Genomic DNA, 72,089 nt, shown 5'->3' with positions numbered 1-72,089 from the left:
AATGCCTTACAAAGAGATGAGAAAGGAAACGCCTGCGTATATAAGAAGCCGTAAGAGCCGCAATTATTTCAAACAGAGCCTGTTACTCTTCTGGGCACCATCCTCATTACCGACATTGTATATACAGCGCTCTGTGTGCAACACGTTTGGCAATGTTACGAGCTGTGTCCAATGTGCGTCAGCGACATTGGTCAGTGGAAACGTTCACTGAAAGTGGATAAGCTTGCTGAAGCTATTGTTAGCTCTGCATGACTGCTTCTGGGGCCTTGGTTCTTTTCCCAGGAAATCCTCCTTTCTGTGTGGCTAGGATATAATTCTTGCATACTTCCAGCTGGCCTCGACTTGCTGATCCAAACATCACGAGCTCACACCCGGCCGGGTGACAGTGGCAACTTGGTGGAATGGAAAAAGTTGCTCAGTCCTAGGCGAGGGATGTTAAATGTGGTGTGTCATGTGTGGAGATTCCGGTGCACGCTAAAGAACCCTCAGGTGTACGAAATTGGCCACTGTGGCGTCACTTATGACAGTTGTTTTGCGACGTAAAGCCACAACACCCCCACTCCAGCTCAGAAACGAAACGCGTGCACTTTGTTAAATGGCAGGTGTATGACCTTCTTATGTTAAATCAGATACATGTACACGTCATGTGACAATAACCTACCCCTTTCCCCAACAAAATCCGACAAAGACACACGGCAGCAGAGGTCACCCCTTTTAACTTTTCCACCGAACAATGTGGCTGGCACACATCGTACACGCCTCACACTGCTCAACGCATCATATACCAGACCCTCCAAATACAACGCCGATGATGTGGCTTTGCCCAGGAGAACAGTCGCTATTGGAAATATTGACGGCTCAGGTGTTTCCTTTTCTTCGCTTTACCGGGGTGTAGGAATTTATTTACCATTCGACAATTAGAAAAGTTTGAATTAAGCAGATTGTCGAGGCTAGGAGGCAAAGAGCAGACAAGAGCTCGGGTTCGTGCCAGAAGCTCGACTGTTTATTCTGCAGCGGCGCGCTATGCTCGAGATGAACGTGATGGTCGATGATGATGACGGTGCTGCTACAAGTTCTTTAATACATTGGAACATCACTTAACAGCAAATTTGAGTTATCAGGGTTTGGATTAACGAGGGTCTACTGTAGTTGCTTGGTATGGATCCCTAACGATAAAAGCCTGAGCTTGGGCACAACACTCAACATTCAAGACTCTGTCTCGCATGTGTTACATCTTGGTTGTTGAGTGTTGTGCTCTATCTCAGGCTTTCATGGTCATGGATATAGTCCACGAACTTTCCTGCTTACGTGCTATTTTATCTGTCAGTAGGTATAGTTCTGCAATGCCATCCAAGCTGAGAGCAGTGTGGATGCAGAGTCTTGCGATGCCGTCAGATTCTCTCTTTCTTGTCTTGTAATTTTTTTGCGCGGTGTATTTGTTTGCAGGTAGAAGAACTGTGTCACATTGGAGGGAATCACCCAGGTCAGGCGACACCCAACATGCTGAGCTACCTGATCATTGACTCCTTGGCAGAAGAGTACAGTTGGCTCGGCCAAAAAGGGAAAGAGAAAGTTTGTTGAACTGAAGCTTCCAGGGATCATTTTTAGTATGTATCCCACAGCTTTCAAGTTTCTAATTCTTGTGAGTCTGGATCAAATTACAATTAGATTCCGAACAGCACTTAATTTCCTTCCCCTCTGGTTTGCCCCTTAGTGCTTGCGTCAGTTATGGCAAAAGTTGTAGGAAGTCAAATATAGTTGACCCCATCACCTTGGAGAGGGGATTTTTATTACATATTTCTTCACGTATAACGAGAATAATCATGTATACTTGAAAGACTGTACATGTAGCTGACAGACGCGACGTAGTACACAAAGACGAAACAGATGATGTCGCATACTTTCAACCACTGTTTTACTAGATGGTTGAAAGTGTGCGACATCATCTGTCTCGTTTTTGTGTACTACGTCTCGTCTGTCAGCAGTATCTACCAACCTGCACGGTCTTTGTTACACTGTACGAGTAGCTCAACACTTCACAACTTCAACAGCTACAAAAACAAAAGAAAGAAATTGCCTTATATTTATGTTATTGTTCTGATTGGTATCTACTATCTCACTATCTAGAACATCTACTAGAGCATATTGCATCCTGATGCCCTAGAGAATTCACGTTCAAGAGCCTGCATATAGCTGCTCGACAAAACTGTTAGTGAGTGCAGAGCAGTACACGTAACACTGTATTATGTGTTTCACAGTAGTATGGCAGTGCCACGGTTTAGCTGGTTATTTCATATAACACTGCCAGGGAATACCAGTGTAAAAACACTGAACGTGGGCAGCAATTTCATTTGTCATGCTTGAGTGTGAAATTGACAACTTTTCCTTATTCCTTCCATTGATGTCAGACTGTGCATCAAACAATTTTAGAAAACTTCCTGAAACGTACCTAACGAGCGCAATTCTATTGCATAGATGACCCTACACATGGAACTAAGCACTTCAGTTTTGTTCCCTTGTAACAAATACAGAGAGCTCAGGAAATGAACCGAAAACTGTGCTCGACATGGCCTGTGTTTCAGTGCCACTCTGTTTTATCTGTCAGAGTGACAATTAATCGTAAAGGTCAGATATGCCGATTTTTAAGTGCCGCAGAACCGAGCGGTACTCGCGCTGTGTGTTCATTAGCGAACACTGAATATGTGTGCGAAATGTCTTGGTCCAACTGTTCGTAGTTTTTAGAAAATATTTTTTTAGTTCCCACGTCCGTCCGTCAGACCGTCGGCAAACCATGCGCACTGGTGCACCGACGTGACAAGACCAGTCAAGCCGTGGGGGAGCTGTGCGACCGCAGAGCGGGACCTTTAAAAGGTCAATTTTGTTTTTGAGATATCTACAGCAGAGATCGGTTGGACGAGGCTATGGGGACACCGGAGGATCAAAACCAGATAGAGAAGTTAATTCGGTGCGATAAGTGCCTAACTTGGATGTATGTGGGCAAAGCACCGGTCACCGCACACGGCGAACCCAGTTTCTCAGAGTAGTCTTTCACATGCCAAGTGTGTAACAAATTCGAAGAGATCAAGATCAATACTGACGCGCTCGCCAGGCAAGCTCAAAAATCGGAAGCCGACATCGTAAACTTGAAAAGGAAAGTCGGGAGCTTGGAGGATCGAAACGGAGAACAGGCGGCGATGATCAGGCAACTGACAGATCGCCTCAAAGAAGTACTGCATGAAAACAAGCGACTGGCCACGGCGCTAAGCAAGGCCGAAAATTTAGCGCGCCTGACGGTCGAGGAAAACAAAACCAACACGCCAAGAAAAGATGGCCAGACAAACGCAACAAATCATGTAGAACATGGCGGCCACCGAGAAACCTACCCCCAAGCAGTCAAAATGGGTCGGGAAGATGGGGGAAGGGAACCCACAACCGAAATAGGTCAGGGTCTCGGCCGGAGAGCAGAGGAAAGAAAGAGGGGGGGTCTCGACAAAGACCCTTGCAAGCATTGACCTGCTGTGCGGACAGTGATGCCCATATAGACAATGATGAGGTATGTGAAGCCCAAACTACAGGAGGGGAAAGGAACGGCGCAGATGGGCTAGTGTATAGCACGGATGGCCCTCGAGACCGGTATGAAAAACAGCCACACAGCGGGAGTGAGCATGAAAACCAGAGAAGAGAAAAAAAAAACTGTAGTGATGGTCGGCGACTCGAACCTAAACAGTCTGGCCTACATGATCAGGGGAAAGACCCCGGACAGGAAGGACGTGAAAATATGTGCAAAGAGAGGAGCAGGCATGGAGGAACTACTAAAGCAGGCGGAATCACAATTACGAAGAGTGAATGATAATGATGTGCTAATGATACTACAAGGCGGGACAAACGACATACTAGCTGGCACGGCGCCGGAGGTGGTGACAAACATGTTACAGGAATGGATTTTATGGGCGGAAGAATCTTTCCCAAAAACAACCTTTGAGATCTGCTCTGTGCCGGGCATTTATGGAAGGAAACCTGAACCACAAGCAGCTGCATCGGAACTCAACAAAAGCCTATACAAGGTGGTGCAATCGATCTGCGACAAATCTAGATTCCTGAAAACGCCCTGGAGACCAGAGAACATGGCCGCAGATGGGATCCGCTATGATGAGCACACCGCTGCCAGACTTGGCATCAACCTGGGCAACAGGGCGGCACATTTTTTTAGAACTCCCTGCGATCTATGTCCCACTTTCTACTAGAGGTGGCAGGGGAACATGGCACACAGGACAAAGACGGCCGCGACGGCAGAGCAACCAAGATGTGATAAACGTGCTGATAGAGGCCCTAACCAACTGCAGGCAAGGGTACACCCGCAGGAGGTGGTAAACACCTCCAGAACGACTCAAAGAAAGCGGACGTACGACAAAGGAAAAGAAGACAGGGAAAGGGAAGAAGAACAGGCAACAAACACGAGCACATCAAAATAGCGCTCCTAAATATACAGGGAGGACGCAAAGAAGGGAAATGGCAGGAGTTACAAGAGGTACTACTGCTGAGAACTTTAGTGCCTTTGTGTTGGCAGAAACACATCTGAGGGAAGAAGAAAGACCGCCAGTGATACCGGGCTACATATGGACGGGTTTAAATAGGCAAGAAGGCGAGAAGAAAGGCGGTGGCGTGAGCTTCCTGGGAAGATCGACAAGGATGTGGCAGAGGATAAAGCCGGAATGCAGAGAGCATAGATGGATGGAAACGACACTGAACAACAGAAAATTGGCAATTGGGGGGGGGGGGGGTTACTGGTGGACAGGCCGGCAGGAAGAACGAAATTCCCGAATGGCAAGGTGTCTGGCGGATGACATAAAATAACTCAAGGATACACATCGAATTTTGATACTTGGAGATTTCAATGCGCACATCGAGGAGCTGGATGGGCACATAGATGCCAATGGACAAGGCCTGTGGAATGTGGCGGAGGACCTAGACCTGACCATCGCGAACTTACTAGACCCACCACCGGACCCTTTCACGTGGACTCAAAGAGACAGGAAGTCAAATATTGATTACTGTCTACTATCCGGTGACTGGGCAAGAAACCTCAGCGCATTTAAAGTGGATGACACAGGGGATCTAAGCATCGGAAGTGACCATCGTACCATTATAGCGGAGCTGGGGAAGGCACCTATAGCCAGGCAACAAGAGAAGTGCAAAAAGCCAGCCTTATCAGAACAGGAAATGATAGAAATTATACGCGCATGGGAGGAGGATGACACTCCCCTCAGAAATTACTCAGAGTGGACAGAGCAAGCGGTCAAATCTATAGAACCCAAGCAAAGTCTGAAGGAAGCCCAATAAACATATCACAGGGCATGGTGGGATGAGGAAGTTAAACAAGCCATATGCGCAAGAAAAATGGCATGCAGAGCTCACAGACAATCCCTAAAGAACAAGGAGTGCCAAGAGGTGATAGTCGAGGCATGAGAGCACTACAGAGACCTAAAAAGAAGGGCTGGAGAACTTGTACGGAATAAGCAGAAGTCAGTGAACGACCGACTACTACGAGACATCCGAGGCAGCGGAAAAGATGGGCCGAAAAAGTTCTGGCACCACATCGTGGAAAACAAGAAACAGGTTAGAGGAAAACAGTCCATTCCACACCCAGATAAACACAGACCAATGAACAAGAAAGAGCTGAAGGATTACGTGACCAAGCACCTCTCTGCAATGTATGATGTCTACGATGAGGGTGTGACCGACGCATAGAAAATAGATGACGGAGAGACCAGCGAGAGAGAGAGGCCAGCGCAGGCGTGTGTGACGCAATCACAGTAGCGGAGTTAACACGGGCAATACGAAGCACCCCGACGAACACGGCAACAGGTCTAGACAACATTCCGGCGAGTGCCCTAAGGAATCTGAAAGGAAGACGTTCAGAAGAGCTGAGGATCTTTCTCACAACGATGCTGGAAGAAAAAAGGTTAGCAGATAATTGGAAGAATAGCAGAGTGACTATGATATACAAAGGAAAGGGTGACGAGCACAGCGTGACCAACTATCGACCGATATGAGTAACGTCCGTACTCTACAGAATCTTCATGAAGATAGTCAAAACAAGAATGGAATCAATGGTGGAAGAAAGGGGCCTACTCGGAAACTTACAATTTGGATTTAGGAGGGAACGACGGATGGAAGATAACTTATACGTACTAACACAATGCATAGAGATAGCTGAAAAGGAACACAGGAACCTATGGGCATGTTTTCTCGACATTGAGAAAGCTTACGACAGCATCGTTCACACCATCCTATGGCAACAGCTGGCTACGCTGGGGATAGACAACAACACCGTAGAATTCTTCAAGGAGATGTACTCAGGCAACACAATACTTGGATGCTGGAATGGTATCAAGACTGATGAAATTCAAGTCACCAAAGGCCTACGCCAAGGGTGCCCGCTGTCACCATTACTTTTTATGTGCTATATAGCGGGTATGGAACAGAAGCTAGAGAGTTCAACACTAGGATTCGACATATCCTACAGGAACGAGGGACGGGATGTGATACAGCGAATAACAGCGACTTTTTATGCGGATGACCTCATATTGTTAGCAAACGACAGCTCCAAGACCTGATAAACATGTGTGTCACGAAGGGAACAGATATGAAGCTAAAATTCAGTACCAACAAAAGTTGTGTACTGGAGTGGGAAAACAAGCAGGATTCAGAGGATGGGAGGGACCTCATGATTCAGGGAAAACAAATACCAAAGTCAAGGCAAACCAAATGTTTGGGGGTTACAATTACCGCAAGAAAAAATTATTTGGAGGAACATGAAAAACAACTAAGGAATAAGGCAACAAGATCTTTGGCGCCTTTGAAGTCACAGACTTTGTGGTCCTTCAACAAATTTCAAGTGATGTGAGAACTGTGGAAGTCCGTGGCGGGGGTGCCAGGTCTCACATATGCCTATGCGGTTCTATGCATCGCGTCAGCAACGGAAAAAATCCTGAACCGAAAGCAGATGGAAGCAGGCCGCGCAGCCCTTGGAGCACACAGATCTGTACCAAGTGCAGCGATACAGGGTGACACGGGATGGTCGGGCTTTGGTGCTCGCGAAGCCGCGGCCAAAATAATGTACGAAGACAGATTGAGAACGGCACCGGATTCATGGATAATCAAAGAACTATATCAAAGCACGATATATAAATACATCTACACGAACTGGAGAAGGAAGGCAATAAGATTCATGCGCGAGGTCGGAGTAGAGGAGAGGACATTGGCAGATCACGGGAGGCACTGTAGGAAAACAGTCCGCGATATGGTCAGGGAATGGGAGAATGGAAAGTGGCGAGAGGCAGTCGACTCAAAACCCGCCCTGCACACGTACGCAACCGGAAAGGACTACATAAAACAGGAAAAATTCTATGACAACTCTGTGGAGAGCGCGCTGCTGTTTGAGGCACGGGCGGGCGTACTGCGGACAAGACAGTGGTGAGGCAAAATCAGCCCAGTCAGCCATATACCACCTTAGGATGTCCCATGGAGTGACGACCTCGGATAACCAGACGTCCGCAGGACGTCGGGAAACATCCCACGGATGGAAATTGTACTCGCATAGTTTGTTCAATGTTACCGCCCGAACCGGTCTACAGGACATCCTGGCCGACGAACAGAGGACACATTTGGGATAATTCGAGGCATGCAGGGGGCTGTTTTGTGGTTATCCTGTGGACGCTGTGGCAGGTTTTTATTGGGTTCTACAGACAGTACATTATTTTGTTTTATCTATTTTATTTACTTGATTTACTTGTGGTGGTTTCACAGTAAAGACAGCATATATAGAACAAATAACTTTTATTACACAATAAGAAACTTCAAAGCGGCACATCTGCGAGTACTACAGTCCCTTAGTCCGGAGGAATGTAGTTGGCGTGTAAGTCAGCTTCCACTTCTTCACTGCAAAAGAACAGGTTTAAGATTTTTCTGAAGCATCCTAGCTATAACTTTCACAACACTGAGCATAGCTTTATTTTGTCACCGTCAGTTAATTCCATGCGTCGTTCTAGACCTACACAGATACATTTGTCACAACGCAAAATGCACCTCTGAACCAGGCGTACGACCTGCATTCAAATCAGAAACGCTACCTGAAAACACTTCGCTATCCGAAATATATGGCACTCTGACACGATAGGTGTACCCACCTCGATCACCGATGTTACCGCTTGAGCGAACACCGTTTGTTGCTTGACATATCCGGAGCTGATGTTCTGAGCTGTTGTGATAACTTGGAAACTGCAATATGGCGGCCGGCTCCCTGCTGCATGACCTGTTGTGGAAGACGAATATGAGCTGCGTCTGCTCACCGTTCTGTTTTTGCACAGCTTACCTGTCGTACACGTTGCTGCTTCAGTGATACTTTAACTGAAGCGTGCACAAGTACCAACTTGTGTAGCTGACACACTCATCGACGTGCAAACTGATCAAAACCAACCGCCACGGCCGCCTGCCCACTGTTGCCAGCCGTGAGCTGCTCTCGATTTCGTGCATGATCTCCTACCCCAGTCAAAAATGCGTCGCGGTAATGAACTGCATTTTGGGATCACAAGTACCAATGACGACAACTTGTGAGCCAGGTACACTAGAAAAATGCTTATTGAAGTCGCAGCACTAATTCTAATTGAATTTCACTACGAAGTCCACTGACACGGATGCCCACACGACGTCCTCTGTCCATCCGACGTCCGTAGTTCATTGTATAATTTTGGGACATTAGATATCCTTTAAGGGTATCCTACGGAGATCTATAGGACATCGATTCATGCAGTTTGTTCTGGGATAATAACCGGACATCCGTAGGACAGATGTGGTTGACTGGGAGGATGCGTGACCAACGAACCACGACCCAAGACCAAGACGAGGAGGACATGAAAGAGGACACAAACTGCGCCATCTGTGGAGGGAGTGCTGAAACCATCGAACATATTGTGCTTCGGTGTCGGATACTTAGCCCTATATCAGAAACGGAAGCGTTGACGATGGCGCTCGGGGCGGACCCGGAGGTTAGGAACTATCACGTGAACCTCACGTCTGGAACAGTGGTGGAAGGAGTGCAAAAGAAACAATCCTCGGTAGAAGAATCCTAGGCCAGGACGCGCGGTGCGTCAGCATCCCAGCGTTGTCCACCCGATACAAAGGGAAAGGCCACCAGACGTCACTGCTCTCGGTTTATCTGTCTTTGGCTTGGCATGAACTCTTGGCTTCTTTCGTTTCGTCCTCTGTGCGTCGTACATAAGCGAACAGCTGTTATGTTATTTCTAAGCCGGAAACAAAGCATGTGAATATTTTTTTTGGCAAAGCGTCGTTTGGAAAGTGCACTTCCTTGTTCTGACCTTGCCTTTTATGGGCTGGAGCGATATGACACGTGATATGCCGCGGCGAAGTTGTCGAAAATGCGACGGTGCTACGCTGCTACAACAATTCATCGGAGCATTTAAGTGTTACCTATTATAAGCTGCCAAAAGACCAAGCAGTGCGAAGCTCTTGGCTGACAGCGACAGCGGTGCCTGCTAAGTTCCACTCCAAGGATTTCGTCCACAAATGTTATCATAGGTTACGCGCGACTCCAGAGGCAATTTGGAATCTCGGCACGAAATTGCCTCATGAAAATCTGAGGTGCCCGACACACAAATTTTGAGCGTGCCACGGAGGATCAAGGCAAAAAACGAGAGCAAAAAGGTAAGTCGAGGCTCAGATATAAAAATAGCAAGCTTTATGAATCGATTGTGCAGCTGTCCTATACGCTTACTCTGATATAACCACGATTAACAACACAATAGTATTGATAATCTAACTTGTGAATTACCACAGGTGCATGCTGAAGGCGCAAATGAAGCAGGATCTAGCTCGCATCTGGTGCATGAAGAAATTGCTGACACGTTAGTTGCAGTCTACCTGCCACCAACAGGTATGACAATGTGTTGTTATAATTTGAGTATTCACGTATGTTCCAGTTTTCATGTGCGCTCTTATGCAGACATCTTGACACCACTCTTAAATCTGCCCTCAACGTTACAACCTGTGCTTTCAGGGTGGAAAACAAAGGTCGCCATTCCGATTAGCTGCTATCTCCCAGTTCAAGCACTTTTGCTGTCTGGACACTGGTTCCTGTGTTCACCGTCGTTGTTCTGAGAGCTAAGAAAAATGGGAAGTATTTATTTGTCACAACTTCACACTGGATGTGGTACTGGATTCACATGTAAGCTAAAATACCTGGATTCTACGATACTTGTGTTGAACTTGGTGCATTTGTTGGGTAACCCTGTAGTTTATTTCTTCCCAACGGTGTTGCACATCAATACACAATACATTATTTTTGTACACATGGGATGAATCCGAACAACGCCGCTCACACCGATGAACTGACGCACCCTTTCGTCTCAATACACTTGATAATACCCTTTGGATTTTGAGTATACGGTTACAGTCTCTCCTTCTCTCTCGCCTGGCGCTGGCTGGCGCTTCTCACTTTTCCTTCTTGCGTCTACATCTTCATTTTCTTGTTTAATCCCCTACACATTACTGTGGGAAATGCCACATTAATTACATTTTTAGTGGGTCCAGTGCACAAATACTGTGTGCATACTGCATACATGCTGTTCGATAGGCAAAAATACCTGAGCAGTGCTGTGCAGTCTTTTTATCCAAAGTCCATAATCTTACTGCAAAGCCACAGTACGTAGAACAGCAATGTGCAGGTACGCTGCGATAGAGATTCAAAACAGAAAGAAGACTGTTGAGAGCATCTAAATTTTAATGAGAGGAGACTTTCGTGCACAAGGCTGCTCTTGTTAATGTGTAACATGAAGTTACAAAATCCCAGAATATATAAAACATGTTGTAAGGTAGAGAGTGAGGGTTGGTACAGACGTAAAAATAAATATACAACTATATATGGAATAAAAAGAGGGTACAACTCCATCAGCAGGGCTGGGCAGTAATACTGATATTTTGTATTATAATACAAATACATAATACATGACGGCAATGTGTATTATAATACAAATACGTAATACTCTTGCGCCAAGGTATTATAATACATAATAATAACACATCTATGTATTACTTGGGTAATACTAGTAATACAATCAATACGGAACTCTATTATGTGGGCGATCGGAAAACAAAAGGCTGAGAATTCGACCAGCTGTGATTTATTTCAGGCTGTTACACTTTAACAGTGTGTGGCAATGTGGCGCAGTCTTCATGTGGTTCGGCCTGAACCACACACACACACACACACAAAACAAACAAAAAGAAACAGCCGTCCAAAATTGTGTGGCTGTCCATGTTAAGAACCACCTAGAGTTCTGAGCGGGCACGCTGTTAATGGTTCGCGGCTACAAGCACCCTTCTACGAAGACACTGCACGTGTGATGACTAACATATGTGTCATTGACGCGAAAAAAAAAGACGACGGAAACGAGTGTTCTTAACTCTGAACTCATTGATAGAGTCCTGTGTAAATCTGGGATAGGTGTCTTACTGTGAACTTACGGTCAACGTGGCCGCATACCAGGTGCTTTCGTTTGTCACCAATGGGAGATGTACTTCTTGGAAGGAAGATTACTGATCATCCGCACATGTGCCGCTCTTGTTAGGACCAAAAGCTCCACAAAAATTATTACGACTTCGAAAGTAATATAATACACGTATTACTTCAATTTTGTGTATTATAATACATATACAAATACATTTTTAGAATCAGTATTATAATACATAATGCAGATACTCAAAGTATTACAGCAATAGTATTATAATGCAAAGTATTACTATTACTGCCCAGCCCTGTCCATCAGTTTCAAGCCGACAATGGATGAATTGACAAGACACTGTAGCACTGTTTCCCTGAATGTGTCGCCCGTGAATGCCTTTTGTGCCAAATACTTATCTGGCCACCGTGGTCATTCATATATTATGCTACACAACTCATCCCTTGTCTGTTCGAAACTGATGGCGTCATACCCTCTTTTATTTTATTATACTATGTTTGTATTTTTATTTGTATATTTGTACCAACCCTCGCTCTACTTGTTCTGTACCTTACAACATGTCGTATATATTCTGGAATTTTGTAACTTGATGTTAGACCTCAAGAAGTACAGCCTTCTGTCCTTAAATCTTTTTTTTTTCTTCTGCAGTGGTGAGCAACCATAAGGACACATGCAAGAATGGGAGTGTCTTTGGAATGACAAACCCTCATCACTTCATGAGGATACAGTGGTTGAGGAATGGTTCATGTTCTCAAGCACATGGAAACTTCAACTAATAATTCACAAAAAAGCCAGTCAGTGCTAGCACCAGGAAGTGAACGTGGACCGTCCTGCTACCAGTCAGAGATGTTACATTTTAGGCACTCTTGACTTTTGGTGAATTACTTGTTGACTTTGTCCCAATGTGGAGCTCGCCACAGCTCATTTGCCTATCTGTTAATATTGTGCCATGTGTTGCGTTTTTCTCTTTGTGTGTTCCAGACTCAAAACGGTTACCTTGGACCAGGTCAGATACGTTTCATTTAGACCAGGCAAACAGAAAGTGGTGTTTCTCAACACAACTTAGCAGTGGCCTTCATGCATTACTGCTGCGGCCATTAAGCGTAAATGAAAAGCTGCACATTATGTTCACTCTACTTTTATCGTGTGCTATGTAATCTTGTTCAAGTTCTGTCAAACGAGCGTGTAATGCTATTGAATTCAGTACACACTTGAAGTGTGATGAATGGTAGCGGCATGAATGCAAGAAGGAAACTGTCATGTTATGGCAAGTGTTTATGTCTTGTACATTTAACCACTAATTTTATTTCTTAGCTTTCGCCGGCGTATCGTGCAAAAAACCATGTTATATTAGTAGTAGTGTATAGATTAACTCTGCAGCCAGGAAATGACGTCAAACAGGAAATGACGTCATCAAGGACGGAGGTATAGATTAACTCTGCAGCCAGGAAATGACATCAAACAGGAAATGACGTCATCAAGGACGTATGACGTCACTCCAAGCCGCTCCGCCCTCATATCAGTGAGGTAAATGGATAAGATAGTTAATCAGTGACGTCACATAGTTAATCTTAGTGATATGATATCAATGATAAGATTAAGTAACAATAATGACGTCATGGTGAAACACACTAGGAATCGAACTTGGGTCCTTTAGGTTGTCAGACGAGCAGCTTAAGCCACTGGGCCACGGGCTCTACATGTTTATTTGCGTCGCTAATCAGAATAGAATTGTGTGGGGTGGAGAGGTTGTTTGATTTCTTTTACGCCAGGTGGCGTCATGGGGAGTTGAGTTCGTTTATCTAGAGATGGCAGCACTTCCAGCAAATTTACCGCCGTTCAACAGATGGCGCTACCTGCGCCCCCAAATTTTAAATTTCGCGCCCATTTGACTTCGCTCTTGGTTTAAAAGAACGCCTCACGATCATGTTGTTTTCATTTTAGAAAAAGAAAAACAATGGCGAGCCAGTTCTATGTCAACTTACTGTCAAACGCCTCGAGTGATGTATTTCCTAGTAACACAATGAGCAAGTTCAGAGTTAAACTAGCTCAGCCAGTGCAATTAGATGGAAAGTGGGAGGTTGCTCTGGCGGAGGTGAATATCCCATTTGCAATTAATAATGTCACAGATATCGTTAATGGTATATCGGAGACTAGCCTCTTCAGTGGCGGAACCACGACAGAGCAAGTTAAGTTTCTTGCGGGAGAAAACATTATTGTACCTTTTCGTCAACTTCTAACGAAACACTTCAAAAACCAAGTCAAAATAATACGAGTCAGTGGTCATTATGAAATACAACTTCCACTAAATACTGGTCTGGAATTAAGTTCAACTCTCTCTGCTAAGCTTGGCCTTCCTGAAAAGATTATCGGTTCTTCGGAATTGGATGAAGGCCAGCCAGTAAAAGTATTGAAATATCAGGTGGACACTGAAGAGAAAGTCACCCTAATCACGTATCGTTCACGTACAACCAAATACGAAGTTCCAGAAGGGTATTATGAGTCAGGGAAGGACCTCGCCGATGCGATAAATCACGCATATCGAGCAAACTTACACCTACCAGAAGATGCTCGTCTCATATTTTACAATCCCTATAATGGAGTTTGTCAACTGGAACGTCGCAATGAGGGTTACGTTACATTTCACCCATATTTAGCTCTGATGCTTGGATTTGGAAAACGAACAACCTTCTCCAGTTTCACAGTTGCTCAGCGTGATGTCTGCCTCTTCTCAGCGCAAAATTACATTTTCGTTTACAGCGATATCATCGAAAGTGAAGCTGTAGGTGATATAACCGCACCCCTTCTTCGACTTCTCCCATTTAGACTGCAGAGTCGGAATGAGGTTATGTCCTACTCTTTCACAAATCTTTACTATAAATATGTGACTGTCAAGGAGCTGACTAGCATTCAAATCGAACTGGCAAACGAGATAGGTGATTTCATTCCCTTCATTGCTGGTTCTGGTCGAGTGGGAGTAACATTACATTTTCGAAAATGCATATAACTCAGACACCCTGTTGTATATCGCATTTCGGCAGCGGTAAACGAGATCAACCATTGCCACATTACTCAGCTCCTCTTTATCAAGTTGGATCTGGCTTTTTTTCTGAGTTGGTGCAGCGGTTTATACCTATACTGACTAAACAGGTAGCGCCCTATGTAGGTCGGAAACTTCTTGACACAGGACGTCACATAGCGGAGGAAGTGAAACAGGGAACAACGTTTGGAGGAGGCACTAAGGAAAGGGGTTGGTCGCTCCATCCATTCAACTCGTGACGAGTTGCTGCATAGACTCAGAGGGAAGGGTAGGAAACGTAATAAAAGCAAGGGCAACAGAATTGATCGATCAGTAAAACCAACGAAGAAACGAAGAAAGGTTGACTTTTTCACCTGAGGAAAAAAAGATGTCTACCATCGCCTTAGTACATAAAAATTCTCGCTTCTGCAGAACGAATCAGTTGGACCTGTTTTCTGTTCCACCGACAAACTTTTCTCTGGAGAAGTCAGAATATGTGGAGTTTTTCCCCATTTCTGCACCTACCTCGAGCGGTGTGATTGAATATAATGTTCCAGGTCTCGGTGGCGGCTTCTTTGATCACCAGTCGAGTTTCTTACACATTCAATGTAGAGTTGTGCGTAAAAATGGAGACGCAGCATTGACTACAACTGGCAGTACAGTGACAACTGACAACGTTATTCCTGTACAAGCATTTGCATCTTCTCTCTTTCATCATGTCCACATTTATCTTAATTCGACTCTGGTATCTAATTTCGAACATTATGCCTATCGTTCTTACTTGGACATTGTTACAAATGCAAACAATGTTACTCAAACTCACACCCTGTCTGCAATGCTTTACGAACCAGATCCAGTGGGAGAATCTGAAAATTTTGCTGTCCCCAACGAAGCAAAAGGACTTTTCGCACGCTATAAACGCACCAAAGGATCAACTCTCTGTGATCTTTATTCTCCTATCTTTAGCGACATCTGTCAGCAAGAGAAATTTGTCCTTAATAACACTGATATACGAGTGGTGCTAAGACAATGCACTGACGAATTTAGGCTCCTCTCTGGTCCCAGCGAGACTGAAAAGCATACAATAGAGTTTTCTCGAATTGTGCTCTACCTCCGACGTGTGCAGGTTTCCCCAAGCGTACTCGTCGGCATTGAAAGAAGACTTCAAACGACACCCGCCACATACCTTCTTCGAGGTTTAGAGATTAAGTATAGGACAATCGCTCCAAACCAATCTCAGGTGATATTTGATGATCTCTATAGTGAACGAGTTCCTTCTAAGTTGACCGTATTGATGGTCAAGAGTGAAGCATATCAGGGTCATAGAGAACGGAACCCTTTTAAGCTTGAAAATTTTAAACTCAAAAGAGCAGTGCTCGACGTTGGCGGTCAACACTACACCGACGACTTCGACTTTCAACGAGACATCTATGCAAAGGGATACATGAATTTGCTTCACAAACTTAAGAGCAAGGATATACCTCTAGCCCCGGCTGCATATGCAAAAGAGACATTTATGCTTTATTATCACCTCACACCGGATGTGGAACTGCAGTCACTAAGTCCAGTGCTTCAAGCTAATGTTCGTCTCACATTGACATTTACTGCTAACCTTACAGAAGCTGTCACGGTGCTCTTTGTTTCCGAGACACCTCGTGTTCTGGAAATAAACAAAGACAGACGCGTTAAATTCGTATAAACGAATCAAAATGGAAGAATGGGAATTTTATGCAGCTTTTGCTCGGAACCATTGCACAAGGACATGCTTTCGTGGAACTTTCGCTCGTGATGAAATTGCATTGCAAAAAGCTGGACCGGGTCTTTATGTGGTGAATACAGCTCCAAGATCTTCCCCGGGAGAACACTGGACTCTATTCCATATCTCTAACGATAGGAGCATTTCTTATTTCGATAGCTACGGAATGCGACCACTATACAAGGAGTTCTACAAATTCATACACCCAGCATCTTCATTTCACTACAACAGGAAACGACTTCAGGGATACGGCTCAGCCACATGTGGACTTTATTGTCTCTATGTAGGTAGTCTTCTCTGCTGTGGGTTTCTACTTGAAGAGTGTACTCGGAGGTTCTCACACACCAACTTTAAACTCAATGATAGGTTGATAGCAATACTTGTGCGTAACATTCCCAGTACCATCTTATTTTTCGCCGAATATAACGGATGATCGGGGTCATAGCTAGAGTTATCCAGATGTGCGTAAACAGATACCACAAAAAACAGATAATATGTCATGTTGTAGTGTACTCTAAAAGTGAATAAATTTGTTTTTGAAAAGAAAAGAGCCTTTATTTAGTCATCTTAGCAAGAAAGTAGGATACATTACATCAGACAGCTCACAAAAATGGCGAAAAGTATTATACAGTCACAATTTCATCGTCACTTTGAAAACAAGAGAACTGAAACAAGCTGTTTTGCAAAGTACATACTCCACTTTTTTTGCAAACACTTTGAAAAAGTTTCATTATTTAAGGAAGTGACAACTCTCTCATTCACATAAAAAAACTTAGGAAAAAAGGTGCACTGAATAAGTCAAATGAAGATATGTACAATCAACACTCCTTTAGTGTTAAACACTTGTTAGAAAAAAACACAAGAATAAAGAAAGGGTAACATCTATATTGATGGTAATTGACTTTTCCATCATTTACCATCCTGATGCTTCCATCTTTGTTTACACTTGTCCGATGCATACATATGATTAGGTGTGAAAACCAAAAGGGAACGTTTCAATTCCATCTGCACAAATGTAACGCTTTGTATCCAAAGGGTTGAGAGCAATCTTTGTCACTGAGACACTTTTGTTTACATTGTCTTTGTGTACAATCAGGTTCTGTTTAATAGAGTGTATTCTGCCATACTCAAGAGCGTCGGTGTACAGGGAATAAAGAAGCTTCTGTGCTTCAGAATGTTTCACACCTTTCGCACGGTTGTACTGCTTTTTGCTACTCAGTTCGAGAGCGTACAGTTTTGGTTTCAGACAACAGAAACCGAGAATGTGATCACGAGGCATCTCGTTTTTAAACATTCCCAGTACCATCTTATTTTTCGCCGAATATAACGGATGATCGGGGTCATAGCTAGAGTTATCCAGATGCTTGTCAGCTAGTTCGAGAAGCGCTTTCTCTTCACTCAACTTTATGATGAAGGAATCTGTGTCCATATACAACAGTCTAGTATCTGGAGCTACACGAAGAAGGTGGTTGTGGTAAAAATCAAACATCTTCAGCTTGGACAGTTCCAGTATCGCGAATCCTAGGTACAGTGGCTGTCTCATGCGGAGCACAGATTGAGGGAATTGGAAGAGGATAACATGAGAGCTCAGCGGTCGGAACTCCTTTAGGTTTGGTTTGCGTAGGAGTCTGAGCACTTGTTCGTCGGTTACTGTGAGACGACAGTTTACAAGCTTTCTAACCTGCATACACGAACGTCCGTACAGGCTATTAATTGCAATCTTAGCTTGGGAGCTTTCGAAGGCATTCGTAGCTCGTTTTCGAAGATCGTGATTGAAGTCCACATAGGATCGGAGAAAGGGCTTTTGATTGAACTTTAGAACCCTGTGAACTTTGGTGAGACGCAAGCCCAAATGCATATACAACTGCAGATTGCGATAGTGTAGAAAATATCTCTCTTTGTCGAATAATGTCAACAGTAATTTTGCATCGGTAGCTTTCTCAGGAAGGTGAAACTTCTTCATCAATTCCTTTTGATACTCTGACAGCAGATCATAGGGAACTGACATTTTCTCGGGGGAACTGGCAGATCTCTGTGACGTTGGTGGATTTCTTTGTCATATGCTAGATCTACCTCGAGGAAGTAACCCATAGGTGCGTCATCTGGGAGGTGTGTTATATCCAAGTTCGTGATTTCATCCTCTGTGAGCCACTCGAAACCTCCGTAAGGTAGTGGTTCTCTCATTACTGAACCGTAAAGCCCATTAACGTCTATGTAGTGGATCAAGCTACTTGGGCTTTTGGGGTCAAACTGCTCTGTTCCTGGTACATTTGCAGTTGCTTTCCTCAGCGAACACTGTGTAATACCTCCTCGTATGCCATTTTCAATCAGCAGGTATGCGTCAGGGCCGTGAATCAACTCTAGCTCTACCTTACTCATTTTTAGGGCGCAAGACATGCTTAATCCGGGCAGAGACACAAAGTGAAAAGGTTCAATCTTGTGAAAGTCAAGTGTCCACTTACGAAAGCCCTGAAACACGTCTGCTAAAAGCAGTGCGTCTGTGAGTAAATAGAGGTCTGAATATTCTCCCAGATTACGGAGTTGAAATTTTTCAAAGACCCTCTGTGCATGACAATAATCTTCTTCACTTACTTCTGTCCCATTCAAAGTGTTGAAGAATTGGTCCCGAGGAGGTAGAGAAAGCTCATTGTAGGCTTCGAAAGTGGTGACAAAATTGTAACAAAACACTCCTTTGCGAACAACTAGTTGAAAGTGTTCTTCGTTTGGAAAAAATTGACGAAGACAACGAAAGTTGTCTTCACCTTTCTCACGTAGATTTTTCACTAATGTTTCGAGACTTGCATTCAGGAAGTTTAAACTATCTAGGAATCGATAAGAGCCAACGTCTATAACCTTGAATTTTTGGGAGCTACTGGCAATCACCTTTATGTCTACTTTCTTAAGCAAATGCAAGTGAGACAAAAGAAAACTCAAGTCATAGTTGGCATTGTGTGCAATGATTGGAATCTTAGGAGGCACTCTCAGTTTTAAGTTACAGGTGTTACACAAAGTTTGTCGAAATTTTCCACTTACATGGTCATGGTCACGAACTTTTTGCTTCTTTGCAAAAGATTCCTGGCAAACGTTGCAGTGACTTGCTGTGGCATGCTGCTGCTCGTTTTCTGCGGTCATTTCTAGAGGGGCAATTGTACGTATCCATTCCAAAATGTCGTCATGGAGTCTGTGCAGTAGCTCCAGAAAGACAGTGACACAATTAGGTCCACGATACAGATGCTTTTGGAGGACATATGAGTCGGATGCGCGTATCACTAACAGACAAAATGAAGAGGGGATGTGATCTTCATACACATTTCCTGAATCCAGACACGGTGACAGCACACTTTCAAAGTCATACACACAGTAGAAGGGAACTTCTGACATGAGATGTTCCCCTGCAAATGCTAATGTCTCTCCCTTCTTTGGGTAAATGGTCTTGGCTACTTTCTGTTGCTTACACATACTTAAATGACACTTCAGACTTCCCTCTGAGCAGAAGCCCATTGTACATCTTTTACAATGAAATTGTCCAAGTGGAACAAACAATCCATTAAAATTTGCGATGAGCACAAAATGAGAGTCAACTAGTAACAAGTCCACATGTTTCTGACGCTCCTCATCAACAACTTTGATGGGGTAAATGTAGTTGTCTTCCTTTTCGTACGCGTACACATTAATGCTAATTTCATTACGTTTCTCAAATATCTCTACATCTTTTGGGAAAGCTACGGGAAATGTATCAGGAAACACATACTGTGTTATGTATGGTCTGTAGGAAGATGCCCTCCGCCTGTGATGCGAGGCAGGATGTAGTCCAGCAATCACGGAGAAGGCAAAACACATGTTCTCTTCATCTTCATGTAGTCCGTAATGCACATTCAACAGGGAACGATACTTTCGTTTCAATTCACTCGGTAACTCAAATTGGGAACATCCAATTAGTTGAGCAACAAACCATCTACATTATAGGGATGTCCTATGGACATACCGACCTGGATATTGCGACGTCTACAGGACGTCCATAAAGGTCTTGCAGATGTATTGCGGATGTCTCTGGGACCGTCAAAGTTGCATCCATGGATCTCCGTGATAGGTCCACAGGACGTCTTTGTTGACGTCTTTGGGACAGTGCTAGGAGTTTTTTTAAGTAGTGCAGTTTTGTGTATTGCACTGCTGCTACTTGCACCAGAACGTTGTCACCAGTTGTCTTGCACCTGTTGTCTGTTATTTCCTCCCTGTCTCGGGTCTTCACGTCACCAGTATGAACCAGCTAGTATGCGCACTTTCACTATTATCGATTGCTAAATGCAGCCTTTTTATGCCCATTTTCAGAGTCAGGTAGGGAGCAATTGCTAGCAATTATTATTTATTGTGTACATTTAATAGAAAATATCACTTTCAAATATATTGTATCACAGCTTGCTTGCTTGCATATACATTGATATACATTTTATATTTGTAACAGTACATACAGGGTGGGCGCTATAAAAGGTCAGTCCATTTTTGCGCGTGGAGAGATACATACTTGACGGACAGACTTCCGCTACCATAGAGTGCATAATTTGTGCCAGAAAAGCCTCCGAAAAAATTGTGGTTACCAGGCACTGCATATCAAAGTAAATACGACCACGCAAACTTTCGTCATCATGCATATCCTATGCGCTATACCGATGTGAACACGGCGGTCTCAAATTGTTGTGTATAGCATCCGCCTAGGGGCGCCAGCTGACACGAATTTGTTTTCGGTTTTGACGCCGCTAGCGCCCCTGGGCGGAAGCTGCACTCGACTAGTGGCAGACTGCTGTGTTTACATTGGTATAGCGCATAAGAATTGCATGAAGACAAAAGTTTGCGTGGTCGTATTTACTTTGTTATGCAGTGCCTGGTAACCACGATTTTTTAGGCTTTTCTAGCACAAATTATGCACTCTGTGGTTCTGGAAGTCTGTCCGTCAAGTAGGTGTCGCGCCACGTGCGAAAATGTGACTTACCTTTTGTAGCACCCACCCTGTATATAAAAGTAGACCTAAGTACTCGTGCCATAAGATATCACAGCTTTCTCTTTGTAATTGAAGTGGCAAAGATTAGGTCAACCCGACGTAAGTAGGAATACAGCATAAAGTCGAGATACAGTACTGTGCTGGACAAGACTTTACGGAACACGTTTCCGCTGCATTCTTTCCTCAGAGTAACACGCTAGGAGCGAATGGTACCATACAGACAAAAACAGGCGACTGGGTTACCTAAGCATATGTCTAAGTCCTTATCGTTCCATTCGATGCTACTGTGTCACTCTAAAGAAGGAATGCGCCACAGCGTGTACCGTAAACTTTTGTCCAGCACTGTACAAGTAAAATTAATGAATAAAACATGTTGCTGCAAAGAATGCCCGACTCAAAAACGCATGGGGAGAATGCACGTAAATAGGAATACAGCATGAAGTTAAAATAGAGTACCAGTAAAATGACTAAAACAAGTAGCTGCAAAAAAAGAAAAGAACAGTCTACTGAAAAACTATGCAAATGCACATGGTACAAAAATAGGAATACAACATGAGGTAGAAATATTGTAAAAGTCAATTGACTAAAACACGTTGGTGCAATGAAAGTCCACTGAAAAACTAGACTTGTCATGTCAAATGAATTAAATGAATGACAAAAATAAAAAGTCACGTTGTAGCAAGTCGTCACTTTTTTCGATGCAGAGGCTAATTTACTGGAGGGAGTTCCATCACTCTTTGAACAGCGGCGCTCCTTCGCGTGTCTGAGCCAGGACTTTATAGAACATTCCACTTCCGTTCGTGTAGCTCCTGAGAACTTCCTGTTCATTCTGATTGCTTCTGAAATGAAATGAAGACAGGTGGTATTAACAGCTACGTACTGTATGGAGGTGGCTTGGGCAGTTTGAAAATGCTATATGGTATGGAAGTAGGTCAGCTGTTCGTGCAACCTATCAGTGTTTTGCCTTTCCCTTCGTGCACGCAGAACAGTCTCATTGGTCGCTATCAAATAACGTAACAGCAACTGGGTGATTCCATCTCAACTCAGGCGGTGTGGTCCGGACACCATCACCGATTTCATTTGAAAAATATATGCTGTACACAACACGAATGCACACAGGAGCAATAAATATTTTGGCTCTATGTGTTGTGGTCCACCAGAAAAAAAATCTGAACGAAATTGACCCTGCGGGCGGAGCTTTCTGACAGAGCGACTGATGTTTTATTCCACGCCAGCGGAGGGTCCCAGAATAATTTGTTTTTGCGCAATATATCAGGCACAATGGTTTTCAGCCTTTCTAAACGCACGGGTCAATTATGTTTTGAACTTCAATTAAGAATTGCCAAAGTTGCCCCAAAGTTTCGGTTTTGGTCATATTTGTCTTCTGCTCTGTACTCGTCCTAGCATGCCATCGAGATATATGTACTACGGGCATGTAGGTCGAAGCGTGCTCTGTAAATTGATATCAAATTTGCATGTCTGTACCTTGTCCCCTTTTGGCAAGTCTGTGTAGAGTACAGCTATGCTCTCAAAAATTGGGTTTTTTGGACTGCAGTTTCTCAAAAGATTTCCTTCATATTTTGGTAGTTATATAGCCCTGGCTATGGTCTACATGTTTCCGCAAAATGAAAGGTTCCCTCTCAACACAACTCGGAATAGAGCTCAACAAACGTGGTGTGCAGAGCACACGATATACGTCTCGTTCGGGAGAACCACGCCAGACACTTAACAGGATTATTGGCACCTCCTATTGCCGACATCTCTGACCTTGAATGACAGAGCTCAGGATGCAGATCTACCGCAAATCGCATGCTAGCAATAAACTTTGAGTCTTTCTGACTCGTTTTTCCACTGTCTGATCTCCACTTGTGTTAGCTCCTTTACTGGAGCTAACACAAGTGGTCGGTTACTCGTGGAGTTTTGTTTGTTTAGGCACAGGTGATGAGATATGAGAACAAGCACGAAAATGTTTACGTAGTACATGTTATGTAAACGGCATCTGTAGTCATCTTTTTCTTAACTTGAAACACAACTACAGCTGTTATTCATTGTTTCCTACAGCATATTTATTTGACCTCTTGAATTTAGAAAAGAAATCTCTTTAGGGCGTTTACACTGCAAAACAAACCACCACACAGCGACCAGACTCAGAACGCTGTCGCCGTCTGCGTCCGTGTTTCGTCGATATCAATGTCACACTCTCAAGACTGTGCCTCCAACGCTACAACGAGACACATGTAGTTGGCGGTAAATAATTTTTGCATTGCAGTGGTTTTTTGCACCCTTCGCAAATTGTATGGGAAATACGATGGGTAGAAAAATCCGCGAACCAGTAAGGGAAGTATGAAGGGAAGTGTCCCAGGGACCACGGCCGCCCATAGAGAAACCAAAAGAAAAAGTAGGTTGTCAAGTAACGTTTACACAGAAGTGGTTTCATTGCTTATACATACCAAAAATAACATGGGTGCATGAAGAGTGCAATACCTTTTTCTTCCCTTCTGGCCAAACCACTATATTCTTCGGCAACAACGATTTATTAGCATGTAAGACAAAGTGTTCCTGGTAGCATGGCCCACGTCGTTTCCTCCAATGCACACAAGTTCCTGCGCCTACATCAGACAGAACATATAAACATGCATGCATGTAATAAGCTGCAATGCGAGAGCATTTGCAGCTGCATAACCTGTGATTACCGTATGCAAACTCATCATATTTATATTATACAGAGTGCCCAAGCTAAGTGTGAACACCTTTCCCCCACTCACATTGGGGATGAAGGAAATAAGCATCTCCGAAGATGCACAATGAACAAAAGAAAAAAAAAAGACGGTGTTCTTTCACGAATGTTTAGCGAACGATCTACCAAACGGATTTTTGTTCTGAAATCTGCTACAATATCAGGTGACCGAAAAAAAAAAAATAGCAAGATGTTCTCACTAGGACAACTTTGTAGGTTTTATAATTAAAATTTTAATTACTATTGAAAGTGAAGACATTGTCTTAGGAGTCTGGTGATGCCCTCCTAAGGAGTGCCATTCAGCATATGCTATGTTGCAACTGATTTCATCTTGGAAAAAATGATATACAGGGAGTGTGCAGGAAAACGTGACCTGCATTTAGGAACTGGGCTTGTTGTCTACCCAACTAACGAACTTCCGTTGACGCACGATGACGCACATTTATGCGTGCGAAATCTGCAGCAAAATCAATGAAGCCATACTGAGCAACGAAAACGTCAGCCTCCGTGCATCAGAATTGAGCAACATGGCTGTCGTAGGAGAGTTGTGTTTAGGCACCGATAGGGGAGTTACCGGTGCAGAAATCGAAACGATGTCCCACATGGATGCTAATTGGTAGTGCCCCTAGCGGTGCCTGCAGATAACTCTCCTGAGACCACCATGCACTACCATGTACTGTCATCACCGCCCTATTCTAATGCACGGAAGCTGACTAGGATTTTCGATTTATGAATCCCTCGATATATGAACAATTTTTCGGGGAACCGAGGATGTTCATAAATCGAGGGTTCACTGTATATACTTATATTTAAGAGTATGTTCACACTTAGCTTGGACACCCTGTATAAAATCAATTGCAAAGTTGTGAGTTCAAAGTCTAAAGAGGACGTGCAAATTTGGTGGCTGAGCACAAATTGCTCAGCACTCCGTTTTCTGCGACAGTTTAAATATTTGTCAGAGATATGGAAGATGACGCTCTCATTAAAACATTATTAGCTTATTAGCCAAGTGTAAATTGTAAAGTGTGCGTCCAACGCTGGGATTGTCTCATGCAACTTACACCTCAGTAAGCTTACCCATGGCATCGTTAACAGCTGCAAATAATTTCTAGTACTTGTATGTTTTAGTGTCAGAGTCAATAGTGTCAATATCCGTTTCGTGTTATCATATCAGTATATGTTGTTCTTGGCAGAAGACACTGTCTTTTTCCTAAAAAAAAAGACCAGCCACAGCAGTAACTTATATTTATACTTGAGTTCATATTTGAGATCCACACATATTATGCGGAGCAAGAACCTCCATTTCCGGAAAACAGGAGTCTGTATCTGGTCTTGCATTGCGGCCCATCCATGGTTAATCTATCTGACTAGGTCAAACGGATCTCACGCTCTGAATGTCCACAGTACAAAGGTATTTTTTAGTCTAGGGTCTATTCAGTCTAGTTTTAGATGTACAGATGAGTGAATGTTCTTATTTGAGGGTCATGTGGTTTGAGTGAGAATAGGCACTCCATCCTGAAAGGAAGATTAAACAGGTGTGCTGGGCATAAAAAGCCATGTGGCAATATGTTGCTTTCTCTTAAGAAGTCATGGCCACATCAAATGCCTTAGTCTTTGCGATCTGGTATCAGGGGTTGAATGAGGCTGGGTATCCTGTGTTCCTCTTGAATCTCGGTGCTCAGTCTCCCTTATCTGCGCTGTACTCTCTTTCGTAGGCTGTAATCACAACTACACCCGCGAACGACGCAATATCGGGCCACATCTTATGTTCATAAGTGATCGCACAATCTGAAGAAAATAGGACAAAGGGCCAACGTTAACAGTCCTTCACTGCCCCTTGTAAAGTGGCTTCTCTAACAGGGTCCAGCACCTGGTACGCACAAATGCCAGCAATGGGTGCATGAACAACCAGTGCACAGAACATGGGAACAATGTCCGAAGACAAAGAGTCACCTGGCAGTCAGCATCCCACTTTAGCATTCTAAATGTATAAATATGTACATAGACTGAAAAGTGTTATGTTCCAAAATCATTACAACTACTCGTGAATTGAGACGACTAAGTACACACGGGACAAGACAACAATGAACCAAAACACTTACGAGCAACAATTTCCTTTCTTCACTTAGAGATGAATCAAACTGCTCGAAGTCTTCGGAAGATGCAAATGGCTGTTTTATTAGTGCTCCTAGTGGTTTCGCAGCCGTACTAGTGACCCTCTGTGCGCAAAGTTCATGGAGTACAGCACTGTCCCTTTGTTGTGTCAGTCGCACCAGGTGTAAAAGTTGCAGGACCTGCTTCTGAAACTCTGGAAACAGCATACAGATCAGTTACAGAATGCAGTAAACTTGATGGGAACATCATTGACCACAGTCATGCATGCGCTGGGCGAAAATACAATAACTAAGATGAGACGAGCACACAAAGCTCTACTTTCAACAGTGAGTTCCACTGACAATCACATCCAGTTTTCACAGTGGGGGAAAAGGTTATCTCTGTTTGTCAATGTAATGATGGTATGCCAACATATGAGTGTGACGGTTTATTGGTCAATACATTTATAAAAGGAATACCTGTTGTGGAGGCAACATTTTCGTGCTGACGTGGATGACTAGTTGCTTCACCACCTGTTGATGTAATCTCGGATTGTAATAACAGCGCACATCGACCAAAGAATCAAACCAGTGCTGCTCTATACACAGTTGCCGACCAATTTTTCATAATTGAAAGGACCACATAATCAGTCCAATTTATTGAGCAGTCCAAATTTTTAAACATTCCATGCACTGTTTCAACAAAATTTTATTTCAGCACTTCCACAGCCTTCAAATAACAGTTGACGTGCACACATGGCATAATGCTGGCATAATGGCACACAGGGTCAGTGCGCTTTGTTTCCTGGAGTCGTCAGAATTGTGGAGTCCCAAAATGCACTGTAGTGAGTACATTTTGGCACTTGGAAGAAAAAAAACATTCTAATCAATGAACGTGCTCAAACCGAAAGGAGTAAGAGGAACCGGACGATTTATCCGAAACACAGTCCAAAATGTTGGAAGTGGAAATTGATCGGCTCTATGTGGTTTTTGACGCTACCAAGATTTGTCTGAAAAATTTGAAACTCTAGTCTGAAATATTGATTGGCGACTGTGTCAACGATTGCTATTAAGCTTGCATCATTTCCACATTAACATAATTTTAGTTTTGTTTAAACAGTTTGTTTCCTTACTCATTCCAGCAAATGATGTACCACACATTTCATCTAATGTGCCAGAGATGGTGTCATGGATTGAATCATCATTGCTGCCTGCAAAGGGTGAACCACATTAGAACAGGAGATAGTACAGACCACCTGCTATATCAAATCCTACCTTGGGAGCTGCAAGGTCGAGCAATGGTCTTCTTGCCTGCAGGTTATTCCAGAAAGATATTAGTTATTTCCGGACAGAATACTATAGCCTATGACCTGTATCCTGTATGAGACATACCTAAAAATAAATATGACTTACCTGCTGCGTGGCATTCTGGAAAATTGTGAGGGATTGGAGGCACATCAGGAAGTGTGTTGTCGACGTCTTCAGAGTCGGAAGACTCAGGAAGGGGAAACACGCGTGGACGCTTCGTCCTTCCTGTGAAGAAAGTAGAAGTTAAGTTTTGTGGAAACACAAAGCATACAAACATATTTTTATTTTATTATTTTAAGGATCCATCAACAGTCTACACCTCTGTGGTGCTATACAACAATGGAGAAAGAATGGGAAAAGCAACAGAATAACACGACATACAAGGTAATATCTTCAAATCAAATCAATTTTATACAATTCGCAATGTGACTGAGAGTAAAGACAAAAAAAATAACGCAGTGTGACTTGACGTGACACAAACTTAAAGGACGACGGAAACGAAAATAGGCTGCACAGCTATTTGCCTCATATTGCGATGTGTACCAAAACAATCCGGAATTCAACTTAGATTTGCGTATTAGTTGAAACGCCGCCACAATCGCGATATAAAATTCGGCCGTGGAGCACTCTGAGCCCCTGGTGAGCGTCGCCGCGCCGCCGTAGCAGACCACGGAAGTGACGCACGTTGGCTCTCCTGTTGGAGTTCCTGACTTTCATTTCGCTTCATTTCATTTGGTGTTTCGGCGTACGTCTAATTCCTGCTACGGGGAAAGAACGAAGACGAAGAAGCATGTACGAACCCATCTCTCATAGGATATATTGTCTTCAGACTTCCACGAGATCTCCGAATCAAACATCTTCAGGCGTTATTCAGAATTCGCCGTGTTTGTACCGTGCAGCCGCACATGGAGCGCGAGAGATATTTGACGTCACGCGCTCCTCAGATTTTCCCGCAATGCTTGGCGCGCTCCATGGGCGATCGTGTCGAGTGGGCGGCCCAGCGCTCTCGTAATCGTCAGAAATATGGCCATCCGCACAGCGTACTTGCAAAATACTAGTGGCACCATAATTTTACATAATATTTACACCTTGTTCGGTCCCCTTTTTGCAATGGACAAATTTCGTTTCCGTTGTCCTTTAACAACCTAAAAGAGCCATATAGCTACGCTAGTTGCTTGACACCTGTCTATGTCTGTTGTATCTTGGCAGCAGCAAGCAACGAAAACAGCCACTGGTTGTCAACAGAAAAGAAAATGTTGACATTTGAATTAGAAGTATCAATAGCTATAAAATGTTTCACATAGAGGAGAAGCGTTTGCAATAGTGGGCAAAAGAACGGACACTGACGTTTAACGCTTCATGGCACGAAACATGCTTCAAACCAATACGAAGCAGAATAGATAATAAGAATGAACAGGGATTACCAATTGTGGGCTCCTCCGATTCCTGGATGAGACGGCATGGAGGAAGTCGCTTTCGTCTGCCATCGTCGCTCATGTCTGAATTTAAGTCCGAAATATACTGAGCACGGTCAAGCTTGGCATGAGCTTCAGCATACGTTGCTGCAAATTTACAAAAAAATTGTCACTGGGATTACGCAGTAGTAACATGATGCATTTTTAAATGCAGATTTGTCCCCACAATTTGTAATTCAGATAGGATGCCGCAGTTAAAAGATCAGCAGCCAAAGCTCCACATGCACGCTTTAAGGAAAGGTGGACAATGATATACCCTTTAGAGTGATAATGGCTTGTCATAAATGTGTCCAGTCCGTGTGGTACTCCTAAATCCTTACATGCTAACTTTGCCGCCCTGGGTGGCGAACTGGTACCATTCGCGTGCACAAATGAATTGTCCTAGAATCATGCGGTCAACGACATTTGTTCTTACTATGTTTTTTGCCACCTTCTGACGTGCGTGTAATGTAAACCCAAGTTTGATTATGTAAATTTTTGCGAAGTGAACTCAGAAATTTGCCAAGTAAAGGTCACTTTTTTACCTCACCGACATGAAGATCATGCCGAATTTACTCTAATTCATGATAATTGACAGAGATACTCAGAATCTATCCTATCTGAAAAAATAGGCGAACATCACGCTTCTCAAGGCACTTCAGTATAACGCACGAGGACTTTTCGAGCGCAATCGCTGTTAGTCCGACGAAAGGAGGTTTGAAACACAGCCCACAGAGTGATAGCATACCTGCCAACTTGGGAACTTCCAAATTAGGGAGATTTCAGAAGCGGGTGGGTGGGTGGGGGAATTGCGAAAGGGAAAGTATGGTCCCAGCCGAGGCCGGACGCGATAAGCTATGTGTGTATTGTCTCTCTCTGCTGTGCCGGTGTGGGCTGGGTTTCCAACCTCCTTTCGTTGAGCTGACGATGATTTCACTGAAAAATTTGTCGCACGCTATCCTCTCCGTAGCATGATTTCAGCTATTTTTTTCCAGTACGATAGCTCCTCAATATTCCTATCAAGTATCATGAACTTGAGTAAACTCGGGCACGCTCTTTCACATTGCTGGGGTAAAAAAGTGACCTTTAGTTGGAAAATTTCAGAGTTCAGTTCGCAAAAATTTACATAACATGCATGTTACATAACATGACATCAGAGGTAGCAAAAACATAGTAAGAACAAATGCAGTTGATCGCATGATTCTAAGTGGCGTAGTTGTTTTATTAAAATTCAATGACGTTTTCTGGGACACCCTGTATAATGTACTAACTGCCATTGCAAATTAGCCCAAATGCGAGAAAGTATTCGACAACATAGCACAGGTCATGCACTGAATTATGAAAGAAAGCATTACCTTCGTGTGAAACCAATTCCAATGGGAAAGTGTGCAAGGCATAGTGTGAATATACAACCCATGTTTTATTATTGATATGCTCAAACTGAATTATATTGAACATTTCAACAAAACTGCTCAAAATATATAGCTCACTTAACTTCATATGAGAAGCAAAAAATAAAGGGAAGGGTACAAAATCAGTATGGTGCTGCCACTGCAGCAGTAGAAAGAGCATTTTGTGGCGGGGCAAAGTAGATCTTTGTTGGGCACTACTTCAGGTCACTAAATTTTGCGTAATTGAAAATTTGATTGCAACAATGTATACAATGTAAGATGTCAATAATAATAAAATGTAAGATACAATAAGATACAATGTATGGGTCTACTCTTGGTTTGAGAACACATATTTTGGATTATGTGATGAAGGATACTGTTCAATGCCATTCCAGCAATGATGACGAATTCGATAACAAATATTGAAATGTGATTTCTTGGTAAGTCCGTACTTTGTATGTGAAGTAGATTTTTGCCAAAGATTATTCAATTATTTTATTAGTTAATAATTAACTATTTGAACTGGCCAAAGAAATATTTTAGTGGTTCCCGCCCCAAGGTAGTGCCTAATGCTCCGGTTTGGCTAAAGTAAACTATTAATAATTGTTCCTGTTGCGGAACACACAATGGGAAAAATAAATATAGTTCAGGGATTCTAAGCTATTATAATAGGTGAGGCATAAATGAAACATATTGAATAAACCAGCTCTGTAACCAGTACCAGTGACACACAGCAATTGATTTTCCATTCTGTACCCAATGAGCAGAGGATGTGGCAACACATGTACTCACAGAATACTCCCATGACTTGGATGTCATATCTGTCCCAAGACTCTTGTGGTGGGGCACTTTTCAGGATCAGCTTTTTTGCCTTGTCTGAGGGCAACTTAGGCCATTTGCATATTGTTCCTTGAACCCCATGACCCGGGTACCACTTCCACTTGTTTTTGGTTAACGAAGTTCACAGGAATGTACATACCTAGGAGAACGTCAGAACTTAAGCACTGCACACTGATAGAGTTTTGGTTCCATTGTACACAAGTTACATAAAACAAAATGGTCTTCTCGTTGACGTAGTCGATTCAAAAGTGTCAAGGTACAACAAACCGAAGCGTACAACGATCTTTCACACCTGGAGACCACTTAGTGGAGCAGTGGCACAACCACATGTTTGTCCTTATGAGGCATCATTTACCATCTTCTTAGCTCCCGCTAATGGCCAGCTCTTCAGATGAGACAACTGTGGACACAAGGTGTACACCAACACGCGAGGATTCGAAGGGCTGATTATAGAGGTCCTGTCCTGGTACGAAATTCCTGACCTATGATGCAAGCTCTTGCGTAGAACGTAACATGGCGATATTGCAAATCAGCACAATCTCTCCAGAGGCAGTTTTACAACAGTTGTCCCCTTCATGCAGCCCCAAAGGTGTAACCAGAACTCTTTGCGAGACGATAATTCTGGCCCCTGCATTCAGGTAGTAGTGGTCCTCTATTGTGCTGTTGAGAGAATGTATCTTGCTGGTTGCCAGAGAGTGTTTAGGAATCAATGCACACTCTGTCTCTCAGAAAGCCTGTTGAAAAGCTGCCTCCAAAGGGCCATTATTTTTACGCAGCAAACGCTTCAGACACTGCATGTAGTTCTCAAACGGGAACGCACTAAAGTTGTCTAGGCAGCCGTGAGCTTTTACATCTTGTGAAATGTGTATAAGACAATGGACATTGAATGAGACGTGGTGATCTCCATACAAGGATCTGAACCCAGTTACAAAGTGACGCAGTAGAGCATCAGCATATTCTGCATGATGCTGACACATTTCTTGATTTGCCAAAATGAAGATGGCGCAATGGAGGGTGATGAAATTATTGTATGCAGCTTGAGGCAGCACACATTTCAGAACAGCTGGCCCTATGTAAAGAAGCATGGTACGGAACTCGGTGGCCTTCCACCTATCTAGTTCGGCGACCGACCTGGGTTTTCTTGCAAACTCACGAGGCATGTGGGGTTGTAGTGCCACGCACTGATCTGATAAGAGGTGTCTATCAGTGGGGCTCAATAGTGGTCTCGGGCCCGTAACCCACATGTTCAGCAGTTTTCGCATCACGCCCCAGGCCACACCAGATGCATATAATCCAAGGGGGCACACATCATACAGTCAATTTCAAGCTTTGTCAGAATACTTTCTCCTTTGTGATGTTCAATATCATCTTGGTTCCTAAAGCTGTGTTTGTTCTCAGCGGAGCTGCCATTTCGAGGTAACACATTCGGTTTGTTAAGTATTCGCCTTCCACAGTACACTTTGGGCAACCAGCCGGGCATTGTGGCCTTTTGTGCAAAAAATGAATGCTCGTGCAGGAGCATCACACACAATACTCTGCAGAACTACAGCTATAGTGCTTATTATTAATAATGAGTCTGACTGGAGGAGCTCTTTCATGTCCTCTACAAGCTGGGTGAGGAACTCATTTGGACATGCTGGCTTTTCGATTCCTGCGTAGACACCAACAAGAAATGGGCCTTCTGCACCGGGTACATTGGCTAAGCACTGTATAGGCCATAGCAGTTGCCTCGAGCTTCTTACTAATTGGTAAGCCAGTCAACGTTACGGCGCAGCGGTATACAGGCTGGTAGACTGCTCACATGGGATAAGAGGTTGGTTAGCCCCGCTAGCAAGGCCAAAATGGCAGTAGGTTCCAGTGCCCATTCGCGAAGTTCTCGATGCTGTATTACGAGGTGTACACAACAGGGCACGTGAATCACTAGGAAACTCTGCGTGGGCACGGGTGACTTTTCAGAATCTTTAAAAGAGCGCTGACAGCTGCGTGCGTTATATTATGCTCAATTGCCCAACGCCTTAGAGGGCTCAGAGAGCTCAATAAATCTGAGCGGTCTTCAGATCGTTGTTCGGTATCCAGTTCTGTTTATACCCCATCCGGGTGTCACGTTTGCGTTCTCATTTAGCAACGTTTCCGTTTCCAAATGTGCTACACTCGGCCGACGCAGTCAAAACCGCTTTTTCGATATTCGGTCTTACGGCACATTCAACCGAAGAACCGCTATCACTAGACGTTCCTTCTGCGCCATTATCGCTTCCAAATGTTCGTATTGAACAGTTCCTTCGTTAATCGAGCAGCAAGCGTGACGGTCGTTGTCTTCGTATGAGATGTCTGCAGAAATCGCTGTGAGAGACTCTCTCACTTCCGCCGCGCCTTCATATACACGTAGGCGCTTACCACGCACCTTTTGGCATCGTTACCACTTGCCGTATCTTTTCACCTAGACTGCAAAAGCTCACCTTTGAAGCTCAACAAGTACAACAGACCGCAACTGACGCAACAAAGGCAGGAAAAGGCGCGCAGATGATGATGGTGATCACGATGTTGATGGTGCTCCCTCCTCAAAGCAGAACCGCTTGAGAGTCTCCGTGGAGCAGACGACGCGCGTATCTGTGAGAGAGTCGTTGCCGATCATCTAGAAATACTTTCATAGTTCATCATAGGAGAGTTTATTCCGCACATTCTAGTTTATTAATATTCTACAAATAATATTGTATAGATTCCATCAAGATAAGATAATAAATGCATATCAGTCAGTGTGACGTCGTGTCCATGTAGTGCAAATGTTACATATATGACAGCGTAGTTGTGATATTACCAATGTGCTGTGATCTGATACGATGATACCCCTTCGCAAGTTTGTACTACATTACAAAAAGAAGAACCCGACGATATCCTGTGGATGTCTAAAGGATGATGGGTTCCGGATCGTTCTGGGACTTTTATGGATATTTCAGCTACGTCCAGAGGACGTCCGCGGGAAATCCAGCATGGATCAGGACGTCTGGATCAGTTGTGGATGTCCTGGGGACGTTGATGGCTTACTGGGTGAGGAGCCAAACGTCCAATGTTTAGAATACAAGCAAGAATGCGAAAGAGAAAAAAACCGGAGCCTTGAATTTCTAAGTTTTCTAATGTTTGTGCTATCTCACTACTCCACTGCGCAATCGAAAGCAGTACATCTCCCTCTGACCAAACAGTTCTCACTTTAGAAGGTACAAAATGAATCTCAAGTCGTAACTCCTCATCGGGCGTATGTCGCCCAAGTTCTACTTTAAGAAATGTGAAGTAGCGCAATGGGAATCCAAAGTGTCGCAATACATTAGCAAGATAGTGTTCATACTCATGAAAAAACGTTGTCACTTCATGCCCCGCCTCATCTCTGTCATGTAGATGCAACTCGAAGCGTTTCGTGTAGTTCTGTAGTGTGCAGAGAGTCTCACAAAATGGTATGTAGGGTGTCTGGAGTTCGTGAACGTTTGCCAGATGAATTTGGAGTCCCTCTATTGTTGCGTAGTACTGACGTTCATGTTGAGGACATAAGTGACAGGTCACCATGATGTGGAGAGAAGTGTCTCAGGATATGAGCTGCCGATATGTCGATGTATCATCACTTTTTCTTCCCATGAGTGAATAGAATGTCGGGCGAGGCAACTCTCTTGCCATCTTTGAATCTCTCCTTTTCTCAATTTAAGATTTGGCAGTTGTCTCATCTCCTCTAGATCATCCTCTGTCAAACGCTTAAAGCGACTAGGAAGGTAGAACTTTACACGTTTGTCGTTCTCCATCAACACTTCTACATAGACCGCTTCGCCGTACACCGTGTCAATCTTTCGCAAATCCAAGACCTCCAGCTTTTCATTCTTCGGTAGGGTACTCATTTTCTGAATATCTCCATATCCAGGTTTCTTGAGTTTATCGAGCTTATCCAAAATAGATGTCATACCTTCTCTTGTGGTGACTTCTCACTCTGGCTCACTTATTCTTTTCTACACACAGAGTGAAGCTGAAAATAAGAATAAATATAAGCACACCTTCCCACATATCGGAGCGAAAGGAAAAAAGTGTAACGTACCCTTCCTCCTGTGAGGATCTGTGCGAAGAATCGTCATGGAGGGCAGTCTTATGTAGCGCTTTGCGAACAGTGCATGCATAGACATGTTTGACTTTGTTGGTTACCTTCTCTGACGTAACCAATCACGTGCTCATCACATGTCTAGACAAGTTTGAACAGGAAAAAAAAAAACCGTCTAGAACAGACTTGTTCCGAAAAAAAAAAGATACAGTCACAGACTCATATTGCGTGTTTGCACAAACTGAAAGTGCTAGAACTTGAGAATTCTACACTGACTTGCTGCAGAAGATACACAGATATGAGTTTCTCAGCTCCCATATCCAACATTGACAAACTAAAGGAGTGCATAAAGGTTAAGTGTTGTTTGCCATTTATCGTTTTCATAAAAAAACACACATGCTTGAAGAAAAAAAGAGTAAAAGTCTTATGTAATGTGCTATTTATACCAGTCTTCATTTACTTGGAAGAGATGACTGAGGTTAGACCTTATAGGTTTATCACTCCTGTCTCAATGACTATATCTGGACAAAGTCAAAGTGGAAAGACGACACTCGTTACACGTTTGATCAAGCATAGAGCCACTGTCTTCGATAAACCTTTCGATCGTATACTATACATATACTTGTACAAGCAACCTATTTTTGACGATTTTCCCGTGGTAACTTTCAGTCAAGATATTCCCACTAACCTGGAGGATGTTAGAAATTCTTTAATCATATTTGACGATTGCTTGGCTGACAAGAAAAGGCTAAAAGAAATCTGTAACTTCTATGTAGCTGGATGCCACCATCTCAACTGTTCGGCCATCTTCATTACTCAATATTTATTTGTTAATGATCCTCTGTATAGATGTATTCAGTTCAATAGCAGTGCTCTAATTCTATGTCGTTCTGCTCGAACTGTGGATCAATTACAAATACTTTCACGACAATTGTTTGGACGGAACAAAAGCGACTTATTGACAAGCATATATAAGGATGCTTGTAAGAAACCGTATTCATACATCGTAATTGACTTGTCTCAAAATTGTTCAGACCACTATCGAGTGTGGACGAACATATTTCCCGACGATCATCGCCAAATAGTATATAAAACATGAAACGTGTAAAGAAGAATATTCATTTTCTTCACTTGCTCGCAGAAACTACGTCACCCGAGCAACGTTATTATCTTTTGGAGCATGCTACAAAGGATCAGTTGAATACGGTCAGAGAAATTTGTATGAACCTTTGTGAAGGAAACGTCACAGTAACTCCGAGAGTAAGAAAGCAATTAAAACCTTACGCAGCATCAATTCGCATTTTGGCAAAACGAGACGCAACGGGGGTCAAGAAAGCTAAAAAGGTCTTGCGACAATCAGGTGGTTTTCTGCAGTTTCTATTACCACCTTTGTTGGGTCTCATCTCCTCATTGGGTGGAAGAGCGATTGCAAAAGCAATCGGAGTATAATCGATGCAGAAATACGAACTTGTACCTTACCGAGAAGATCACATCCCAAATATATTGAAGAAAGATGAACCGGATGACATCAAGGCAAAATAGATAATTCAGTATCTTCACTCTTTGCTACATTCAAGTAGAGCTGCAAACAACATACAAGCGAAACACTTCCTGGATCGCGAGAAGAAGGAACACAGACCGAGGAGGGGGAGAAAAGTGACACAATTGTTGGTTTTATGAGTAGTGGTTATAAGGTCAGAGCAAACCAACTTCTGCAACTTCTACAACCAACAATCTCCTGGAATGCGCAAACCTTCGAAGTAATCGTTGACGGTCAAACGTTGGAGAATAGTAATATAATCGATCTCGTTTATTATCTTGTCTCAAGAGCGAGAAATGTTCCAACTCCTCCTTACTTCGATCGCATCTTGCCGCTATTGGTCAAACTGAATCTACCAACACTTATTGTGTATCCAAATCGTTTAAAAAAACACAGAGTAACGGGAGCATCGAGCAGTCGAGCATCGCCTGTTACAAGTGAAGCAAGCACACCTGAAGGTGCCTCGCCAGCAATCACACGTGCTGCAAAGCGTGCCCGCCGAAACCTAACATGGAGCCCATATTGAAGCCTGTGCAGGAGGAACAGAAAGACTATTTTCAAGATGAAACCATATTGTCCCACTTCCCTCCAAGGCATCATAAAAAGGTATTAGCAATACTCAAACTGATAACAACTGTTCTAGCTTACGACGAGTACGGAAGAGTTATATGTCACGGGAAGGTAGTGCCACACTCGTCCATTGTCGAATTGCTGAAGTATGAACTTCACAACAGACAACGTTCCTGGATGAGAGGAGACGTGTCAGCTACAATAAATGCCTATCTATCCCTTGACGCTCTTCGAGTTCGCAGCAGAAGAAAGCACTAATGGCCGCCTATTACGACCCAGAACATGCCGGCAGTTTTGGTGGAGCAAATGCTTGTACAGGAATAACGTTGTCAGTTGTCACTGTACTGCCAGTTGTAGTCAATGCTGCGTCTCCATTTTTACGCACAACTCTACATTGAATGTGTAAGAAACTCGACTGGAGATCAAAGAAGCCGCCACCGAGACCTGGAACATTATATTCAATCACACCGCTCGAGGTAGGTGCAGAAATGGGGAAAAACTCCACATATTCTGACTTCTCCAGAGAAAAGTTTGTCGGTGGAACAGAAAACAGGTCCAACTGATTCGTTGTGCAGAAGCAAGAATTTTTATGTACTAAGGCGATGGTAGACATCTTTTTTTCCTCAGGTGAAAAAGTCAACCTTTCTTCGTTTCTTCGTTGGTTTTACTGATCGATCAATTCTGTTGCCCTTGCTTTTATTACGTTTCCTACCCTTCCCTCTGAGTCTATGCAGCAACTCGTCACGAGTTGAATGGATGGTGCGACCAACTCCTTTCCTTAGTGCCTCCCCCTCCAAACGTTGTTCCCTGTTTCACTTCCTCCGCTATGTGACGTCCTGTGTCAAGAAGTTTCCGACCTACATAGGGCGCTACCTGTTTAGTCAGTATAGGTATAAACCGCTGCACCAGCTCAGAAAAAAAGCCAGATCCAACTTGATAAAGAGGAGCTGAGTAATGTGGCAATGGTTGATCTCGTTTACCGCTGCCGAAATGCGATATACAACAGGGTGTCTGAGTTATATGCATTTTCGAAAATGTAATGTTACTCCCACTCGACCAGAACCAGCAATGAAGGGAATGAAATCACCTATCTCGTTTGCCAGTTCGATTTGAATGCTAGTCAGCTACTTGACAGTCACATATTTATAGTAAAGATTTGTGAAAGAGTAGGACATAACCTCATTCCGACTCTGCAGTCTAAATGGGAGAAGTCGAAGAAGGGGTGCGGTTATATCACCTACAGCTTCACTTTCGATGATATCGCTGTAAACGAAAATGTAATTTTGCGCTGGGAAGAGGCAGACATGACGCTGAGCAACTGTGAAACTGGAGAAGGTTGTTCGTTTTCCAAATCCAAGCATCAGAGCTAAATATGGGTGAAATGTAACGTAACCCTCATTGCGACGTTCCAGTTGACAAACTCCATTATAGGGATTGTAAAATATGAGACGAGCATCTTCTGGTAGGTGTAAGTTTGCTCGATATGCGTGATTTATCGCATCGGCGAGGTCCTTCCCTGACTCATAATACCCTTCTGGAACTTCGTATTTGGTTGTACGTGAACGATACGTGATTAGGGTGACTTTCTCTTCAGTGTCCACCTGATATTTCAATACTTTTACTGGCTGGCCTTCATCCAATTCCGAAGAACCGATAATCTTTTCAGGAAGGCCAATCTTAGCAGAGAGAGTTGAACTTAATTCCAGACCAGTATTTAGTGGAAGTTGTATTTCATAATGACCACTGACTCGTATTATTTTGGCTTGGTTTTTGAAGTGTTTCGTTAGAAGTTGACGAAAAGGTACAATTATGTTTCCTCCCGCAAGAAACTTAACTTGCTCTGTCGTGGTTACGCCACCGAAGAGGCTAGTCTCCGATATACCATTAACGATATCTGTGACATTATTAATTGCAAATGGGATATTCACCTCCGCCAGAGCAACCTCCCACTTTCCATCTAATTGCACTGGCTGAGCTAGTTTAACTCTGAACTTGCTCATTGTGTTACTAGGAAATACATCACTCGAGGCGTTTGACAGTAAGTTGACATAGAACTGGCTCGCCATTGTTTTTCTTTTTCTAAAATGAAAACAACATGATCGTGAGGAGTTCTTTTAAACCAAGAGCGAAGTCAAATGGGCGCGAAATTTAAAATTTGGGGGCGCAGGTAGCGCCATCTGTTGAACGGCGGTAAATTTGCTGGAAGTGCTGCCATCTCTAGATGAACGAACTCAACTCCCTATGACGCCACCTGGCGTAAAAGAAATCAAACAACCTCTCCACCCCACACAATTCTATTCTGATTAGCGACGCAAGTAAACATGTAGAGCCCGTGGCCCAGTGGCTTAAGCTGCTCGTCTGACAACCTAAAGGACCCAAGTTCGTTTCCTAGTGTGTTTCACCATGACGTCATTATTGTTACTTAATCTTATCATTGATATCATATCACTAAGATTAACTATGTGACGTCACTGATTAACTATCTTATCCACTGACCTCACTGATATGAGGGCGGAGCGGCTGCGGCTTGGAGTGACGTCATACGTCCTTGACGACGTCATTTCCTGGCTGCAGAGTTAATCTATACACTACTCATATTAATTTGCAACATGTTCTTAGTAGCCAGAGCAGCTGATACACAGTGAGAACATAGCCCGTGTCTGTTTGTCTTTTCCATCGCAGCCCTTGGTTTTCCTCCCTGATGGCTACACGTGTCAGGGATAGGTTTCAGAACAGGTAGTTCTTGCCAAGTGAGAATTGCTTTTCAGGGGATCATCACGCTGGCCGATGGGTCATTCCACAAGAACCGTCCCGAAATCGTGGCCCGACCCCCACGGACTTTGACAATTTTTTTTCACTACTTCGTATCATTGAATTATGAATGTCAGAAAAATATTTCAGCGAAATTCCACGTGGCTTTCACGCGAGGCGGCGCCAAAGTCTGCGGGAGGGCCAAAAAGTAGGGTGCGTTTAATGGCTTCTCCGCAGGGAACGGCTCAAGCTATTTGAGATTTGTCACCACAGGCTATAACTGCTGCGTTTTTGTCGCATGTTTGACATTTTTTACCCGTTCACTGGAAGCACGCACAAGTATGAAATTTGGTGTCCTGATAGGTGAGGACATGGTTAACATGTACAAAAAATTTCATTCCTTCAGTTAAAGGAGAAGGCTGCGAAATATGGCGGGCAATATGCAAATTTCCAAAATTGCCAATATTGGAAGGAATAAAAGGAGAAGTTGACATCGTGATACCGACATGCCGTCAATGCTAAAATGAAGCTCAGCCTGTCCACTTCAAAATATAAAAAATCTCCAGGGTACTTTTTTATTTTTTTAAAAATAATTTCTCAAATCCCTGTCCCAGATGCAAGCGGGCGCACGCTCCGCGCGCCCACCCTCTTCAGCTTGTAAGACTTGAAACGCTACCGGCACGCGTTTATTTGTCCGAGACGCGCTGATTTTGATATTTTCTGAGCATGTGGATAGAAATTCTTAACGCGACACGGAAATTGCCTCCCCGCAGTAAAGCTGCAAAGGGGTAATAAAATCAGGTACGCTTTTGCGCTGCCTCTCTCTTTCTCTCTCTCAAAATAAGCACGCAAACTGTGACAGATTCAAAGTAATCTTGATATAATATGGGACACAGAACACACACAGTGTTATGTCACACACAAAATACACAGAAAACATTGACATTTGCATATGCACAGTTAATGGTCAACCAACACGTGTGATATTGTCTTCCTGAGATGCTAAGGTGCGCTCGCTTGTGCTTGGCGTAGTGAAGTGTGAAGTTTTTCATCCATGGATGCTGATATCACACGTACCTTCACTGTGTTAGTTGAGACGGCTTCAAAGTAATGAAGTTCTCGTGTTCCAGGAATCGCTCGAGTCATTTCATAGCGATCCTGCAACGCAGCCTGCTCCGCCGATACATCTCCGAAGGACACCCATATGGGCAATATGTTCTGAAGGCTTCCTTCAGCCCAAAGGAATAAATCTCGTGGATTTAATATCTGACGACCGAAAGGCCTCTGCAGACTCGGCTTTGCCGCCAGCCGCTTAACAGTTCCACCAATCCCATTGCATGCAGCTTTCCCGTGGGACGTACCAAAAAGTTCCATGTTGCCGATATTCCAAAATCCTCTTCATGAAAGCAAAGGTTCACAAAATTATTTTTGTTCTGATATTGAGAAGCAGCGCAGTCCGAGAAATAGTGCAACTTTTTGATGTGTGCGTGAGCGGGTAGGAAATGCTGGAGGAACTTCTTTTGGTACAAGTGTACAGAAGCGTTGTCGTGAGTCAGGGATTCGGAAATAATGACGTAAGACAAATGCTGCAGAATTTGGTCAGATTGGCGGCGAAAATACACCACTATGGGATGCACAGTTGCCTGGTAAGTATTCAAGTAGAAGGACTGCGGTGAATTTTGTGCCAGAAAGTAGTAGTTTTCTGAATAATCCAGTTGAACAATCGTTTCACTGACGGGAAGGCCAGCCTTGAGCTGTCGCAAGTAAGCCGACTGCGAAGAGCTGACGAAGTGAAGTCTCTTTAGTGAATTTAGTTCAAGAATCAACTTGTCGGAAAATTTCTCTATGGGAAAAAGTACTGTTTGGAGTGATGCTCTATCGCCAGGTACCCACTGCTGAAATGTGATGGTATCCTGAAACTCATCAGCATGGCCGAGCTTATCAGTGAGTTTGGCGCGTAGAGGTTCGAACCCGGGGCACTGGGTGCATCGTCCTAGCATGTACTCTTCCTTGTCGATGGCACAGACCATTAGCCGCAAAAGGTCTTTGTAGTTTTCCTGGATTCCCGCAGCATGAAGCATAATCTTCACGTTTTGATGAGAACATCCTTTTGTCCTGGCATGCAGTAGGATATGAAGTCATCTTGGTAAAACTTCCCAATTGATTCCTTGGTCACAAGGGACAACGGAGCCCTTCCTCCCGCTGAAGATGGCTCGTTGAGGACGCCCATCGAGTGTTTAATTTCTCGTGCACGGCGAACAAGATGTTACGAAGCTCCAAAAAACTGCACTATTTGTTTCCTCCACCACGATGATGGGCCCAACGTTAGGATCATGACCTTTTTTGATTGGCTCTGTTCAGCCGAATATTTCTTCCTCAGCTCCTGAAGCAGGGATTCATAATCTTCCGCCGTGATAGGACATGACTCTCCTGAAGTGGATGTCATAGGTATGCTCAACGAAGTTTTCAGGGCTTTCCTGGCTTTGCACTCTATCCTACGGAGCTTCTCCTGTGCATACTTCTGTCTCTGGGATTGAGCTCTTTTCCGTCTCAACGGAGTTTCACGAAGAAGGTCCAGTGACGCGTTGAACGACTGCAGTGTGTCCTGATCTGCGATCACCAGGTCACGACCTGGGCTGGACAGTGGCTTCGTCTCACTAGAAGTATCAGACTGGTGCTTCATGCACAGCGTGTAACATTTGGGGCACAGTCTGTCCCCAGGAACTAGCCCAAGCCTTGCTGTGTTCTTTGCTAGAGTTGACGATATTATTTTAGTTCCGCGTACTCTCTTCCTGTGCTGTCCAAGGGGGTCGACGCAACACTTTGATGCCATCTTTAAGGTATACCTTCGGACGAAGAGCGCATTGTGGTTCTTGCAAACGGCAGTGTTTTAGGAAGAGGCGCGCTTTCCTCGGGCAGAAATAAGGTACTGGTCTTCTTCACTTAGTTCAGTGAACTTTGTTGGAGGGGAAGTGCACTTATCGCTGCACCCATTGGGACCAAATGAACAAATTGGACTGTCACTCACATTCACTGACGTAGATGGATACTAATACTACTACTACTACTACTACTACTACTACTACTACTAATAATAATAATTGGGTGTTTACGTAGCGAGACAACTGAGATCATGAGGGACGCCACAGCGGTCGGTCTGTGGATTGCTTTTGCCCACCTGAGGGTTCTTTAACGTGCGATGAAAGCTCATCACACGGCACCCCGTATTTAACATCCCTCGCGGAAGACGTAGATGGATACTCCATGGCCGCTTTCGCAACACAGTGCGCCGGACGGGGCACATGCACATAGAAATTTCCACGAGTTGAAGTCAATGCCGTTATTGTCAGCCGAGTTACTGAGGCTGACTCCATGGACGAAGACAGTGGCGACTGACCTGCAGCGAAGCTTGTTTCCTTTCACATATAATGACCCTACCGCAGTGTCTAACCTATAGCGACAAGCTTCCTGTGGCGACGTCAAGCGGAAACCTGGCAGCGAGAAATTAACTGAGTGTAGACTGATGTAAACATGATAAGTTTTACTACTCCCTGCATTGTGTTGGAACACCCACAGAGACATCCGCCGGAGACGTCACCAGCAAAGCGCTCCCGGCTTTATTACAGGAAGACAATTTCCGACTACCACACGCTCAGACAATCTCAAAATCATAGATTTGAAAAATTGTTACAAAAAATATAAAAAAGCACCCAGGAGATTTTTTTATATTTTGAAGTGGACAGGCTGAGCTTCATTTTAGCGTTGACGGCATGTCGGTATCACGATGGCAACTTCACCTTTTATTCCTTCCAATATTGGCAATTTTCGAAAACTTGCATATTGGCCGCCATATTTCGCAGCCTTCTCCTTTAACTGAGGGAATGAAATTTTTTCTGCATGTTCACCATGTCCACATCTATCAGCACACCAAATTTCACATTTGTGCGTGCTTCCAGTGAACGGGAAAAAATACCTAACATGCGACAAAAACGCAGCAGTTATAGCCTGTGGCGCGCCTTAAAGACACGTTGTCATCCGAATTTTTTCACTTAGAACCAAGGGGCAGTGCCTCCTGATCAGTCTGGAGGTGACAAGTCTCAAATGGCTTGAGCCGTTCCCTGCGGAGAAGCCATTAAACGCACCCTACTTTTTGGCCCTCCCGCAGACTTTGGCGCCGCCTCGCGTGAAAGCCGAGTGGAATTCCGCTGAAATATTTTTCTGACATCCGTGATTCAATGATACGAAGTAGTGAAAAAAAAAAAAAAAGTCAAAGTCCGTGGGGGTCGGGCCACGATTTTGGGACGGTTCTTCTGGAATGACCCAGATGAAACACACAGTTTAAATTATTTCCAGGACAGAATTGTGTAGCTTCACACAAATAATACTACTACGACGTAAGAATGCTTTCAAATCTAGCTTTTTTGTGTTCCTGACATTATCGCACAAGATGTAGTATCCACTATGACCCTTTATATGGGGGGTATGTACAGTGTAATCAACAGATATACACTTACATGTACTATTTACAAATCTGCGTTTCCTACTGTGTTGAAATGGGGTAGTTTGTATCTGGGAGCCATAATGAAACACAGGCAGCCAAGGACAGACTTGTGATGCCCTCGAGAAACACGGCAGCACATTGCAGGGACTCTGGATGCTGCCTAAATTTCTAGAACACAGAGCTCAAGGTAGCGTGTAAACAAGAAGTGGTTAGAGAAATCTAAGACAGTTGCATGTGTAAGCAGACCGCTTCTGGATTTGCTTCTGTCCGAGATACGTTATCTCAAAGGGGACGCTCGGGCACACTCAGAATAATACTAGGACTGCCTGTGAAATAGAAGAAGGAGAAGGGGAAGATATATAACCCTTTTTCTTGTCTGTTATTCTGTTGGTTAAATTGTCATTTGCTTAGCAGCATATACGTCCAGAGTCTGCTAATAAATATATCAGTTGAGAGCTAGCAGTCGCATTGTAGATGTCTCATCCTGTCCTTGGCTGCTTGTGTTTCACAATGGCCATGTTTGCTGTTGCAAAAACAAAAAAACATACAAAAGCACAAAAAGAACAACCTGGAGAGCTGCCTGTTCAGTGCTCACATGGAGGCAATGCAGTGAGGTAACATGTTCTATTCATGAACTGTACCTAGTAGTACACATCACAATGGCAACCGACTATTCAGATTTTTCTTGAACTACTTTGTTTTTTGGAGCTTTGATTGTCCAGCCTATTATTGGAGCTTTATATGATCCCCTCTTGAGATACTTTAAGATTGCTGATGTTGTGCAGTTTGTTAATTTTGAAACTGTACTGTGCTGAGGTACAAAAAGATAATTTTCATATCTGCATTTGAGTACATAGGAATAATTTGTAAGTACTTTCGACACTAATATTTGCACCAGGTCACACCATTGTTGATTGATGGAAAATGTAAATGCAGATATTTATTTGCTTGCCAAATAATGCACAAATGTCGTCTTTTCTAGTGAGATATTCCCTATTCACCAGACATAAATGGTGGAAACGTTACAGGGGCACAATGATGGTAGAGTCTAGCATTGCTTTTTGCCACTTCACATATATTCACTGTTATTCGTGTGCACATGTAGGACTAGAAAGGTAGAGCATGCGCATAAAAATAATTTCGTATGCAGCCACACATATTGTTCAGAAGATTAGATAGATAATAGATGCAACGGGAGCAATGGGTATGCTAACACACTGCTTCCATGAAGCCTTATTTATGTTTTATAAATTCTTTTTTATAAATTTTATTTTTATTTAATATAAATTTTATATTACTTATCATATACTTATTTTTTATAAATTTTATAAATTCAAAACTCAAGTTACACGGCCCCTGTAAGACTGCCCTTTGCGAATGGTTTGGTAACGTGTCTTTAACTGTAAAGGTAAGAGGCATCAAGAACGCTGCAGACAGGGTTGCAACTTACATCTTGCTTATGTCCTACATGATAAATATTAAATACAAAGTGATTTGTGCAATAATTCCAGAGTACGGAATTAATTCTGAGGCTGGCCAGTGATGTCACCCAGGACGACAAGTCACATAATTGCCTCTAACACTTTTACACTCCTTGGGCTGAGTTGTGAATTGCAACAGCACTCTAAAGAAGGATAAGGTGCACCCATTAATTTGATTTCTAGGATCTACGCTATGCCCTAACTCTTCAGGCCCCACATTTCTAAAAACACCATTTCTAAGTGGCAATATGTGCTCTGGTACCTTTTTTGCGTTTGCATAGTGTGCAACCACATGGCTTCTGCTGGAGCTTTCGTGTGCATGTTTTTGTGCTACGGTGCTCATTACAAACAATATCAGGATGTTAGACATGAAATGCAGTAGTTTATAGCGTGCCACACAACGCAGCGTGACATGGGAGTGTCTGATTCAAAGAAAGCTTCTGGAAAATGCACAGAATCCCACAAAAAGTTTAAAATGTAATTTGTATTTCGTTTTACGTCGCTCGTCGTTCCATACCATCGTCGATTGTGTTGCACATTGATAAATCGTACGTAAAACTTGTGCCATAGCAGTATGCGGTTTCTCAAATACATAGCACGATTTTTTCCTGCAAGAAGAAAACACTGTCGGCATTCCTTGCTAAAACGGCTGTCGAAACGTCAGTCGCTACAATGGGCAAGTGCTGTAAAGGGGCTAACGCAACGCTATTTTTTTACATGCTCCTGTACCGAACTGGGAGAATGAAGGTGCATTTTGGGGAGAGCTGGCTGTGGACTTTCAGAATATCAACTCCGTTTCGACTATTTGGGATATCGGCATAGCTGACCTTTAATTGCCGTTTGTTTCAGGAGCTGTACGGGCCCATAAAAAGACATCAGCAGCGACGAGGGTTGAAGTTGAGGCGGCCATAAAGGCTTGGCTGCGCCACGCGAAAGATCGGGAAGGCAAGAAGAAGTCTCAGACTGATACTTGTTAGGGGTTTTCTTTCACATCTGGGAGCTGACCCTTCATTGCGTTGTTCTGAAATTTTCTTAAATTCGTGATTATTTCTTCTTTTGTGAAACTTGTTGCACATATCTATTCCGGCTGAGGTCTACCAAAAGTTGTTATGGTACCGATAATGAATTTTCATACTTAACCCTTTTAATTAGTAGAAATAGGCTGGCACTTTAAATCCCAAACTCATCCCCTACCGCTTTGCAATTTAAACTGTCTGTCTATTTCCGGCGATTAGGATACTAAATATGACAGTTGATTACTGATACTGTACCACTTTTAGGTATGCCTCATCCGGAATATATGTATATTCAACTGGTTTTCCTGAAGAAGACAGTAGTATAGCAGTTGTGAGAGTTAGCCCATAGCAACAGCCCCCAGGCCCCTAGCAACGGCCAAGCGCGTCTGCGCCGACTTTTTCCGCGATTTTTTTCCGTGCGCGACAGGCGGCGCCCAGGTGGAGGGCTGCTCGCGCGCTTACCGGCGGGCGGCGCGTGGCCGGAGGGCTGCGCCAATTGTATTGCCAATTGTAATGCCAATAGTGCTGGGAACTGTAATGCCAATAGTACTGCCAGTTGTGATGCCAATCAGGTGAAGGAGAAAAACCCAACCGAAAAACCTTCACGACCTGAAACAGAAGGAACAACGCAGGACAGTACGTGTAAAGAATATACGTGATTTATTCGCTATTAATATTTCAAGTCATCAGATTCTGATAGAAAACATAATATCAACATTCATCAAATTGCTTACCAATTGTCCAATTACGGAGCCCCCCGCACCAACGACCTGAAAGATGACTTATTATAATATGAAACTACATTCGCATTCAAGAATACATTCAATACTGCGGCCACACTGGATAATCTGAAAAAGACACATTTTAATAACAACAACCATACTTGAATCCATGGAAGATCATGGGACACGAATGACAAGAACGACACGAACACAAGAGGAAATAAAACCTATAACGCTACAAAGAAGATATTCTTAATCAATACGATTACAATCAAAATTACAAGTTTTATCATAAAAAATCTAATATTCCTACACGTGACCACCATAGTGGACTTTTAATTACAAGTGCCGATAGATGTATGTAGTTAATTGTGGACAGTAAAGAACCTGGAAGACCATGGGACACGAATGACAAGAACGGCACGAATACAAGAGGAAATAAAATCTATAACACCACATTTAACCAAAGAAGATATTCTTAATCAAAACAACAGAGAAGGAGAATAATCTATCATTTTAACAATCATAAAATCATCCTCGTGACACAATCTAATCGAACACTATACAATTTTGATTCTAAGAGACACTACAAACCTTAGTTTGTTTCATGAATCCAACATAGAAAATAGTTATGTTAAAAATGAACTTCACCACATACCACGCTCATAGCCAACAACCAGCTCTAATATCACCTGCCTTCATTTGTTGAAGACGGGAGGTGTACGCTTGTTTTGTGACAGTTATGAACATTTCGAGCGCAATAGGGAAGACAAGTTGATTATTCCAACATTACACAACTTTTAGTTAATCAATTTCTTATTAAGTGAATAACATATACTAGAATAGCATAGAAGAAAATAATGAGAAACAACACAATCAACAGCTAGCATTAATAGAGAGCCAAACCTACAGCTCCTAGCCAACACACACTCATCAGATACATGCAATAGCGAAACAAACTATCAAAACAAGAAACATCACAATCTAATACTGTGAATAGCACAGACTTAACGCTGAAGAACAGAGGAAGACTCTAAGCGGCGCCACGTAAACAACAACAGAGGAATAATCTATCATTGAACCATCATAAAATCATCTTCGTGACTTATTCTAATCGAACACAATACAATTTTCATTCTAACGAATGCTACAAACCTTGATGGAGGTATCCAAGACATAGAAAATATGCACTGTGTTCATATCGGTTTTCACTCTTTTTGCTCAAAGCCGGGAGACTTTATGTCTCTATCTATATGACCAAAAGGAAGCAACTCCCATACTTTATCACTTAAAGGGTTGGGGCTATATTCCTTCCTCCAGCAAACAGGTCGCTCTCGAAGTCAGATAAGATAGTACACAGGCGATATATTTTATTGTGCAGCGCAAATAGTTGACGATATTATTCGTGGGGATCACTATCTTTTCGCATCCTTTCCTTGAAACGGAAATCTTTCGTCAAAGTGGTTCACAAGTCGGCTAAGTTTGTACAGATGCGATATTCTTATTGAACATGTAGAGAAAGTCCAAATTATTAGATAGCAACAATACTCAATCAAAAACGAGAAACAAACTTAATTACATCAATTTTTGTAATATCTTGCAACAGAAAGTTCTATATAGATGAACCACACAGAAATATCAAATGTGAAATGCAACTCAGAGATATGAGGCATTCCCATCTTAGAGATTATTTTTATTTATGTCAATCGAGTGAACAATTGAAACAAATACAATACAATAATTATTTCAGGTAGTAACTTCACAACTCATAGAATATCAGTCGAGTGAATACTTGAAACAGAGTCAAAACAATAATTAATTTAGACAAAGCTGCAGCGTGAATACAGAATCATTGAAAGCACACGTTTTTTCTTGCTCATCATATCTTTTTGTAAATCATTTTCCATAATTCTCACGACAGGTGGATATTACAGCATTCTAAACCAGATAATAGAATTTTAATCAATAAAATGAGCATAGATATGCTTTTAATTAAGTGTAGACGCGCACTTGATTACAATTACATCTGGTCTAGTGTATTTCAATTCTTCATTAGCAAACCTCAAAAACTCCGCCGTTAATTCCAGTGGCCCTTCCGACGTTGATGTGCAGATATTTTTATACGTATTGTAGATTCGGCATATAAATTCCTGCACCTTCAGTTCTGTAGTTTGTACCATATCTCCGAATACGACCATGTCTAGGACGTATTGAAATGCAGCGATAATGGAATTGTTTCGCGGCTCTTCCTTTTCGAAGAAGTTTTTTATCACATCTTCCCATGACCTATGGTAGCGAGTACAAAATCTGTCCATCTCTTCAATGTAGAGCAATTGTGTATTCTGTTTTCAAGTGCACGTCTACACATAATTAAAAGTATATCTATGCTCATTTTATTGATTAAAATTTTATCATCTGGTTTAGAATGCTATAATATCCACCTGTCGTGAGAATTATAAAAAAATGATTTACAAAAGGACATGATGAGCAAGAAAAAACGTGTGCTTTCAATGATTCTGTATTCACGCTGCTTGCTTAGAAATGATTTATGTGAATTAATTATTGTTTTGACTTTGTTTCAAGTATTCACTCGACTGATATTCTATGAGTTGTGAAGTTACTACCTGAAATAATTATTGTCTTGTATTTGTTTCAATTGTTCACTCGATTGACATAAGTAAAAATAATCTCTAAGATGGGAATGCCTCATATCTCTGAGTTGCATTTCACATTTGATATTTCTGTGTGGTTCATCTATATAGAACTTTCTGTTGCAAGATATTACAAAAATTGATGTAATTAAATTTGTTTCTCGTTTTTGATTGAGTATTGTTGCTATCTAATAATTTGGACTTTCTCTACATGTACAATAAAAAATATCACCTCTATACAAACTTAGGCGACTTGTCAACCACTTTGACGAAAGATTTCCGTTTCAAGGAAAGGATGCGAAAAGATAGTGATCCCCACAAATAATATCGTCAACTATTTGCGCTGCACAATAAAATACATCGCCTTTGTACTATCTTATCTGACTTCGAGAGCGCCTTGTTTGCTGGAGGAAGGAATATAGCCCCCACCCCTTTAAGTGATAAAGTATGGGAGTTGCTTCCTTTTGGTCATATAGATAGAGACATAAAGTCTCCCGGCTTTGAGCAAAAAGAGTGAAAACCGATATGAAAACAGTGCATATTTTCTATGTCTTGGATACCTCCATCAAGGTTTGCAGCGTTCGTTAGAATGAAAATTGTATTGTGTTCGATTAGATTAAGTCACGAAGATGATTTTATGATGGTTCAATTATACATTATTTTCCTCTGTTGTTGTTTACGTGGCGCCGCTTAGAGTCTTCCTCTGTTCTTCAGCGTTAAGTCTGCGCTATTCACAGTATTAGATTGTGATGTTTCTTGTTTTGATAGTTTGTTTCGCTATTGCATGTATCTGATGTTTGTGTGTTGGCTAGGAGCTGCAGGTTTGGCTCTCTATTAAGTCTATGCTATTCTAGTCTATATTATTCACTTAATAAGAAATTGATTAAGTAAAAGTTGTGTAATGTTGGAATAATCAACTTAACTGTCACAAAACAGGCGTACGCCTCCCGTCTTCAACAAATCAGGGCAGATATTATTAGAGGTGGTTGTTAGCTAGGAGCGTGCTATGCGGTGAAGTTCATTTTTTAATATATCTATTTTCTGTGTTGGATTCATAAAACAAAGTAAGGTTTGTAGTGTCTCTTAGAATGAAAACTGTATGGTGTTCGACTAGATTAAGTCACGAGGATGATTTTATGACAGTTAAATGATAGATTATTCTCCTCCTCTGTTGTTTTGATTAAGAATATCTTCTTTGGTTAAATGTGGTGTTATAGATTTTATTTCCTCTTGTGTTCGTGCCGTTCTTGTCATTCGTGTCGCATGGTCTTCCAGGTTCTCTGCTGTCCACAATTAACTACATACATCTATCGGCACTTGTAATTAGAGCTCCACTATGGCGGTCACGTATAGGAATATTAGATTTTTTATGATAAAACTTGTAATTTTGATTGTAATCGTATTGATTAAGAATATCTTCTTTGTTGTGTTGTAGATTTTGTTTCCTCTTGTCATTCGTGTCCCATGGTCTTCCATGGATTCAAGTATGGTTGTTGATATTAAAATATGTCTTGTTCAGATTATCCAGTGTGGCCGCAGTATTGAATGTATTCTTGAATGCGAATGTAGTTTCATATAATAATAAGTCATCTTTCAGGTCGTTGGTGCGGGGGGCTCCGTAATTGAACAATTGGTAAGCAATGTGATGAATGTTGATATTATGTTTTCTTTCAGAATGACTCGAAATATTAATAGCGAATAAATTATGTATATTCTTTACACGTACTGTCCTGTGTTGTTTCTTCTGTTCCAGGTCGTGAAGGTTTTTCGGCTGGGTTTTTCTCCTTCACCTGATTGGCATCACAACTGGCAGCACTATTGGCATTACAATTCCCATCACTATTGGCATTACAATTGGGAATAGAATTGGCATTAATAAATATATTTTCACTTGTACGAGGGGCGTTCAAGTCAAACCGGGACTTTCCATTTTTCGCAAAAGTAAAAGGAACTTACAGGCGAGAAATTAGTTTTATTTTTCAACGTAATCTCCAGCTGCACTAATGCACTTGTCCCAGCGTTTCACGAGGGCTTAGATTCCAGCAGCGTAGAAATCCTTACCGACGCGTAGCAGCCGTGAACCGACCGCATTCTTGACCTCGTCGTCGCAGCTGAAGTGGCGGACCCCAAGGAACGCCTTCAGTGGCCCGAGGAGATGGAAATCGCTGGGGGCGAGGTTTGGACTGTAAGGGGGTTGTGGCAGCAACTCCCAGCCAAGTTCCTGTAAGGTGCGTGTCGTGAGATGCGTGGTATGCGGGCGTGCGTTGTCCTCTAGGAGGAGGACTCCTTTGGTGTTGAGGCCCGGCTTTCCGGAACTGGATGTGTTCATGAATGATAGTGTTCAACGTTCCCACAGAAAGGTCCGTCTTTCGAGCCAGTTCGAGACATGTTATCCGTCGGTCCTTGAGGAACGGGCGCTTCACAAGTTGGATGTTCTCAGGAACTCTGACACTGGGCTCTGAGCCGCCCCGGCCGGGATCGTCCTGCACTGATGTACGGCCGTCTCGGAACCGTTTGCACCACCCAAACGCTTTGCTGCGGCTAAGTGTATCGTGGCCATACTGACCCTGAAGTCTTCTGTGAATTTCAGATGACTTTACGCCTTCATTCACGAGAAACATCATGACAATTCGCTGTTCGATGTGCGCGCTCACCTCGTTGTCGGCCATCGTGTCTAGCAGGTGTTTTGCACAAACTGTGGACCACTACGTGGTGAACGCGGAGGCCTGTCGCGTGTGAAAATGAGGAAAAAGAAGTAGCGGGAGCCATTTGTACACTCAGGAGACAGAAAGTCCCGGTTCGACTTGAACGCCCCTCGTACTTTTGTGTATGGCTATCCTTTGCATGTCTATACTTGCATGTAAACTGCACACCTGTTGTAGCGAAAAACAAATTGTGAGGGAAGTTGGCCCAGGTGGAAACATGGCGAAAGAAGTCGGCCCAGGCTCAAAATACGCTACAATAAGCGCACACGCAGCCCTCCGGCCACGCGCTGCCCACCGGTAAGCGCGCGAGCAGCCCTCCACCTGGGCGCCGCCTGTCGCGCGCGGGAAAAAATCGCGGAAAAAGTCGGCGCAGACGCACTTGGCCGTTGCTAGGGGCCTGGGGGGCCGTTGGTATGGGCTTACTCTCATAACTGCTATACTACTGAAGACCTCACGAATTCAGACTTGTGCCCGTTACCAAAAAAAAAGGAACTAAATACCGTTACCCGCTACTGCAGAAAAAAATAACTAAAAAAGTTACTCGTTACCAACATACAAAAGTAACGAGTTACTTTTACGTTACCGCCGCATAGTTAAAGGAGCCAACAAACATGCCGTCACTTGCCTTCAACTCATTATTAATGAGGGGTTGCACTTCACAAGAAGCTGATACTCGAAATTTACATCATCGATCTTCGTTCTCTTCCGTGTGAAGACATCTGCTGCCCAAGTGGGGACGATGGGAGATTATGAAAACCACCGATCACCAACTGTTCCCAAAAACAGACGAGGGGCTGCGTCATAATTTAGGGCGCTCAGAAGCTCAGCAAAGACAAGAAAAGGCTAGGAGTCGAAACGCGTTTTGTGTAGCCACAGCACCATTGGTGCTCATTCTTGGGAAGGAGTGGTGGTCGGAGATTACGGAAACAAGAGAAAAGACAACGGCCTTCCTTTAAGACGAATCAGCACGTCAACAACACATCTAGCGAGGGACTGCAATAATACTTCGAGTCACACGCGGTCGTGGGTCACACATTGCGCCATACGAAGTGCCGAAATGTGTTCCCCCGCGCTGAAGAACAGGAACGAGTAACGTCAGTAACGACTTACCAGTTTTTCTAACTGATTCCGTTACTATTACCATTTTTTAAAAAGTAACTGAATCGTTACTTCGTTACCAAAAAAAGTAACCGTTACCAATTAACGAGTTACTTGTAACTAGTTAGGCACAACTCTGCACGAATTTAAGAAAATTTTGGCCAAATATACATGCGCACTCTGTATGCTGTGATAAATATATATGCTGTCTGTGGTACATTAGAATATACAGTACAAAACACTGTTTATGCATAAGAAATGTAATAAACATATCTAGACTTGAGTCATGGACTTGTGTCTTGATGTAGTAAACTCTCATCACACCAAGAACATCCCATGAAGGTCCAAAGCACGTCCCATTAAGGCTCTGAAGCTTGCTCTGTTAAGGTCTAAATCACGTCTCTTAGGATGTCTTTATGACATAATATGGATGTTTCTTCTATCATCCATGGAACGTCCTGGGTGACATCATCTGGATTACTATGTACATGCACAAGATGTCAATGAATCCTCATAAGGATGTCCCTCAGTCACGTTCATGGTTTACTGGGTTAATACCTTTTTCCGGTTCTGTCTTATAATTGCCTTTTTCCTGGTTATGGTGTCCTATAGCCCCATTTTTTTGGCCTTTACGAAGACATGCAGAGCTGCTAGGCATTCTTCAATTGCATCATAAAAGCTAAAATAATATATTATCCCTATCCCAGAGCAGTCCCCATAACCGTCTTGCGTCATCCGACACATGGCCATAGGTAGGGTCTGGAAATTATCTCTGGCAGTTGCATAAAAATGTCTGCAAATGCCTAAAACGGCTTTTTCCAAGCTTAAATGAGTTTCTTTCCCGTTTTTTTTTACTTCTGTCCGGCAAGTGCCCTTTTCCATCTTTCTGTGCTCTAAACAGTCTATTTTCTTGCAGACAGGAAGAGTTACAAGCTTGGAAAATTTAAAATTGTCCTTAAGTGTCTTATCCCCAACAACTCCGAACGTCCGTCGGATGTACATGATAGATCCGAATGTCCACAGTCCCTAGCGTACATACGGCGGACGTTCTTTTAAGTGCCGGGTCCGCCCAAATCGCTATGCGCTGCCCAGTGCGCGATATGGCGCGCGGGGGAACGTCGAGACAGGATCTGTCATGCACATCTGGGACAAAACGTAGAAGAGTGCGGCCGGTATAGGTGTAGCAATAAATGAAGCTCAAATGTGTCATTTACTATTCAAAACAAGGTGTCGTTCTCACTGATGTACGCTTAATTTGAGAGAACTTCGCCGACGGAAATATCTGACGGCGTAATTATTTAGTTAGTTCCTGGTCCTAAACCCTTTTGAGACAAGGCGGGCACTTCTTAGCGCCTCAGGTATTCAAACAGGCCATGTGGCCTTAACACTACGCAGCGTACACTAGCGTGCTGCGTTTCACTGCCCGCGTCCTTTGCTCCCACTCTCGTAGATGGCGCTTGGTGTTCACGGTGGGCGGGCAGAATCGTTGTTCTTCCGTGTCGTTTGTGCTGTTTGTGAGCATGCCGTCTTTTGTAGGGTCGGAGAGGCCCAGAGCAACCGCTATGTTTCCTTCAAATTCTTTTAGGCCTCTTCGAGTGCCGAGGTCTTCTAGTGCTTCACACTTGAATAAAACATGTTCGAGGTTCTCTTCCTCCTTCCCGCAGAGTAGACATAAGGGGCACCCGTCTTCAAGAAGTTCATGGATCCTCTTTTGGGTGAGGAGAGAGCTTGTTCTTGCCTGGAACAGCAGCGCACTTTCCCGGTCTCCTCTGTATTCAGTAACAGGCGATGGGGTTTGCTTCCAGGCTGCATATGTCTGGAGGCCTTTCTTTCTTGCTGTCTCCTCTTTCCAGAGGAGCTCCTCCTTTGCTCTTACTTCTTTTCTTACTGTTCGGGCCAACTCTTTCTATGACAAGTGGCGCGTAGTGCCCTCGTTGTATATTCTGTCTAGGGCGGATATTCTTCTAATCCAATTTGTCTTGGTGCCTCTGTAGCGGACGTAACTATGTATTCTTTTAGCGTAGCTTTGGCTTGGCAGGTGGGCGAACCGTCCAAAAGGGAGAGCTTCGCACGTCCATCGCGTTCTCTGTACGTGGACCAACCCACCTCGCCAGTCACCGCCGAATGGGCTGTAGCACAGTTACCCCGAGGAGCCATCGTCCCATCTCACACTGGTGTCTATCCAATGCCTTGATAGTCTGTGGGCTATATGTAATTACATCATTTGCATGGGTTGCTGCTGGCACCGCCATGGTCTTCCATAGAATTCTTCCCACTGTGTACGGATTGTATGCGTTTCTTGCCAGATTCCAGATGTACCCTTTCAGGCGGGTAGATTTCAGGATAATCTCTTTTTCGTGATTGATCCCATAGTGGGCACCGTCACTGATGGTGACTCCTAGATATTTGTATGAGCTGCACTTCGTTACAATATTTTCCTGGAGCCGTAGTGTGGGTTGATTTGGGACATTCAAACCCATCCATTGGGATTTCTTCGCGCAAAACCTCAGGCCATCCTCCCTGGCCACGTCTCCACAGATGGATAGGAGTTCCTGGGTGTTACTTTGCGTAGTGGCCAGGAGGACTATGTCATCGGCGAAGGCCAGGCATGGTATTTTTGTAGTTTCCATTTTGCCCTCTTTAGTTATTGTGGAGAACAGGGGCCTGGTCCTGACTCCTCCAATGTCTCAAGTAAATCATTGATGTAGATATTATAGAGCGTTGGAGATAGGGGACACCCCTGTCTTAGCCCTGTCGTTATGGGAAACTCTTCTGTTTTTCAGTCTCCGAAGTAGTAGGTGCCCGTGCAGCCGGAATAGGTGCTCTGGATGAAGTCGATGATGCCCTCATCCATACCAATCCTACGCAGCTTGCTCCAGAGCCTCTGATGCGGGATGCGGTCATATGCTTTTTCCAAATCTAGAAAGACCAGATATAATTCGGATTTGTCAGCCATTGCTGTCTCGAGCACCTGTGTCAGGTTAAATACATTTTGTCACTGTCTCGACGGCCTCTTCTGAAGCCATTTTGGGCTTCGCTGAAGATGCCCTTTTTTCGCACCAGTTTCTGATCCTTTCACTCAGGTTCGCCACGAACGAAACTCACACCCGCATTGCCCGCGCTTCGAGACGCTCGACTTTGCTCGAGCTAAACGACGCAGCGTGTTCGCGCGGCGCTAGTGTACATAAACATGCGACGTTGAGAGACGGGCTAAAACGGCTAAGCCATGTCGTTGTTAATTTTCTTTACCGTGAACATGATGGTTATTTCGTTTGACGAACTTCCTGAACTATAAAAATCCGCTAGTATGGGTGGATGGTGGGTGGGCAGCAGCAGCAATTGGAATAGAGTGAAATTTTGAAAACGAAAAATGTGCTTGCAGTGAACTTGTCCGCAGTTACGTCCTGTGCTTAGTCATTTTAGTCATCTCTGCTAGGTGAAACCGTCTTTTTTCGAGCGGGTGGGATACATGTCCTGAGTTGCATGCACAACACAAAGCTAAGCAGTGCTTCGTTAGGTTTTCCTGTTTTGTCGTCTGCTACTCGCTCGCCATGTTTCTGTCATGCTTTGCGCACCTGTGATGTTACGGAAGCTGCACTTGTGCGATTTTAGCTGCTACCGTACCTGTTTCACGACCCTTGAGTAATCAGTACAACGGTAGACATTATTAGTGACTCGCGCAGTGGTGGAACAGATTGAAGAATGCCGCAGGTGTTTTGTTTTGCGTCCGGTAGCATGGGCCGTTTTCAACCAATGCTGGGATGGATTCCGCGCGCGAGGTCTAGCCCGGCAGTGCTTCAACATGGTCGAAGGCTCTCGTCTTTCTGTATCCTCTTGCAAGAGGAGTACGACAGAAAGGAATGGATGCGTGGTAAAAAACAAGCAGATAAAGCGACGTTAGTATGCGAATTTCTAAATTGGCCCGATACTCTTCTCCCTCCCGTGTTGGAAATTCGTGCAAATTCATGAGCTGCGAGCACTGAGATATGGGAAGCCTTCCTTTGCGCTTATGCACGGGAGGGAGGGCGTTGGCTTCGGTACTTGATGGAAGAGGGGCATATTGAAAGGAAAAACGAGTGAAAGGACAAAAGACAAGAAACGGGGTATTCGAACATATTCTATGGAAGTGCTTACGGTGACACTGAATCCGAACTTTATCGTTTTCATTGAATAAGTCCCGGCTTCTTTCTGCATGTATTTACGGAGTGCCAGACCTTCCGGGACTGGAAGGGCACCTTCTATCCTGTTCGTCCATTGGCCGCTCACCGGTGAACAAGTGGCCATGGAGTAGTCGTAGGATGTTTGGTTGAAGAGCCGACGTCCCGTTTGGCTGACCTTTCCCCCTTCGTCTAATGATTATATCCTCACACCCCCGGAGGTCATTGGTGCGCGATATGATAACACGTTTCCCCCCCCTTTCTGTCACTTTTTATTAATTTATTTTGGTCGTACGTTAACGGACCAAGAAGGTCACTAAATAACGGGGAATTTTTTTGAAGGAAGGTGACCACATTAGCTTTTTTTTTTCCTTTCTTTCTTTTCGTGTCTTTATTATTGTTCCCTGGCACGTGAGAGCAGAGTTCGAGGTAACTCGTTTCAAGTAACTCGTAACCATGTTCCTTTTTTTCTGGTAACTTCTAACTTAACTCGGTACTTTTGGTAGAGGAAGCCGTTCCTTTTCATGTAACTTTGCCAAAGTACCTCAAGTTATTTTTCACTCGCGTCCACATATTTTCTTGCTTTCTCTCCGGTTCCTTCATGCCATTTTGTTTTGCCATAAAACGTGATATTCAATCAATGGCAGTATTTTATTCAGGAAGTAAGAACCGCTGCCATTGAAACGAAGCTGAACCATTGCGTGCCCACAGGGAGTAAGATGCAAAACATTCGAATAGACCTTTACCAGAGAAAAGTCGTCATGACATTGGCAGACAGATTGAAACCGAAACAAATCTGAAGGAGAGGGGTGGGTTCCATGAACGGGCACTTGTTCGCTGCCTCCGATTGAAAGAGAAGCAGGACAGAGGGTCGCGCCCTTTTGAGGGACCGTATCGTAATCCCCTCAGGACCGTGGGTTTCGGGCGCGACCTTATTCACCTCTAACTTCGAGCATACTTCAGTTCTAACAAATTTGTCGCGCTGTCGAACACTATGACGTCATTTGTTTACAAACAGGGAGAGGTCTACACCACCTACAATCATGAGGTAAACGGCATTTGTTCTTACTAGGTTTTTGCCACTTCCTGATGTGTATGTCATGTAACTTAAGTTTAATTATGTAAATTTTTGCCTAGTGAACTCGGAAATTTGCGAAGTAAGGATCACTTTTTTACCCCACCAACATGAAGAGCGTGCCGAATTTACTCAAATGTATGATAATTGACATTGATATTCAGGATCTATCCTATCGGGAAAAATAGCCGAACATCATGCTTCTCGGCGCACTTGAGTATAACGCGCGAGGACTTTTTGAGCACAATCGCTGTCAGCCAGACGAAAGGAGGTTGGAAACCCAGCCCACAGAGTGATAGTAGAAAAAGTGACAGTTCTTGAAATTGGGAGAAGGAAGGTATGGTCTCAGCCGACGCCGGACGCGATAAGCCATATCCGTGTTATCTCTTTTTACCATGCCGGTGTGGGCTGTGTTTCCAACCTCCTTACGTCGGACTGACAATTATTTCGCTGAAAAATTCATCGCGCGCTATCCTCTGCAAGCTCTGTAGAGTATGATTTCCGGCTATTTTTTCCGATACGATAGCTCCTCAATATTCCTGTCAATTACAATTGAGTTGAGTAAATTCGGCACGCTCTTCACATTGGTGGGGTAAAAAAGTGACGTTTACTTGGCAAATTTCCGAGTTCAGCTCGCAAAGATTTACATAATTAAACTTCGGTTACATAAAATGCACCTCGGGAGTTGGCAAAAACCTATTAAGAACAAATGCCGTTGATCACATGATTCTGTGGTGCCTAGTTTTTTAAATTAAAATTCAAAGACACGTTTTCTGGGACCCCTGTATATGAAAACGATCAAGAGTGTTGCACTACTCCGCAGGCAACTGAAGGTCTAACTCAACTGCTCACGCGTGCTGCATCTGCGTAATGCTATAATGTCTCCGAAGTGACTTGGAAGTAACTCGTTCTTTTTTTAAGTAAGCCAGTAACTGCGAGTTACATTTCAGGCTGAAGAACTTCGTTATTAACTTAGTTACATTTTCCGCACAGCAACTTAACTTGTAACGAGTTCTTTTTGACGGGTAACTTCTCAATCAATACGTGAGAGTGAGTAACGCATTGCATTTTGACAGCTTGCGCGCAAGGGTAGAATGTGGCTAATTATTTGACGACCACAAAGACATCAACAGTGCACGTGCACACAGGCTTGGGATTTTGCACACCATTGACAGATGCGCGCCATGCTTACACGGTCAGTCTGAAGTAATCGCGAGGAGCGGGAGCAGAAGAGCCGACCCGCCGTAATTTCCAATGGACGCTGTATTTCTTTCTTTTTTTGTTGTTGTTCATGTTGAGCTCGAACGCAGTAAGCGTCAATCAGGGAACTCCCGGGAAGGGTGCCCTCCTGTATCCGTCAAATTTAAAGGTAAACTGCGATAACGTCAACAAATTACGCATAAAACACGCCACACCGCCTGCCTTGACGGATATTATGCGTAAAATGAGGCTTGACGGTTACAGCATCAGCAGTTTCCCTCTTACTAAGCGTAAAACATGAAGTAAACGTAAACATAAGCGTTACGTTTCTGAGAGTGTACCCAGCCCACAGCACTAGCAGTTAGGAAGTTTTTGACATCCTGTGCACACGCAAACAGGTAGCACCACACTACTCACCACAATCATTTCGTGCCCTGCTACGGTTATTTTGGGAAGCTTGTGGGTCAGAACACTGAGCATTCCCTTGGAAAAAAGAGCAGCCATCATCTGCAATAATGAAATAAGCGCAAGTGTAACAAGACTGAATCCAATCCTTTCGTTCTATATACATCAGATTGGCACAATTAGTCAAAATGTAAGTGTGTACCGCAAGTACAAGTGACGGATTTGGTGCGTTTGTAAACAGAGTTTCGAACAGATTGTGTCCGAGGTACTCTCGTATTGGTACATTGTCCTTCCGTCCAGTAAGCTGTATCTGCCAATTCCTAGGTTACGAGAATATCATTGTGCTTGGATAGCTGCATAATATACGCTCCACAAACTCATGGATCAAACTTTATCTGTATCATCCGTGCGTGTTCATTAGTCTGCCGATTGGTATGTAGCTCCCAGACAAACAGCGGGCCCTACCGGATAGCATGATCTAACTGAAAGCTCCTCCTCTGACATCAGTGACGACGAATGTTCTTCTACAATACAAGATGCAGCTAAAACAGAATTAGTATGCACAATGCCAGGCACTAAATGCATTGTTTGTATGTGGTTCTTGCATACTAAATATTTTCACGCGTGCCTGATTTGGAGAAACGGCGTTTTGGGGAGACATATCAAACATAATAAGATATTGAGAGTTTTTGCACACCCGAGGACATGAACAGCATTGTTTCATAATCTGGTCAGGAAAATGCGCTGCTGTATAAAAGTTGACAGCAATTTATTTTCAATATTCACTGATGGAGGCATTGTACCCTGGGTCAAAGGTCACTAAGGAAGAAAGCTCGCTACTCATATTAGGATACAGCCTTCGCCACAGTTGTACAAATGAAGCAACAGAAAGCCTGCTTCGCCTCCTAGACGCTCACTTAGCTGATGTGGCTGCATTGCCAACTTCGACGTACCTCTTCTTCAAGCAGTTTTTGTCTTGTCATCGATCTATGATGTACGATTTTTACTGCCCGAAGTGCCTACCAGTGCCTTTGTACCAGAGGTGATCAAGGCTTCCACTGCGAAACATGCTGTGTAGGCTTTGAAACGGACGCACTGTTAGATGATTTCAGCTTCTTTCTTTCCTTCAATATAAGTGAGCAAGTAAAGCAGAAGCTTTGCTCCTTACAAAATGTTTTGTCTGTTTCCTGTAAAAAAATATGTAGAGCTCTATGTAATGTATATGTAAATGACTTTCTTCCGGCTTTTTGTCACCCGCGTTACCTTCCTGTAGGCAATTGGACGCATTTTTTTGTGTATTAGATACAGATTTTTGAGGCAGGAAGTAGGCAGAAAGTAGACTCATTTCCTACTGTCAGGAGTAAGAATATACGCGGAAAATTTGTAGATATTCTGCAGCCTTTCCTTCGGCTACATCACCTTTCTGTAGGCAATAGGAACACATTTTTTGTAGAAAAGATGCAGATTTTAGATGCAGAATTTATGCTGAAGGTAGACTTATTTCCTACTGTCAGGGTGCGAAGGTACACATAAAATTTGTAGATATTCTACAGCCTTTCTTTCGCTCACGTCATATTCATGTAGGGAATTGGAACACATTTGTTTTTTGTATAAAGGACACATATTTCAGTGGGAGAAATTAGGCTGAAAGTATACTCATTTCCTGGTGTCAGGAGTACGAAAACGCACAGAACAACTATAGATATTCTACAGTCACCTACATCACCTTTCTGTAGGCAGTTGGAACACTTTTTGTGTAGAAATGATGGACATTTTAGAGGCAGAAATTAGGCTGAAAGTATACTCTGTTTCTACTGCCAGGTGTACCAGGGTGCTCGGGAAAGCTACATATATTGTACAGCTTTTCTTTTACCCATATCACTTTCATGTGTGTCCAGTATTTTGGCTGTGTAACAGAAATTATCTGAATGGAGGACATCAGCAAGCAGAAAAAAAAACATCTGTACTGTTTATTTATTCCATTGTCTATGGGTGTGCGAAAGACATGACGTGGTGAGGTGCGTGTAATTGACATTGAAAATTCGTGGGCTTCATTCATGGTGTGGTGAGGTGTTCCCTGCTTCCTTCCTGTTAATTTTGTGCAGCATGGGGCTGAGACTCCTTTTCATTGGTGCATCAGAACACTTATAAGTCGCGCAGGTTCGTTCTGTAAAATATTATGAGGTATACACTGAATAAATAGGCATAGTAATGCAGCTCAGGAAGTACAAAAACCGGATGATGCTTGTGCCTGATGGCATTACAAGTTACAAGTGGCTTTTTTCTACGTTTTCATACTACAGAATTCAACTAGAAGATATATAGCAATATTTGATGTATTACATAATCACATCCCAAGTGTAGTGAAGACTGTTGAGGCCTAAGTGCATTTTTTTGGGACATGGATATTGGAAGAATAATCAAATATCGAAATATGCGCCGCACAGCTCTACAATACACAGCGCATCAACAGTACAGAGACACAGAACTATGTACAGTCAACCCTCGATTTATGAACACATGATGTTCCCAAGGAATTCGTTTATAAATAGAGGGATTTGATAAACTCAGGAGTATATATTTTTCGTGCCGCGAGTTGCTGTTCATAATCCGCGGGAATTGATAAATCGTGCGTTCATAAATTGAGGGTTGACTGTATCGTAGCTTGGAATATGTTGCACGGCATGTATAGCGCCGTACGTTAGTAATAAAGAGGTACATAATGAGTACAGCTTTCACACGACTGGTGTCCAAGGCAGCCCTTGTAGCATGCCCGTTGTGACCATTAGGGGGCTTCCCAAACAGGGATTTGCTCTCCAGTTCGTCTTCTGTGAAGACAACCGGGCGAACTTGGAAGGGGAACCATTATAGGTTTCCTCAAGCCTGGTGAGTGTAGTTTTTGACGCCATGATGCCGTTTCCCAAGTCCACATTCTGAAATGGAGATCAGGCAATATTGTGAGAATATTAGGAAAGAAACTAACAGTACATCAGATGAATTGTAATGTTCAATGTTAGTTACAGAAGTGAAACAATACAAACCAGGAAGGGTGGTATTCATGCCCTCTCTGCTTACCTTATTGAGTTCACACGTGCTGACCTCTCTCGAGCTTCTCAGGTCCTTTATGACGTGCTTCAGTGTTTTCACAGCCTGTCGCAACTCTGAAAATTAAATGCTTAAAATTAAACACATATAGCACCACATCTAACTGAGCAGAGGAAGCCACTAACAGACTGGAAAGCGTGAGTACAATGGGCTTGGGACTGTGGCAATAAATTAATTGCATTTCAGAAATGTCTATTAACCCAAATCCAGCCTGCGTTCCCGTGGTATATGTCGTCTATACAACATACGAAATATCGAAACAAATGATGCCTTATTGATAGTAACTTAACGTGACCTTTGGATAGGAATTTGACTGAGGTCAAAGGTGTCAACAAGTCGAGCGCGTCAAGAACTGAAAAGCTTGTACTCTACATAGCCACGGGCAGCAAGAATCAACTAGTATTTGTTGCAGTTCATCATTCTTGTGTTTTAACTGTTCAATTGTTCTCTCCAGCCTTTAGACCTGATCAAGGTGATCACAGCATGCCTCATGTTGTAAGAACACAGAGACTGCATTCAAATTATGCATAAGATATGCAATACTACACGCAGTGGTAATATTCAGACAAAGCAAGAAGTGATGTATAATATTAGTCGGAAATAATGGCAAGATCTCTATGAGTACTTAAGGCACACCTGTGACGGTATTGCTGTTGCTCGTTCTGCGAGTTTATTACTCCGGCGTTCCAACTTAGCCGGTTCACCTGTAGAACTGTTACTGCCTCTGGCGATCTATCTCCATTCAACGGGAGAATGGTAGACACGAACTGAATTATGTATGTCACAGATTAATGTGCGAACAAAACGTGGCTAACTGTTTTCCACCAGCATACGTGTCGGGATCACTCTGGTTTACACTTCGCAAAATAAATTTCGAGAATAAATTCCTCAAAATATATCACGGAAAAATCCACGGTGTAAAGATAAAGCCGTAACAATCAACTTTTGCGATACAAACGCTTCAGATTCAAACTTCCAAAGTAAATCGTCTCTGATTGGTCGACAGCCTCAGAGCAGCGAAGACTTCCCAAGCCTCAGCATTAACAACACTCCCATCCCAAGATGCGCGTCATGTAAATATCTTGGTGTCACCATCGATAGCACATTACGCTGGTCTAAGCAAGTAAACGAGACTATCTGCAAGGGGAAGAAAACGCTCAACCTGCTACGCAGAATCAGCGGTAAATCATGGGGCTGCAATGCGCGGTCATTGCTCACCCTTCACAAAGCCCTGATCTTGTCACGCATTCTCTACGTGGCGCCATACGTAGACCTCGCGCCTACACAATGGCAGGCCCTTGAGCGCCTTCATCGCGCTGACATAAGAACTGCGCTTGGTCTCCCAACGTTCTCTAGCGTCACCCAAACGTACCTGGAAGCTAAGGAAAAGCCTGTTAGTGTCCACTCTGAGCTCAAAGGACTCCAGTTTCTGGATGATGCATCAACATCCATCATCAAGCATTCCCTCTTCACCGACCTCGAACAGAGGACACACACATCCCTAGGACGCCTGGCTAGTGCCACCAGCTCTCTAGCCAACAGGGGCGCTCTTCCTCGGCTCCCAGCTAGTCCACCTACGCCGCCGTGGCGGGAGTTCGTGCCCGCAACAACGCTTCACATCCCGGGTCTACGGAAGAAGAGCGAGTCCAGCCCCCTAGTGGCCAGGATGGCGGCTGAGAACCTGATCAGTGACGTTTATCACATACATACTCTGGTGTTCACGGATGGCTCCATTGACCACCGTTCCAAAAGTGCTAGCAGTGCGTACTACATCCCGTCAATAAACAAGGCCTGGCAAGGCATGCAGGCAATGCCCCATCGATTACGCACAGGATCTGCGTTCACGAACTCGCAACTGTGCAAGATCGGCTCCAGGGAGGACTCCAGTTGCGGACACTGTAATCATCCGGAGACAATTGCGCATATCCTGACAGAATGCCGTGCATACCATGCCATGCGGGAAACCCATCTTCCCCACGCCAGGCCTGGTATACTGACGGACGTCCTCTTCCCCGAAGGTTCTTGTGCGGAACGACTTTCAAAAACTCGCGGCCTCGTGCGCTTTCTTCAAGCAACGGGCCTAGCGGAGAGGCACTCTAGTGCACCTCTCACCTACAGTGTGCTTCCGTCCCATCAGTACCGGTCATCCTGCCTCTACATCACTTTGAAGTCCTCAACTCCCCTTTCTCCCACTTTCTTTTCCTTTTTGTTTGGCTATAGTCGTGACGATGCCCACTTGAGTGCGGCCAACAACGGCAAGCTACCTCGACACCTCCCCCCCCCTTTTGGCTCCCGCGTCCCAAAATAGTTCCCCGCAGGGTGCGGCTCTTTGCGGTGGGATGGAACGAGAGTACCGAGTCTGGACGAATCGTTTACTGTATTTTTCGCCGGCTATCAGGATTCTGTTGACACCGCAGTTAATGCTTTGTTCTGCTGCTCGCCGGTCAAATTTGAGTATGTTGAACTCTGACTTCGTGTGGTAAGTCACCAAATGTGTTCCCGGTGTTGGTTCCAACTATGGTGGACACCTGCTATATTATGAACATTGTCGCGAACATCGCCATTCTCCTGCAGGGTTCCCTTGATTGTGAAATCGTAGAGTTGAAAAGTGACGATCGACGAAAAAGCCCGATACCGTGTGGATGTGTTGTGTTTGTCCGTCTGTGTTTGTTTGTGTGTGTTCCAGCCTCAGAACCGCATAATCATGAAATCGGAACCTGCCTGTGTACTATCCTACCGGTGATTTTCCTTGTGAGACTACGTTCTGATATATGCAGGGAACAGGTACTGGATAGACTCTCGAAATGCATTTCTGCAAATAAGACGCATATGCATGTGAAGAAACGGTTTGTTTGTTTGCAAGTAAAAACTATTTTCTCTCGCATGAATAACTTGAGTCAGCGGAGGTGCCTTAATTTTTATAACCAGCATACGGTAATCTCGAAGTGTAACGAAATAAGGTTCTAATTTCAGGAACATCCACAATTGATTCGCGCACATTCCTAGACAACGATTTGCCATGCAAAAGCTGCAAGAGATGTATCTAGACATAATACTTCAAGTACTTTGTCTTCACTGGTCTTTGAATACCCTGGAACCTAAGAATGCCATTTTCAAGGTCTTAAAAACCATAAAATTTTATTTTTTATTCGCGCGGATTTACAGTGCAAATTCAAGTTATCAGATGTCGGGACTGTAGAAACCCAAGAACAATAAATAACTGAAATCAGAAGTGTGAGAAATGAATGGCACCCTCTGTTGTATTTGTTTGCCTTCCTTTCTCTCCTATGATATTCGCATTCAGAAATCCCTAAGTACGTTTATTAACAGGTCACTCTTTATGCTGAGAACCCACGCAAAGAAGAGGTCTAAAATTTACGGTACCAGTTACTTAATTGCATGTAATGGTACCCTTGCACCTATTTTTACAGCGTATAAAAATCGGGCTGAAATATGAAATCGCTGTAAAACTTGCATCCTGCGCGACATCACATTAAATGAGCTGCTTGCAGTTCTGCAGCGTTGTTTCTCCCTCACGATCAAGTGAAAAGGCAAAAAGAACGCTCCGAGACTTACTCTCACAACAACCATTATTTCGGGGCCATGTCCTCATACCAAATGGTCACGAGCGTGCTTTTGAAAACTATAGTGGCACATAGGGAAACCGACGTTGCATTTGCACCAACCTTCTATTTCCAATAAAAAACGAGACCCACTTAGTACATCCACTTCGGATGTAGAACATGTTGTCATCCCTTATAAGTGCAAAAATATGATTTCTCCAAGAATAAAAATATCAGTCCATGGACACGCTATATGCACCGCACCTACTAGAAATTATCCAGTGGTTGCTGAAAATGTACTGGTATTTGTGTTTTATGTGATGTATGACCCATAGTTTCTTTTTGACCAGGTATGCCACTGTGAGAGCTCCTACCCCAGGCTAGCTAATTCCTCCTCTTTGTCCTCCATGCGGTCACATACATGTTACACTACAAGGAAGCTAGCTGCTACTATCAGATCCAAACAGTTGACTTAACATAAACACACTCACATAGCACAGTGAATAACAACCACCTTTATTGACTTATCTTGCTTGGTCGATGGCGACCGAAGGCGGCATATTTCTTTCCTCGCAATCTTTTTATTGGTTTGTTCCAGCTAAAAGCAGAAGTCATATACTGAGCAGCAGGGCATAATAAAACCCTCCATAAGCATCACTTTGCCTCTTCGGCTTTGGCAAGCATGGCTTTGCCTCCACAAGCATGACTTTGACATAAATGCTGTGTGCTGTGATAAAGGGTACTATGACTGTGTTTGCAGTACCATTTAAAACGTTGGCACCTATAGGGCTAGATTGCAGCCCCCTATTGCGTGCAGATATTCGGATGCCTGCAGGGCTGGAAGCTGTTCTTCCGGGTGAAAGAAAGCTTGAAGACTGCATACATTGTGGCTCACTGCCAAAACCATACGGTCGGAGAAAAAAATACTGGACAAAAAAGCACAGTGAGGCATGCTCCACCCAGGCCACAAGGAGGTACTATTACTTTGAGCCACCTTCTGTTAATGCAGCAAAAACACCTATTTTCACTGAGAAAAGGACTGTGGGCTTTTTTTCTGTTGTGGTTGAAGGGCACACGAGATCATAATAAATTGTTTCCAAAAGCTTTTATGCCGCATTCTGACATGATCTGAGCCAATATAGTCAGCTGATGCAATAAGATCTACAGAAAACACGTGCCAGCAGATTCTGAAGATGCTATAGGAGAGGGTCTGTCCTTGAAATGATGAGATTTGTTCACTTTCCAGATGACTTCAGGTATGTGAAAACAATCATAAATGTTTAAATGTTGACAAAGCTCTTATGAAGCAGCGAATGCAACTAATCTGTAGAACTGGGCAGAACAGAAGAGTGCTAAATTTGTTCAAAGTGTGCTATAGCGTCATACAGATGGGATATGAATCAGCTGACGAAACATTTTTCTTGCGTAAGAACAAATACACCTGTAGGTTCTCAAAATGGAAAAGCAGAGTGTCGATTCTCGCCGGAGACAGCCATTTCAGGCAGGCATCTTTTTTTTTGCTTCCTAGATGACCGCAACCGACAAACAGCACATTATGGTGACAAAATGTTTAAAGAAAAATAAGCCTGAACATTTTCAATATGTTATAGGAGAGGGCTGGTTATACAAATAAGGGAAAATTTCTTTTAGACGACCTATATGTGAATATACTATCTAAAAAAAAAAGCAATTTTTGGCAAGTGCTTGATATTCTCAAATGCTTGGTTAAACAATGAATATAGATTAGCTTGATATTTTTATGTGAAGCTAATCCCCATGCAGCAGTTTACAAGCATAAATAATCTGGGGCTCCTTCAAGAATGCTAATTTGCCAGAAATTTATCGTAAACTTGTCCCAAAATGTGCTCCGTTCTCGAGTTCTCACCACGTCACCAGATTTATTCTCGTTCTACATGCCCTTTGGGATGGCAGACCCGTGCTTCCCTTCTACCACCAGGCAAGGAAAGCGCACAACTAATGTATATGTATATGTCAGAAGGAAGCTCGTAAGGGACAACTTCATATTTTGTCACAGTTTAATGCGCCTCATTGTTCAAGAAAACAAAATGATGATGTGCATTCTATATATGCATCGTCTAAAAAATGCACAAAATGTTTTTCAGTGATATTTAAGAAACAACAACAACAACAAGATAGATGAATGGATGATGATGATGATGTGGGATGTTTAACTGCGTTGAGTGCAGGACCCTACCCCATTCCAAAGAGGTTCATATGAGAGGACGAGGGAAGGAAATCCCTACAGTTCGTGAAGGAGGCCGGTGGCCCTCAGAAAGGAAAGAAAAGCGCCAAGTGCACGGCACTGATGTCCAGGGTTACTCCATGGGCCGAGAACTTTGCAGACGTTGAATGGCCTCTGATCGAGCATTTCAAGTTGACATTTAAAGGCCCGTCGCTCGCATGCGTACTGGATGCAGTCTTCTAAAATGTGTCGGATTGCTGCCGGGACACCACAAGTTGTACACAGCGCCGTGTTGCTGTGGCCCAGCCTATACCGGAGTGCAGGGGTGAATGCGACGCTAAGTCGTAAACGACGTACGAGAGAGGTAAAGGGGCAGCTGCCCGATCCGCTACTTCATTGCCTCTTATGCCAATGTGGCTAGGAACCCATTGGAGGGTCAGCCGGTGGCCCCTGTCTTCTAAAACCTTGAGCGTCGTCAAGATGTTCACTACCACCGGAGCCAAGGAGCCACGGATGCCCATGTTGTCTATGCATTGCAGCGCTGCTCGCGAATCTGTGCAAACCACCCAGAGGCGGGGGTGGTGATCCAAAATAGACTTTAGGAATAACAGGATGGCATACAACTCCGCAAAGGTGGCCGAGGTGCGGTGCGATAGGCGGAACCCACGTGAAATTGATTCCTCTGGAATTACAAATGCCGCAGATAAGCCGCCAGTAGTAGAGGAACCGTCCGTATATACGGCGGTTTGGTTTCCGTAGGCAGCGTCCATCCACTCCAGAGTAGCCTGCTTGAGGACTGGAGCAGGGGTTTGGCTCTTCGACCCCTTGATTCCCGGGATGTGAGACGAGATGGATGGTTTCGGCAGTGTCCATGGTGCTACTGAAGAAGCGGTTGGGGCAACAGTGAAGGCAGGCATATGGTCCGTTAGTTCTTGCGCACACTGCGCGATTTTGCTGTGGTTCCGCTTACGAAGCTTCTGTACCAGTGGGTGACGGCGATGGTGAGCGCGCAATCGCAAATAGTGGCAGAAAGTTTCTCTCTGGCGGAGTACGCCAATTGGGAGTTCCCTGGCTTCGGCTACCACCATCCTCGTCTCAGCGCAACGCGGGACGCCAAGACAGGTCCGCAAGCTGCGCGCCAAGGCGCAACGGAGCTTGTGTTCGGATGTCCGTGATAGTCCGTGCAACGCAGGAAGGCTGTAGGCTACTGAGCCACGAACAAGCGCTTTGTGGAGTGCAAGAAGGTCCCGCACACTACATCCCCAGCGCAAGCCGGCAAAGTGACGTATCACATCTCCCCAACGTTGCGCCTTTGAAGTGAGATAATCAAGTGATATTTAAGAAAGTCAAGCTACATCCCTGGCTTTTTTTTTGTTTTGCTGTAATAGCCCAGATTGACATTTACACCAGCAGGTGTATGTCAACATTGAAAAGATGAAGGAAAAAAGGTATTTTAAAATGCCTCACTATGTCTCACTCAATTTACTACTTTTCATAGCTTACACATTAAGAGGTGTTCTTTATTCTAAAATGGTTTTATTGCCAAAATCCACGAGAACGACCGTCATCACATTAACAAGTCTCAACTGTATACCAAGTAATAACAAACATGTGCTTACTTTTTCTGCAATCAAGATGTGGATTACATCGTTGAGGACCAGCGGCATGGCCGAGTGGGCTAAGGCGTCCGCTCGTTGGTGGTAACCAAGGTCGTGCTCTAGACTGGGAGGCGGTGGGTTCGAATCCTACCGCCGGCTGTGCTGTCTGAGGTTTTCCCTGGGTTTTCCGAAGACTTTCCAGACGAATGTCGGCACAGTTCCCCCTGAAGTCGGCCGAGGACGCATACTAACCCCACTGTCCCCCACTCCTTCCTGCTATCCTCTCTCCGTCTGTCCACATCTGTACGTCGCTCATAGCCACAGTTGCTTCGCGGCGCTAACACGCAATAAAAAAAAAACATCGTTGAGGTGCAGGCTTCAGTGAAAAATCACTGCTAGTGACGTCACTGCTGACTGAGTACCAGGGCCGGCGATAGGGTAAGGCGACCGCCTTAGGCCCCGCGCACAAAGCCCTCAACCACGGATTACTTTTTTTTTAAATATCAAGTATGCACTTAATCGCACGCGGGATGTTCGACTGAAAC

The 72,089-nt window shown here is 43.6% G+C and overlaps 1 protein-coding gene and 1 long non-coding RNA gene across 2 annotated transcripts; both read right to left on the bottom strand.

The window, feature by feature from the left end:
- Positions 1–25,861: 25,861 nt before the first annotated feature.
- LOC135373891 (uncharacterized) lies at positions 25,862–28,604 on the bottom strand. Its single transcript, XM_064606929.1, has 7 exons — positions 28,592–28,604; positions 27,552–27,671; positions 27,414–27,449; positions 27,272–27,349; positions 26,619–26,672; positions 26,148–26,353; positions 25,862–25,915 (listed from the first exon to the last, which is right to left on the bottom strand). The coding sequence occupies exons 1-7, from the start codon at positions 28,602–28,604 to the stop codon at positions 25,862–25,864; spliced, it is 561 nt and encodes a 186-aa protein (XP_064462999.1).
- Positions 28,605–28,893: 289 nt separating this feature from the next.
- LOC135373897 (uncharacterized) lies at positions 28,894–33,629 on the bottom strand. Its single transcript, XR_010416649.1, has 3 exons — positions 33,588–33,629; positions 31,084–31,167; positions 28,894–29,008 (listed from the first exon to the last, which is right to left on the bottom strand). It is a non-coding gene; the product is annotated as an uncharacterized LOC135373897 (long non-coding RNA).
- Between the last annotated feature and the right edge of the window lie 38,460 nt (positions 33,630–72,089).

Source organism: Ornithodoros turicata, unplaced genomic scaffold (genome assembly GCF_037126465.1).
Source record: "Ornithodoros turicata isolate Travis unplaced genomic scaffold, ASM3712646v1 Chromosome34, whole genome shotgun sequence".
Classification (NCBI taxonomy): Eukaryota; Metazoa; Arthropoda; class Arachnida; order Ixodida; family Argasidae; genus Ornithodoros; species Ornithodoros turicata.
This window is presented reverse-complemented; position numbering and strand designations above follow the sequence as displayed.

Coding starts and splice junctions, on each gene's coding strand:
- LOC135373891 (XM_064606929.1), bottom strand. Junction 27,450..27,551: donor TCCAGAATGCCACGCAGCAG/GTAAGTCATATT, acceptor AATAACCTGCAG/GCAAGAAGACCATTGCTCGA. Junction 26,673..27,271: donor TACATCATTTGCTGGAATGA/GTAAGGAAACAA, acceptor TTACATCAACAG/GTGGTGAAGCAACTAGTCAT.